Source organism: Platalea leucorodia (genome assembly GCF_965183815.1).
Source record: "Platalea leucorodia genome assembly, chromosome: 7".
Taxonomy (NCBI): Eukaryota; Metazoa; Chordata; class Aves; order Pelecaniformes; family Threskiornithidae; genus Platalea; species Platalea leucorodia.
Genome location: NC_138829.1, coordinates 71,172,746 through 71,235,396, shown reverse-complemented (window position 1 = coordinate 71,235,396; position 62,651 = coordinate 71,172,746). Strand labels below are relative to the sequence as shown.

General features: G+C 41.1%; 2 protein-coding genes across 2 annotated transcripts; one reads left to right on the top strand and one right to left on the bottom strand.

Annotated features, from left to right (window-relative positions):
• Nucleotides 1-16,621: 16,621 nt before the first annotated feature.
• LOC309593150 (acyl-CoA (8-3)-desaturase-like) lies at nucleotides 16,622-29,475 on the top strand (the record flags this gene model as incomplete). Its single annotated transcript, XM_082317306.1, has 12 exons — nucleotides 16,622-16,858; nucleotides 19,656-19,766; nucleotides 21,387-21,584; nucleotides 21,985-22,086; nucleotides 22,257-22,385; nucleotides 23,859-23,919; nucleotides 25,867-25,943; nucleotides 26,779-26,876; nucleotides 27,538-27,634; nucleotides 28,336-28,415; nucleotides 29,124-29,249; nucleotides 29,424-29,475. The coding sequence occupies 12 exons, from the start codon at nucleotides 16,622-16,624 to the stop codon at nucleotides 29,473-29,475; spliced, it is 1,368 nt and encodes a 455-aa protein (XP_082173432.1).
• An 11,248-nt stretch (nucleotides 29,476-40,723) lies between these two features.
• On the bottom strand, nucleotides 40,724-61,040 carry CAT (catalase). Its single transcript, XM_082317247.1, has 13 exons — nucleotides 60,772-61,040; nucleotides 55,434-55,605; nucleotides 54,250-54,360; nucleotides 52,667-52,797; nucleotides 51,629-51,733; nucleotides 50,446-50,571; nucleotides 48,888-49,079; nucleotides 47,806-47,958; nucleotides 46,508-46,646; nucleotides 43,919-44,049; nucleotides 42,674-42,781; nucleotides 41,960-42,046; nucleotides 40,724-41,497 (listed from the first exon to the last, which is right to left on the bottom strand). The coding sequence occupies exons 1-13, from the start codon at nucleotides 60,835-60,837 to the stop codon at nucleotides 41,432-41,434; spliced, it is 1,587 nt and encodes a 528-aa protein (XP_082173373.1). The 5' UTR covers nucleotides 60,838-61,040; the 3' UTR covers nucleotides 40,724-41,431.
• Nucleotides 61,041-62,651: the final 1,611 nt, after the last annotated feature.

The following is a 62,651-nucleotide window of genomic DNA, read 5'->3' as shown; positions in this document are numbered from 1 at the left end:
CCTAAGGTATGATGCTGGCAGGGCATCAAAACCTGGTCCACTGTGGAAAACTATTGGCAACGTCACAGTGACTACAGTAGGTGTTTGCTTTCAGGCTGATGTGGGAAAATTATAATTTCTTAACCTGTTTCAAGCTGGCTCATGAATGTGTGGAAACCCAGGGATGTTCCTGTCAAGAACGGGTCTCACTTCGTTATGCAGGACAAATGAACCTTTTCTAGATCTAAAATCTGATTGTCAAACCCCAAAATTCAAGTACAGAGTTAAGCTAAGAGTATAGGGCTTTTCTAAGCCTACAAATACCACCATTAATTTAAAAATTAAAAGAATGTTTTAAGAACTTAAAAGGAAATGCATTCTTTCCCCTTCTCTCACCTCTGCCCCAAGAAAACCTCCTAGCACTCACTGATTTCTAAGTTCCTCTTATGCACACAGGTCAAAGTTGCAAGCTTTTCTGAGTAGGTATAAGGCACCTTTCCCCCCTTCTTCTCGCCACTCTAGTCATGAAGACAGGGTTTGTTTTTTTTTAATTTTGTGATTGCTGGGGACAGAATTGTTAAGAAAAATACCCCGAACTGCAGGGCTCACGACAGAAAAGCAAGTGCTGATACCGCCACTGAAAATGCGTCCCAAAAGAAAACAACAAAGGTCAGTGTCTGGGATAAATACCAAGGAATTCAAAATAGCAGAAGTTTTTCAGGTCTCTCCTGATTAGGTTATGTCTACAGGCAGTTCATGGAGAGAAGGGATGTGGTGTCACGGCCTAGGATTAGTCTTGCATCTCCTTTGCTTGCTCCATGTAATATCCTATGACATGCTAGTAGTGGTTGGGACTGACTCCAACAGCCTAGGCTAATGAAGCTCATTCCTTTGCCTCAATCTACAAGTCACAAAGCCCTTGTATGCCTCCTACAAAAGGAAATGAAATTGCATTATGTCCCTGATATAACCCCTTTAGTTTAAAATTAATTTAATTATGTTATTATAATAACATAATTATTATACTATTATAAATAATTATAATTATAATTAATAATGATTAATTATAATTAATTATGTTATTATAACATAATTATTCCCCTCATGCTGGGGAAGGTTATGGCGCAGATCATCCTGAGTGCTATCGCGTGGCACGTACAGGACAACCAAGTGGTCAGACCCAGTCAGCGTGGGTTTATGAAAGGCAGGTCCTGCTTGACCAACCTGATCCCCTTTTACGACAAGGTGATCCGCTTAGTGGATGAGGGGAAGGCTGTGGATGTTGTCTACCTGGACTTTAGTAAGGCCTTTGACACCGTTTCCCACAGTTTCTCCTGGAGAAACTGGCTGCTTATGGCTTAGATGGGTGCACTCTTCACTGGGTAAAAAACTGGCTGGATGGCCAGGCCCAAAGAGTGGTGGTGAATGGAGTTAAATGCAGTTGGTGGCCAGTCACAAGTGGTGTTCCCCAGGGCTCAGTATTGGGGCTGGTTCTGTTTAATATCTTTATCAATGATCTGGATGAGGGGATCGAGTGCACCCTCAGTCAGTTTGCAGATGACACCAAGTTGGGCAGGAGTGTTGATCTGCTGGAGGATAGGAAGGCCCTACAGAGGGACCTGGACAGGCTGGATCGATGGGCCAAGGCCAACTGTATGAGGTTCAACAAGGCTCAGGGCCGGGTCCTGCACTTGGGTCACAACAACCCCATGCGACGTTACAGGCTTGGGGAGGAGTGGCTGGAGAGCTGCCCAGTGGAAAAGGACCTGGGGGTGGTGGTCACCAGCTGGCTGAACATGAGCCAGCAGTGTGCCCAGGTGGCCAAGAAGGCCAATAGCATCCTGGCTTGTATCAGGAAGAGTGTGGCCAGCAGGACAAGGAAGGTGATAGTGCCCCTGTACTCAGCACTGGTGAGGCCGCACCTTGAATCCCGTGTTCAGTGCTGGGCCCCTCACTACAAGAAGGACACTGAGGTGCTGGAGCGTGGCCAGAGAAGGGCAACGAAGCTGGTGAAGGGTCTGGAGCACAAGTCTTACGAGGAGCGGCTGAGGGAGCTGGGGTTGTTCAGCCTGGAGAAAAGGAGGTTGAGGGGACACCTTATCGCTTTCTACACCTACCTGAAAGAAGGTTGTAGTGAGGTGGGTGTTGGTCTCTTCTGCCAAGTAACAAGCTATAGGACAAGAGGAAATGGCCTCAAGTTGCGCCAGGGGAGATTTAGATTAGATATTAGGAAAAACTTCTTCACCGAAAGTGTTGTCAGGCACTGGAACAGGCTGCCCAGGGAAGTGGTTGAGTCCCCATCCCCGGAGGTATTTAAAAGACGGGTAGATGTGGCGCTTAGGGACATGGTTTAGCGGTGGGCTTGGCAGTGCTGGGTTAACGGTTGGACTTGATGATCTTAAAGGTCTTTTCCAACCTAAACCATTCTATGTTTCTATGTTGCCCTTAGCCTTTTGTCGTGGGACACCAGGAGATCCTGCTATATAGAAGGTCATATTTCAAGATTCAGATCTCCCAGGTATAATCCCAGCTGCTGTCAAGCTTTACGTTCCATGTCCAAAAGACAGCACTTGCAGTACTGGGCCAGCCAATATATTGTGAAGTGGTTTGTGTGTCTGGCATCGCCGCCTCCTTAGGTTTATAATCTCTGAGCAATCAGTATATAATCAACGAGTAGCTGCCCAGGGCTAAGATTAAACAATTAGTACAACTAGTTGGATTTTCAGAAGTATCCCACAGGCACAGTCCAAGGCCTCTATTTGTCTAATGAAGGATTAGGAGCAATTAAGAGAAGTAAAATGCAATACTTGCATGGTATCCACTAATAGCCATCATGCTGGGCTGGCACAAAACACTTAAGAAATGTGTTTTTTTAAATGCAATCAATTTCCTCCCAAGGTTAATCCTCCAGGTGGATCATGGTACACCTAAAGAAAATACCATACTAGAACCTGGTGTCTATAGACAGAGAAGAAAAAAAGCATTCCATCGAGGTAAGCTATGTAGCAGTAATCCACAAATCCAAATAAAGATCTAGGGTCTGTGCCTCAATGAGCTAGTTTCAGTTAGGAGAGGAGAGCTCTTGATCCATCAGTTCAAGGATGTAGAACTGGAAAGAAATGGACGGTGGTCCTGTGCCTGAAATTCAGCGAAGGACTCACTATAAACTCTGATTCATGTTATGTAGGACACAACATCAGTTAGTCCATGTGTCTTTGCTGAGAACAGAAAAGGGACTCACCACAAGGGTATCTGTGAGGACAAACTGGATTCTTTTATGCATATGATGTTTCTCCCCAGCTATTTACAAGGAAGTTCTCAGCATCCCTTCTCTCCACGTGGCAGCTCTCCAGGGAATCTCAGGAACTGGGAGATGGGAGACTTCAGATGCACATGAAAATTCACCTCCTTAAATCCACATTGTTTACCTGTTCTTTATTCTTATCAGGCATTATAATTTTCCCGGTTCCTTTTTGAGTCTGGGCAATACTTTTGCTTACCTCAGTACCTGCTTTGTCTGCCTCAGCTGTAACATTTATCTTTTAAGGATGCTTTTTTTGGCTTTTTACCAAAACATTTTTACCTTCTGTTTTGCTTAGATACTTGTAAATGACGCATACCCTGAATAAACTCCTATGAAGAGTTTCTCTTTGTTACCCTTTGCTAACCCATAATTTGTAAAAGCTGAAGTAAAAATCAGCTGGGAATAGTTAAACTCCTATGCTTTTGCCAATTTCTCTTCAATAATACAGGTCAGCTTTAAATAAAGAGCATAAAATAATCTAACAAAAACAAGCAAGCACGAAATAATCTGGTAAACGTAAATAATCATAAGTGAGGACGGGTTCTTAGACTTTGAGCAACTGAGTATTTACATCAAATAATTAGATTCTTGAGCTGACTGATCTGATGACATCAGAAAAGAAAAAGAAAATGCTGCGCAGCCGATCCATGGAAGCTATGCAGGGATTGTGCATTAAAAACTGCCCACAAACCTTAGGTCCTCCTTAGGTAGTAGTCCCAAGACTATTTATTTCCCTCTGTCTGGTTGGTACCCTTGGTCTACCTCATCCTTGGACTCTTCAGGCCCCACAAAAAGCTTTGAAGATAACTAGGCCTGGAGAGGGGGAAGGAAACGGCGACAGTGTAGAAAGGGAGGGAGGAGATGGCTGGCACTGGCTGAAGACAGTACCATAGGAGTAACCACAAAATCTCCTATCTTAGTCTGAAATAAGCAACCCAAAAGAAAGAGGCTGAACATGGTTTTGCCACCTTCAATTAAGTTTATAGATAGAATTATTAATTTTAACCTTATAGATTCTTTAAACATTGTTTTTGGAGAAGACCATTAAAAGTTCCATTTGAAAAATGAGAAATTTTGATTATAGGTAAGTAGGACACAGAAAACTTTGAACTTAACTGAACAATGTGCAACTGCTTGTTTTGTCCCTGAGCATGAGCAACAACGCATGACCATTTCCTGCCCTTACATGAAGATGTTTTGAATATAATAATCCTCTTAAAGGTGGTACCGCAGTGCAATATTCACTTACCTACGCTCCACTACTTAACACCACTTCTATGGGTTGATTGAATTACATTATCTGTTCTTTGTATGTTGGACCACTGCTCTTCAATTATAAAGGAATTACAATTATATAATTATTTTTATGGCACCTTATCAACATCTAAGAAACTTTCAGCAGATATTGATTATATTATACATATTATCGATTATATTATACATATTATTGATTATATTATACATATTGATTATATTATACATATTCAAAGGCACAGATGAAGGTGACTTGTCTGTGATTTACATGGCATTGATTGTTTGAATTGTAGCCTTGTTGTAAAACACTGAAGTTGAGGTTAATAAATCCATGTAATTGCCAGCGGTAGCTGCACTTCTGGGCCTGGGGACGTGACGTAAGTTGGCGTGTATCTTATACCTCTGCTGTCTGTGCAAATTTACATTTCCAAATGCAATGGCACGTCAAAGTCTCTGTTAACCTGATAAATGCTGCTTGGCAAGCAAGAATGATTTCTGTGGTTTGGCTAACGTAAGAGCTAGCATTAACTTCCCGTTTCTGCTTCTTTCCCCCTAGCGGGGAAGCAGAAGGAAGAAGATCCTAAAAGAAAGGATGAGTTGTGATGAAATGTGGATCCAGTCACTTCAGGTGAAACAAGGTAATTAGGTAGCCTAATAGGTGCTAGGCACAGGTTGTGCAAGGAACCAGTCCAGCTACAAAATATAGATCCTCCCTTTTAATCTTGATAAAGGTTCCGAACTGACAGAGTGTATTGTATTGCCCTGCTTTGCTCCCCCTCGTTTCCCTCAAATAAAAGTGACTGATTTGTTCACACAGGGTGAGTGGGTGTCTAGGATTTTGTAAGGCAATTCTCATTGTGCAATGCGCCAGTTCTCCGCTGAGACTGGTTGAATAACTTGACCGTGATTTTAATATACTGCCTCCCTTGGGGAGAGTAAAGAAGAATCACGTAGACTCATTACTAAAGGTGAGGGACGGTGAATGCACATTGGTAATTGTAAAAGATAATTGTAAGAGAGTAATTCTGCAAAAGGCTATTTTAATTGTTTGATTTTCTATTTCAATTGCTTCGTCAGACTTTTTTCTGAAATTTGTTTCAATCATTCAAAAAAGAGAGAAAAGGTGATGGTAAGAGCTGAAGGTACAATTCCTTAAAGAACTCTGTTATTCCACTGATGAAAGAGAAGAGGAGGACGTAACATGGTCACTGTCCATAACAAATGGAAGGAATACAAAGAAAATCTGAGTAGATGTCAAGTGCTTTGGTTTTCTTTAAATTTTAAACTTGTGCTGCCTCCAGCAATGACTGTTTAGAAAAAGAACGTTATCAACCTTAACACTGAAGGACTCATTAAATAGGATTCATCTTGCTTAGCTTTATGAAGTTAAGCATCTAGTCTAAGCTAGTGTCTAGGTTCTCTTGTCCATGAAGTAAGATAGCCATCTCTAGATGTAATTTATGCTGTCCATTTTTCTCAAACAATTATAAAGCAAGAATAAATAAATCATTTAGATTATGCATTTTTAGACAGCTAAAGCTAAGTGAATGAATTCATTCACTGTATCTGAACTATTCTGATGCTCACATCTTCCTTTTTTTGAGACAGGGAGATGCCATGGAGCGCTTTCTATATCTGTACCACCATACACCATAATCCTTAAACCTGTAGATGATAAAAAGAGGTTAGTTTCTTAAACGGAATTATCTACTTGCAATATAGTGAAATAAAGACGAGTTAAAAATACTTATGTTTACCTACTGCTATGTTTAAGTCTTCCTTTTTTTGTTGTGATTTTGTAGTCACATTTTTTCATCCTTCATTTTCAGATCTTTCTGTTTCTGTATTAGTCAGTCACAAGCAGAGCAAAGGAAGGTGCTCAAATTAAAAGTAATTTTATACAGTCTGCACATTCAGTATCCTGTATATATTGCCTGAGGACTCTCTAGTGTAACTAAATATTAATATGCCTTTTTTAAAAAATGTTTTTGCAGTGCTGCCATATTGGCTATATTAGCCCAGGAAAATGTCACGTGGCTATACCGTTTCCAGTGCCTGAATTACCTGAAAGAGTTAAGTCTAGAGCAATATGAGCTCAGCCTCACTCAAGATAACTCATTCTTGTTCATGTAGAGTGTCGAGAGCCTGTATGCATGGGCACTGAGTTTTTCTCTGTCAACAGAGAGGAGCTGGACTCAATGATCCTTATGGGTCCCTTCCAACCTGAGCTATTCTACGATTCTAACATGATCTGGCTGGGATCACATGAGAATTCAAAGGCTGAGAAAGAATACAATAAATTTCCAAATCCTGGAATAAAATCCTAAGGGCTGTTTTCATTAATGATGTTTTGAGAGGGGCAGCGTAGTGTCTGATAATCACCTACAAGCAACAAGGGGGGGAAGGCCATGGGAGAGCAATGATGTCTACATGCCAATGCCGTGGTGCACCTCTGAAAAAGAAAAAACTTATATCAGTCGAGGAATTACCAGCAGTGCAAGAAAAAATTTAGTGGTCTTGTACAAGACTGGGGAAGTTTCTTCTAGATGATTGTGTGAACTGTTGGTTGCCCATTCCACAGAAAGATTAATTCAAAATTAAAGACAGAGGGCTACTTGATAGATCAGAGAAATGCTGTGTTGAGTGTATCATCGGAAGCTAAAAGAACGCAGCCAATTTTCAGGTGATGTTTCCAAAATTTTTGTCCAAGTGAAAAGTCAAGAACCAATGCAACTGTAATTTATATACATGTATTTAAATTTTGTAGAACAATATTATTTTCGGCTGTTCTTTGTAGGAGCCTAGTAGGTGAGAAGAAATACTACATTTGCTCTCACTGATGTAGTGCTTAAAGACACGAAGTACTTCTCATGAGATCTAGTGAAAGAAGCACGTTAAGCTCATTTTGTTACAGAAGCGACTTCTCAGGAAGATAATTTATAGTGTTGTGCAATGTGTTTTCACTTACTATTTGATGTGACTTGTCTGTACCCGTTGACATACCTCAGAAGAAGGCTGGGTGGATCTTTATCTTATGAGGCAAGTTGTAATAACCAGTTTTCTCCAAATAATAGTATAGACAAAGCTTTCTACAAATGATACCTGTGAGTCTATGCAGAGTGTGGACACAGTCTATAAGCTCCATGTGCAGGAAATTATTGCTGGCTTACTGGCATTGTGCTGCTTTGTCTCTTGAAATTCACGGTTCCTGCCCTGTATAGGAAAAAGAGTGGGTGCAGTGGCATGTACGTAAAGAATGCCCCTCTCTTTCTCTTCTTTTCCAGGAGAACATGTGCAATTACTGGGACACCGTCGGAAGTTTCTCTCAAGATTTGCCTTAAGAACATGAGCAATTCCAGGTTTTCCTACACTACTTCATCCTTGCAACTGGTGTGATGGCAACATAATTACTACTCTAAGGAAGTCTCTCTGTTGACTTTCCATCACCAGTGAGAACCACCTTTCGCCTTCTATGCCATATACTTTGAGATTGGTTTCATTCCTTTCCTTTCTTAATTCCAATGTCTTTTGTTGCTTTTGTTAAAACACATTTAGAGTTGCTAGGCTGTTTCTTTGGCCTTTTCCAAATACTATCTTCATCAGAACATCGTTCTCTGAAGATTAGGAAAGGAAGTAATTATGGTTATAACATATTTCTGAAAACCAAGGACTAAGAAATTAAGAAGTATGCAATATTAATCCCTCTCTCCCTCACAGACTGGCAATGTGAAGTGGAAATCAGCTGAGAATATTCCAAGTACGCCTAACATGTAAGCAGTTAATGAACTGGACGGTGAGAGGGGAGTTTAGCAAAGCTGTGATACAGGATTATCTGGAAAAGCCAAGACTTTCTATGGGATTTCAGCCTCTCTCTGACCCTTTTGTGTACAGAGGACAGTGTTACATGTAAACTTTCAAATACTCGGCCATACCTCATATCTGTGCTGGTTTGCATAGATTATATCAAGTAGCAGGAAACAGGGATTCTCCGGCTGTGGAGATTACCAGGAGTAAAGCAGTTCTTGTTTATCTGCCTGTTTGAGGGTAGGGAGGTGAAAGTGTAGCGACAGGATCCTGGCCAAGAGACTAAAAGGATCCAAATTTCGAGACAGCGTAGTAATCTCTATAGGGTAAGCTATGGTCACATAAAATTGAATCATCCACTCAAAATGTGTATTGCGTTGCGCTGGCCAGGGAGAGTCTAACTGGGCTCTTAACAGAGGCAGTTAACCGAAGTTAGACACTTAAAGTTAGGTAGGATGAATCTAGACTCAAATATTTGGCCTTGTAGGGAAAATGTAGACAAATTCTGTTCACTGCAATTCTAAAAATTAAAGCGTAAGAATGTCTGTGTGTGTAGGGGGAGGGGGAGAAAGAGAGGGACGGGTAGATTAGGACATCATTCAAATAGTGTAAAGAGCTGGGCATAACTTAACTCTGTTTTCAATTCTTTACATGACTGAGTTTGAAACACTTCAACTGTTTCCTGATTTTCAGGTGTTTGAGTTTGTAGAACAGCTGCTTTCTACATGGAACAGGATAACGTGAGGGAAAGTTATGTAGACTGATAAAGCTTTCAATTGCTGAGTTTCCTACTTCTACTACTAATAAAGAGTAATTCTTCCTGTGGGAGAAAGTGATCACGCATTTAATTTTATGTGTAGGGTTGAGTAGAGGTGGTATGTGATTATTATGTCTTCCCTTTCTGTCCTCCGTTGTAGTAGCAAGGTAATGGCTGTCAGGCATTGTAAAGTTTGAGGGGTGAGAAACAAGGCTGATGAGAGAAATCGCTTCCCCATTAATGTTACAAAATCTCTTCTATTATGCAGTGACTTTAAGCATGTGAATACAGACGTTTCCATAACTTTTGTACCCAGCATCTTTCTCGCCTTATCTTCCATTTATCCTATTAACAGTACCAGCCGTTACTCCATGTTACCATATCTCAGGAAGCAGCGCTAGGTGAATGCCTGTTTCCTTTGCTGTGTTGCCTGAGTTGGAGACAAACTTGAAAAATTAAGTCAGACTGTTTGAGTACTGAATGAGCTATCCTTCCCCACTTGCAACATGTAGTAACAGTTCCCACAAACCACCATGCCACAAAGAATATACATTTTTCGTACATTTTTTTCAAGTTCTTCTCTTCCCTGTTCTTGTGATGTGGTATTCATAGCTTGGCTCAAATGAGTTTTGAGTTGCCAGGGCTCTGGGAAGTTTCTCCTTCACCTTGACATTCTTACCTGCCTTGTTCAGACATGCAGAGCCACATATTTAGTGCTTCTTCAGCACTGAATTTGTGACAGGGAACTTCTGGTCTGATTTGGATAGAAGTACGGTGATCTGGTGCTTTGGAAAGCAAGTTGGAATGAGGTAAATGGGAATAATGCAAGGTTTTCTTAAGGGTTTAAGTTGTTAGAAGTGAGGAAAAGTTGGTAGGAGAATGCTTCCATATGGTTCAATAATTTCTTCAAGGGGTTAAGTCATCCACCCCATGATCGTGGGTGCAGTTATCACCAAAACAGGGCATAATCAGCTGTACTAGCTAAAAAGGGTGTAACATGCTGTGACAGAAAAGAGATTATATCGCTCCTTCTATTCAGCAAGTCTGTGCTGCAAATCTTGAGTCACACGCTGATGCTTTTTGGGGGGCAGTAGATAAGACCTGTTATTATGAAAGACGACGTTACATCATATGAAGATGCAAAGATACAATTCTGTCGAAGCCACCCTTCCATTCATGCTGTAAAACCTTACAGCCGTGTTTTAGGATAGGTATCGCATGCAAACACGGCAGCCATAGCCCAACTGTTTATGTGACCGTTTGAGTGGCGTGCAGCAGCAAGTTACTATGCATGAGCATAAGAAACCTTTCAGTCGGAATACAGTGGTTTTTTTCCTCTGAACTTCCAGCTTTTTCACACATTCTCTGTCTCTTTACTGATCTCCACTGGGTTACATTATTTAATCTTCCAGAAATTTCTGCAAAGTAGCACAAAGAGAATCCACCTTTGCTGTGTCGCTATCAAGAGGACCTCTCAACACAGTGCTAGTTAACTAGCGGAGCGCACCCAAATAACGGGAACCATCTAGAAAGAATATGGTTAGCATCAGCTCTGTGCCACAGCAGCTGCTCCGCTAAAACACTATTTATCACAGCCTTGCTCACCTGAGTCTTTTCTAGACCAGTGTTCAGGACCATGAGCAAAGTGCAATGAAGAATTTTGAAAGATTTGCTAAAGGTCCTTGCCAGTGTTGTTATTGCTCCAACAATGTGACTCTGCTGTCTGGCTCTAGAGGAAATGTTCGAATTAAGCTACATGCCACTGGCGATCTCTTCCCTAAAACATGATCTTCAGTTCATAGCAGAAAAGGGAGAGTTCAGGGTCATCAAGTAGTCCCAGGAGCAACAACAGTTGCAATGTTTTGAACTGGAGGGGAATATGGGTCAGCGTACTTAGGATTTATTTTTATGCATATGGTGTGCCGCCTCTAAGGATTTTTGCAGTGTTCTTGTAATCAACTTTCCTGAAAGCTATGAAGACTTTAAGAGATGTTCTGTTATACTTTTACACAAGTCCATTGCAATTTACATTTGTAAACTTGACCAATGACCAATGAAAATGATGGGGCATCCACAATTTCTCTGGGCAACCTGTTCCACTGTCTCACCACCCTTATCATAAGAAAATTCTTCCTTATGTTCAATCTACATCTACCCTCTTTCAGTTTAAAACCACTGCTCCTTGTCCTGTCACTACAGGCCTTGGTAAAATGTCTCTCTATGCCTTTCTCATAAGCCCCCCTTACATATTGAAAAGACAACATCCTGGTATACTTGTTGACAGATGCCAACCTTGGGTTCATAACACTCTGAAATGAAGTCAGCAGAAGAGCAGAAAGACTAAAGCATATTTTAGGCATAGGCAACCAGCATGAAGCTTTACAGGTATGTGCACCAGGAGATCCAAAATTCTTTCAGACCCATTGGAAGTAGAGTGCCTTACCCATAGCACCAGTTTGGCTGAACAGTCCCACATCAGAAGCCCTCAGTAAAACATTAGGACCAGTAAAACATTTCAAGTCCCTACCATGGCAGTCTTTCCTGCTTGTTGCTGTAAACTCCAAGAAGTAGCACTGATCCCACTTCTCATTCCCCTAACATGTTACACCACATGAGCAAGAAGAATCAGGGAAGAAAAAGAAGGAACAGGAGTTATAGGTTGCAAATAATTACTTATGGATACAACTTGCATTCTCCTCCTATATATCGCATTTTTATAAATCATGCTTTATTTTGTTTATTTATATTTTGTTCTGGCTTACTCAGCTTAATCAGAACTTCTTTTTTGTTTCTTTTTGTGTGTGTGTGTGCTGTTTTCAGAGGCCCCTCTTTATGGAGATTTTGGGGTGTGTTTTGTGGCTGGCTGCTCTGATTATATCCTTTGGTTACTTGTGTTGTTGAAATTCATAGCATCATCTATTACTGACATTGCTACTGCTGCCCACACAACTGTAATGAAAGAGGAACCCATGAAAAAGACTTTACTGAGTTACAGTACCAAAGGAAGCAGCCTATGCACTCCACTGAACTGATTTTCTACCAGTCCAAAATAGCAAACAGAGGAAGGCACACTGAGTCTGTTACGCTGCTTATCAGGCAAATCAATACCTTGTCTTCTTTCTTGCTATTCACCACAATTCAAAACATTTTTCAGGGGCAAATTGTTGCAAATATATTGGCAGTTGCCCCTTCTGCCAGGATAAAAGAACAAACCTATGCCACAAAATCGTGTGTGAGCGGATAGGGACACGCTAGGTCTAAAGCATGGCAGGAATGCCAGCACTACACAGCCCTAATCTCCTTGGCTACTTACTAGGACATTTTCCAAATGGGGAAACTGGTTATGGAGTCCTTGGTATTCAGGCTGTACTCCGTCTGGAAAGATTAAACTCTAACTTTTCAGCATTTTGCATTGTTTTCCAAATGCACATGGCACCCGTAATTGTATGTGGCCCCATCCTGTCAAGTTTCCTAAATCATGGAAGAAGGAGATAGGTAGTGATCCTTAAAACACAAATAGGCTCCTGCAATTGATTGATGATCTTACATCAGTAAGGCCCATCAAATGGGCTACAATTGGCTGGCAACTGGTCACCAGCGGCGTTCCTCAGGGCTCAATTCTAGGGCTGGTTCTGTTCAATATATTTATCAACGATCTGGATGCAGGAGTTGAAAGCACCATTAGCAACTTTGCTGATGATACCACACTGGGACATGCTGTTGACAAGAGGCCCTGGAGAGGGATTTAGATAGATTGGAGCATTGGGCAATCATCACTAGCATGAAATTTAACTTGAATGCGTCAAAGGCAACAAAGCTGGTGAAAGAGCTGGAGGGCATGTCCTCTGAGGAGAGGTTAAGGACTCTGGGCTTGTCTAGCTTCGAGAAAAGGAGGCTGAGGGGTGACTGCGTTGCTTTTGACAGCTGAGGAGGGGAAGTGGAGAGGGAGGTGCTGAGCTCTTCTCCCTGGGATCCAGTGACAGGACGCGTGGGAATGGTTCAAAGCTGTGCCAGGGGAGGTTTAGACTGGACATTAGGAAGCATTTCTTTACTGAGAGGGTGGTCAAACACTGGAACAGGCTTCCTAGAGAGGTGGTCGATGCCCCAGGCCTGTCAGTGTTTAAGAGGCATTTGGACAGTGCCCTTAATAACTTGCTTTAACTTTTGGTCAGCCCTGAAGTGGTCAGGCAGTTGGACTGTGATAGTTGTAGGTCCCTTCCAACTCAACTCAACTCAACTCAACTCAACTCAACTCAACTCAACTCCACTCCACTCCATTCCACTCCACTCCTGTTCTATGTTGTTCTGGTCTGGTCTATTCTATTCTATCCTGCCACCAGGGGAGAGAAAGTTCCTGCATGTACACATATGAAGGTGCTTGACCTCCCCGTGTCTTTGGTGTCATTCATCTAGCTAATGTTTCTCTGGTGTTCAAGAATCTGCCATGTCCATGGCATGCAGAAAGGGAATGAATAGATTTCCATTCAGAGTCAGCAAATATATTAACCGCTTACCAGGTGCAACAGCTCAGTTTGGTTAAAAATCAATGTTCAGATTTTAACCTACACAGAAGATCCATTTAGCCCTGCCCTAAATGTTTTTGTTTTGTTTTTTTTTTCATTTAGGCTTGATGGCATATGTACTAACACAAGAGTTCCAGAAAGGACCATAATTCAGGTTTGATCCAGTTCACCCAGATGCAGGGACAAGAAGAATGGATTGATTACAGAGGATAAAAACACGGGATATGTGAGAGAACAAGTGGATATCAGGTAGATATCAAGTCATAATTTGATGTTTATCTTTTTAGCAGCTGAGATCTTTTATTGTGAAAAGACAGATTGCAAAACATCCAAGCAGAGAGCTGCAATACTGGAATGCCTAAGTTTAGCTTAATGGGGGTTCCAGTAAAAAACCGAGTAGCTGACAACTTGATGTAGTAGCTGTGGTTCAGATTAATGACCTGTTTGTTACCAAATGCATTGTTCCGTTGTAAACACTGGCTGATACAATAGCAATTATCAGCATTTCTACAAGGGTAATGTCTACAGGCTGATACAATAGTACTGCCATGAGGGCTGTACAACCCATGTAACAGACAGTTCCTTCTCTGAGTGGGTTATGTGGCTCGTTCTTGAGTAATTAAAGCTTCGGTTATCCAAGGGTTTGACATACATCCACAAAAGGACTTAATAGCCTGGCTACCATTTTAGGTGTTTGAGGGCAGTTCTTAAAATCTAAAGCTCCAGCCCAGCTGTTGCCTACCTCCTGAAATCGCCAGGTTCTCAGTGCTGCGCAATACCTCTCACTAAAGCTCCCAAACACCAGTTTCTGAATCATGCACAGAAGTTGTTTTGGGTTTTTTTTTTAACCTCACCTGCGGCAGCCTAAGGGCACAGATATCTTTCACCCAGTCCAGAAGCTTACTAGGGGCAGCTGAGCGGCTGGGTGCTTAATGTACTAAAAAGCTTGGGGGAAAAAGCTTTTCCCTGCCTGTCTTACTGATCCAGTGGTAGCTACAGCTTTACATCAAAGATGACAGGAAAAGAAGGTAATTTTTTATTTTACTCAGCAACCTGTGATTCACCGGAAAGGTAAAATATCAAGGGGATTTGAACTTATTTCTCTTGTGTATTGCTATACTGCCCTAGCATCTGAGAATCCTCAGAAAGGTGGAGAAAAAGATGAAGAGAAAATCTCTCCGTGATGTTGTTGAAGCTATTTAACCCTGTACAGGATTTTGGGGTCAGAAAAAGCAGCTAAGGAGGTATGAACATAGGAAAAGGGGGCTGAATTCTTCCTCCTTTTCTGCTGAATTTCAATGGTGAGTGTTCAGTGTAGGAGGGAAGCTAAAAGGAACAAGTTCTGCTGTACTCCCGAAGGTGTGTACTGGAGATGGCTTATCTCAAATGTTATAAAAACATATTCTGTAAAAAAGTACCAGACGTGAGCCTAAGGGGTGGCGAAGCCCAGGAATGAGAAGGAAGAGATGTTTTCTGACTGCCTACTATGACAGGGGAGAAGCAAAGAAGCAGATCGATAATAATGACTATTAAACTTCTTTCTAAAGCATCTTATTGCATTGGCTGCCATTGGGAGCTGGGCTGAGAAATCACCTTCAGTCTTTTCACACCTTCTTATAAAGGCGAAGAGCCATAAACACTATTTAAACCACTTAACTATGGTAACTATATGAGATTTCTCATGGTTCTTTGGATCAGCATTTCTAACTTGAAATATAGACTGCAGAATTATTATCAAGTGACAACTTTCCTAGCCCAAGCAGCCTGAAAAGCAAATGAGCACTGAGGGAAAAAAAAAAGCATGTAGATGTGTAAGAAATGTTACAAATGTATAGGAATTAATTCAAATGAAAACTGCAAACCATCAAAAGATAGTAACTCAGACAAATTAATGTCAGCTTTGATCACATGCTTTGAAAACTCTGTCCTAATTGTGTGCTCCTCCATCTGGGTTGATGCTGATGTGGGCTTTAACATGTGTTTTTCTATGGAATAAAGAAATCATTGACTCAGTCATGGTTTTATAATATTTTCAAGACTTTGTGGTCTGTTTTGAAAAGAGAAAGTTATGCAAATGCTACGACTGTTTAGAAAGAGAGGAAAAGCTGAACCAAGTGTTGTTTTGCAATTAATACTAATTTCCTGGAGTCCCCAGGTCAACAGTTTACGTAATAATTTTACAAACAAGAAGGGGGCAGGGGAAGAAAAAGCAATGTCACAACCTACCATCAGAACCTGGTATAATGTTTCTTGTGTGCCATCCCAGGCTTGTCCAAGGTCACAGAGCATCAAGTGCAGAGCTCTGAGAAGAGGATGGTTACTGTAAAGGGCACTGTGGAAGCCTCCTCCTCCCTGCTCCGCTCTTGCTGTGAGTGCAGGAGAACTGCAAATACAGAAATATGGGTTTTCATCAGGTTCTAAATAAAATACTGAGTTCTCAATAGATCAGTATGGTTTTCTTTTTCTTTTTTTTTTTTTTAAATTCAGCATAAGAATGTGCATAACTCATGTTTCTTGCAAAGGGGTTTGTGGATTGTAACATCTAAACTAAGCTGCAGAGTGATATTATTTTTCTGGTTAACAACAGGTTAATCAGAGGTGTATTTTAAGTGAAGTTTTCCCTGACTGTCAGAGCCCAGGAAGCCTGCCTTGGGAACAGAATGAGCTAGCTAAGAAAAAACCAGCGTGGTCAGACATTCCCTACCTGTCGTTACTGCTATGCTTTGCATACGTGGATTGCGCTGCGGCTGCCAGAGCTGGGACCGTGAAAAAGCAGGTTTTGGGCAGGGAAGGGGAAAACCCAGAGCAGCTGGAGCTTGTGTAGGAGCTCTGCCTGCAGCCCAGCACCCTCGCTCACCTTGCCCCAAGCCTCTCTGCTGATCCCCCAGGGATGGGAAAAGGAGGAGGGCGGGGACCCGGAGCAGGGCAGGGCAGGGTGTGTCCCACCCTTATATGCCATGGTGGGAGCAGGGAGCTGGGGCTGGTGAAGTGGGAAGGAGGATGGCACCGCTGCGGGGTGCCAGGGAGGTGCATGAAGAGCAGGATGGGGACCCTGCGGTGGGCCGGGCGCTTCGGCGCTTCACCTGGGAGGAGATCGGGCAGCGCAGCGGCCGGGGGCCGCCGCCGCAGGAGCGTTGGCTGGTGATCGAGAGGAAGGTGTACGACGTCAGCCAATTCTACCGGAGGCACCCGGGAGGGGCCCGTCTCATCAGCAGCCATGCTGGGCAAGATGCCACGGTGAGCGCCGGGGGTCGTGGGGACGGTGATGGTGGGGAGGCCCTTGCTACCCGCTCGCTTTGAGATGTGGGGTGGAGGAGGCTGGTACCCGGCAAGCATCATGCAGCGAGAGCTTGGGAGGTGGCTTCGGTGGGAATTGGTGGGGCTTGAGGGTATGTAGCAGGGCCGGGGGCATGTAGTGTCTCTGCTACGTGCAAGCTTTCCAGTCCTGTGCTATGGAAACAGGCAAATAAAGAGGCTTAGCCCATGAGGCAGCCAGGCTGTAACTATTTACCTAGCTAAAGTCCTTAGGATTACTCTTATCTGCTGATCTTGCTTTTGCAGCTCTTTCGAGCTGCAGTGATTGCTTACAGCCAGGGCAAGGTGGGGAAGCTGGCACAAGTAGTGCATCGGCCCTGTGGCAATGACAGTCGCTGCTTCCAGAAACATATCTTTAGGAAAGGTATCCCTCCTAAATGCCACCTGGCATACCCTGGAGGGAAAGCGAAGACAGCAGGCTTTCCCAAGCAGTCTTCCAGAAAGGTTTCTGTAGTTATTGCCTGTGGTCCTTCTGACCCTGGAGATGAACAAAATTGAAAGAATCAGCCAGTGTCCAACTGCTGGCGAGTTAGGGTGTGGGCAAAAAGACTTCTGCTCATCGTGTTTCCTTGCCTGGCTGCTAATTTAATGCTGTGGAAACCTGTGGTAAAACACACACCAAAACGTTCAGCAAATTCCTCAGACTTCTTGCCTTCTGGTGCATGCAGGAAGGGTAGAAAACAGTGGTAAATTAACTTCTATACAAAGATGTGACAAACTTGATTGCTTCCTTGCTGTGGATTTTGAAAGGAAAAAAAAAAAAAACAAAAACAAAAACAAGACAAATAGTTCCCTGACCTTCCATATATAAGGGGTATTTGAGGCTGATGGAAGTAAAAGTAATTTTCAGTCCACTAAGTTTAAATTTCAAATTCTGTATTAGCTACACTTTGCATTCTGTATTTTCCATCGTTCATTTGCTCTAGTTAGTACTGTCAGGTTTCTTTCATTTTAGGATGCTGAAGTGAAGAAGTGAAAGAAGTATTAATTAAGAAAATCCATAAGATTTTAGTGAGGTCTGTGCATCTTGGAATAGGTCAATTGCTTAATCTTTTGGATGTGTAGCATGAAAAATTAAAAAAATTACCTTAGTTTGACTGGAAGGTTGTACCAAGAGCGTACAGCCTTGAAAGATAACTTAGGAGAGGATGATAAACATGGAAGGCTCTCGGTAAGAAAAGAAACCTGAGGAATGGAAAAGTGAGTATAATTAATGCCACAATATTAGTAAGGGTGGCACCGCACGAAACTGTGAAGAAGAGTCCTTTTATTGCTGCTTTTTGTTGTGTTTTCTCACAAAGGATAGAACAGCAGAGTTAAGGAATGAGGTGACTTAGACAGCAGGAGCAACAGTCTTGAGGGTGGAGTTTTTGGGTGAATTTGGCAAGATTTGGTTGAATTTTGGAGACTGTAAAAACATCTGGTATTGCAACATCATGAAACAACCAGGTACTTGCAGTAGATTATTTTGCAGAGAAACTGCTTGCTGAATTTTTTGATTTATCAGTGATAGCGATTATGTGCATGGTATTTAAACCCACCATATGTTACATGTATGCCTCAGTGTTAGTCGTGCGGTTGGCCAACCATTTCAGAGTAGAGGACAGAAATTCTGTAGCAGAGAATTTGCTCAAAGAGATTAGCTAAACAACGTCATTTTGTCACACAGCCGTTCTTAATAAACATGTGCCCAGAGCAACTCTGGGGCTGGAATGCAGTAAAGCACTGATTCTGGGCTGTTTGGAATGGCTAAATTGAATCGGATGAAAGACGGTGCAAAAGCAGGTGTGCAGGCAGATCAGTAAGTTGAAGGCATGGATGTACAAAAGCAATTTTCCATGGTTGGAGAATCTTCAGGGGAAGTTCCTTTCCTACAGACCGAATTCACAGCTCAGCTCCGGCTCAGTGGTGCTTCAGGGCTCCAACTGCCCCCTTCATGCTCCGCCAATGCAGTTGTCTCCTCCTCTGCTTTTCTGCGTCCTGTCCTTTCTGTCGCCAGCTCTGCCGAGAGGCTACCACACCATTGCTTTTTCACGCTCGTATCTTTGAGAGATCAGTTACATCAGGTCTGTGCTTACGAATTTTGTCCTTGCATTCATTTCCTTCTAAATACTTCCAAGTACTAGAGAAAAATAGAAAGTTCTCTGGTATTGCTTGGCCCTTGATGAAATGCATCCTCTCTCAGCTAATTTGGGAGCAGAGTTCTCTACCCAGTGAATAAGAGGAACCACGTTTTTCTTTTAATCTGTTGGATTTAAAGGGCAATTTTCTCTTCTGACAAATTGCACAACAAAGAAGATTCTGGTCTGCTGATAAGAAGGGCCTTTTGGGCACCTGGATGTCCAGGAAGATGGAAAAGTCACTAATATTGGGGTTGAGAAGAGGGGGAAGAAGGAAGGCAAGGGAACTAGACTCCGCTTTAGGTGTATGATGGCGATTCATTCACTTTAGTGTTATGGAACTTGCATACCTGTAGTAATTGCAGTAGTGGAAGTTGGATCTCTTCCGTTTGCCAGCTGAAATAAGATCTCATTTAAGATTGTGGGACAAACACGAGAAGAAAAAGGTTAACAAAAGCTTGAGGAGACGGAAAGGTAAACCAGCCATCTTTGCCATTGTGGTTCCTCCACAGTGAATGTCTTGCTGTGCGCAGCAGGTCGAGGTTAGTACCGTAGCATTTGTTTTTCTTACCTCTGCCTTTACTCTTGTGCGTTTGCAGGATGCCTTTGTAGCGTTCCATGTTGACAAGGTGCTGGTGAGCAAGTACTTGAAGTCACTGCAGATTGGGGAGCTGGCACCAGATCAACCCAGTATTGAGCCCACTAAAAACGTAAGTCTATCCTTGTAAATCAGATCAAAGATAGATTAAAGGGAAATATTCTGAGATTAGACCTTGTTCTTCTCTATCAGCATAGCTCCTGGAACAATGGGATCCAGGTTCTTCACGATTTTTTGTGCTAGTACTTAGAAATAATACGTGAATATTAACTAAATCCACATTATGTGGTTGAAAATGAGTTTCCTGAAGGTGAATTTTTCTTATCACAGCAACGCTACAGAAATAGCAGAGCCTTGTTTTGCTCTCGTGCATAGCACAGCTATCACCTTTTCTTCTTTCCCCTGCTTTGAGAAAGAGCTAACCAAAAATTAAATAATTCCAGCTGATAGTAAATTGTCAGACTGTACTCCCTTCTGTTGTAGGTATCTGTAGGGAGAGACCGCAGCTGGAGCGTGTTAGCCTCAAATTAAGCTTCACAGGGTGTGTTGGCATGGCCCTTCTGGGCAGCGGCCTTTTGTCAGTCTCAAGGTGAAATGACATAATCATTCACAGAAGCACTGCGATGGCACTGCGAGAGTAACTGATCTAGTATGTCAAAGAAAACCTCGTGAGAGAGGCACAGACAACAGAACAGGAACAGCCTCACCATACAAATATTCCCTGGGCTGTGTGGTCCTTATTGCTTCCCACTATCCACGACCGTGTTTTCCCCATTCCTCCCAGCCTGCCCTGACTTTTCCTTCGCATAGTCCCACACTGCGTGCTGAAGGGGGGCAAGACGATACGTGGCCCCGTGTAACTCGGGCATTAGAAACACAATTCAGAGCAGTCTGGCTGTCCCAGAATGACATGGCCGCGCTTCCTAGGTAGGTGGGAACCTCCTGAACCCCCTTACCCATCCGTGGCCATGCCTTGCCTAGTTCTCAATTCCATAGCTGGTCTGCACCAGAGCCTGCATGTGCCTTGCTCCATGCAAACCCCATTTCCCCAAAATGATTGGGAAAGTAGGCTGGCAAGCTCCTTTGTGGGATGGGTTGCGTGGAGACAGGAATCGAGCTTGGGAGGCATCTGTGGAGCTGGCAAAGCCAAAGGTGGGTTGGTCTAGCACCTCTGCTGTGCTCATTTCTTGTTCCATCCTCCTTCCTCGGTGCCCACCAGCCTGAGGCCAGCTGGGCTGTAGGTGCCATTTTCATACAGGCGTTTAATCCTCCCCTGTTAATCTTGGGAAGGGTAAAGTGAAAACATACATGGGTCTATTGGAACTGGCAGAAAAGGAATCATTTCATCCCAAAGGCCTACCACAAGATGGCGTGCTATGTTCACGCACACACAGTACAGCTTCCACTAGGCACAACTTCCACCTGAGCCCTACGCTACCTGCCAAGAAGATGATGGAAGAAGCACCAAAGATAAAAGTTTTAGGGGTTGGGGGTACAGACATTATGCTCTGTGATGGCTGCTGCTTGCTCCTCTGCTCTATGTACCTTATCAGGCAAAGACATGGAGAAGCTGTAGGAGAGCAATAAGGTTAATTAGTGTGCAAGCCCAGCTCTTGCCCATTTGGCCAGATCCTTTGCTCCTTCTTTCCTCCATTAAAGTGGTCCTTGGCTTTTGAGGCTGCAGTGCTACACTCTAGAAACAGAGAACATGTACCATTGGTGCTTCCCACAGAAAATGCTGGTGAAAGACTTCCGTGAACTGCGTGCTACTGTTGAGAGAACGGGACTTCTGGAGCCAAATCAAGTCTTCTTCTTCCTGCACCTCGCTCACATCCTCCTGTTGGAGACGGCTGCTTGGCTCATTCTCTTCTACTTTGGGACGTCCTTAATGCCCTTTATTGTCTCTCTGGTGGTGCAGACCATTTCCCAGGTAGGCAACTTAGTCCACAGCATGCGCACATGGACTTGCATCAACTTCTGTACACAAATACTATTGCGGTTTTGTAAGGAAACAGAGGACTACTTGGCATAGTTCTCCTTTGTCATAAGACGACCACTGCTATATGGCATGTGTTTACAGAAGATATAAAGAAGAAATGCTGCATGTGGGGAGCTCCCACTAAACCTAGTCTGGGATTCTTTCAGCAAGATATATTCTGGGGGAAGCCTTAAGAGTATCAGGATTTCATAGTTCCTTTCCGATTTTGTCTTTGGAGCAGAGTCTGAGAAATAAATTCTGATATTTCAAAGCAAAGGAAGGCTGTGGCTCTGTCCTGGTCTCAATTCCTGTTTTTTTCTCCCCTCCCAATGTTTTCTTCTTCCTCTTCCAGGTCCAGGCTTCATGGTTACAACATGATTTAGGACATCTTTCAGTATTCAGGAAGACCAAGTGGAACCAACTGCTGCATAAGTTTGTGATGTGCCATTTGGTTGTAAGTACCTGACCCTGGAAAACTTCTTAGATTTGATGGCTTTCCTGTAAAAGTTTGTGTTCGGAAGACTCTATGGAGGATAGTGTGTTCAGCATTGGGCAAAAGACGGGAATTGGGGAGAATCTGGCTCTGGAAATGTACTTTTCACACTTTGTTCTTCACTAAAACAGGGGGCATCAGCCAAATGGTGGACTCTTCTGCACTCCCGGCACCATGCCAAACCCAACTGCTGGCAGAAAGATCCCGATATTGATATGCACCCTTTCTTGTTTACTTTGGGGAAGAAATTATCTGTGGAGGTCAGTGTGCGCACGCGCTCACGTACCAGGAACTGGGAACGCTCTAGTCAACAAAAAGCATACTGTACTGTAAAGATCTAAAACTAAGATGTGATGACAGTTTCTGAAAAAAAGACTGCTTTCATCTGTGTCTACTTTCTTCAGCCTTTGTAAGCAGGTCACAGTTCACATTAAGTTCCTTTAAAAATTTCTTAAACAGCTGACAAGTAGTTGTAAATAAATTAGACATGATGTACATACATCATATATAGGGTGGAAAATCCATCAGCAAAAAGGCTATTAATGGTTATAGCAACTTAATGACCTAGCAGAACATCTCAGTAATTAATGATTATTAGATAACTTGTAAACATTAATATAAAGCATGTCTGCAGTTGGCCTGGGATTATTACTTTAGTATTAATGTCTGAGACTCAGAGATACGGGTGGCTTTGGCATGTCTATGCCTTCTAGGAGAAGGCAGAAACCTTGCTGCGAAAGGCAGCCAGCGCAGCAGGGCTGCATAACCAAGGGCTGTTCCTGTAGCTCTGTAGGACTGGCGGCTGGCCGGTCCCTCCGGTGGGCAGAAGCCATTTGACCACGTAGGATGCTCTCAGCTTGTGCTGCGAGGCCGCTTCCAGGAAGGCCAAGCTAAGGCGATGCTGAACCCCTTTTGCTGTACAGCTTCATCAGTTCTTGAGACTCTGTCAGAATAGCTACAGCAGTGAGATATTTTTCTCCTTGGAAGACCTTTGCCATCGTGAAACTGTCATTGAAGTGTACAGAATCAAAGAAGAAAGGGGGTGGGAGGGGAAGAGAGAAAAGAGATATGACTATTTTTGACCTATAATAGAGCTTAGCCTTGAAATATCTAATATTTCATCAAATGAATTACAAATGTGGTAAGAACACAAAACCAAGGAAATCCACCAGTTAAAATTCCCCTCTATCTACCCTCAAAATTATTTTTATCATAACTTACAGATCATACCATCTTTTAATGGCTGAAATGTTCTGGTATAGTTTACACTGCATCGTTCTGTTCCAACACAGACGATGGTGGTATTTGTGATAGCAGTTTCCATCCTACCATATACCAACCCAGGCTTTTCTTATGGGCTGTTACCTCTGTTTTGGCTTGTCATAAGTATATCTAGAACTACTTTTCAGCAATCACTTCTTTATTTTCCCCAACTGGAAAAAAATCTCATGCTTGCTTAACAGTTTATCTCTGAAGGACTTTACAAAGCTGTAAGGCATTAAAGCCTCACATTAATGGAATGAAGATTTATAGAAAAGGTGTATTATGTATGTAATGATAATGTAATACATAATACTAATAGGACAGCTACACAAGAGGGAGATAGCAGGAATGAGGGTTGTGGGAAGCACGCAAGAAGAGTGCATCTGGGGAAAAAAGAATGGAAAACAGCAAGTTACCTGTGCAGGTTGCTTAGTTTCCGCTCAGTATTTTTTTGTTGTTTCTTTTCACAGCTTGGCATCAAAAAGAAAAAATACATGCCATATAATCACCAACACAAATACTTCTTCATCAGTGAGTATCTCTGTTCTCCTGCAATACCATGAGGGGTACTAATGGGGCTTGTAGAGCTTACTTTTGACCTGTAGGACTTGAGCAAAACTAAGGTGCCTGCATCAAAGAACATAATCATCAGTTTGCATCTAATTTTTGGAGGAGTTGAAGACCTGACTGGATAAAACCCCAGGTAACCTTGTCTGACCTCATAGCTGATGCTGCTCTGAGATCCTGAGGTCCTTTCCAGCCTGAATTATCATATGATCCCATGTGAGATCAGGATTCTGTGACCTTCTTGACTTGAAACACGTTAATTTGGTCTGAGAATTTCTAACCAAATGGCTTAAGGTTGTTCCAGGCAAGAAAAAGTAGTGGGGTACACTTATCCCAGGTCATCTTAAAACTGTGTTGTTTTGCAGAAATAAGTATGCATCTATTTGGACAGAGAAAAGGAGAAAGACTCCTAACTCGCTAATTAAGGACATTACCTGGGCATGTGAGATGAGGGCTCCGGGGGTTGTTTACATGAGCTGTATAATGTATGGCTGATAAAGTGCATAAACAGAGCAGAGGAGAAATTCAGATTTTTCTCCACTGTCAGTGCCCCTATCCCTAGGCTCACTCCTGCCCTCTTCTTCCCATCTTAGTGAAGCTTTATTCCTTTCTCAAAGCAGCACAAGTTCAACACGGGACAAAGGCATATCACCTCTTGCATCTCTCCAGGATAGTGTGAAGTCTGCTGCTTAGGATGCTTGCCTGAAAAGTGGACAGTATGAATTTGAACCCTAAAATCCAACATAAATGGGCACTTTTGAGGTGTGATTCATTTAACCCATTTTTTTCCCTTGACCTCTGAAGATGGCAGGAACAGCAGTGGCTGTTCTCTCGAGTGGCTAGGCAGAACTAGCGGGGTTAGTTCAGGTGTGCCTATCTCAGAGACACAACTCTGAGATGCCTAGTTAAGACCGGTGATCCTATCCCAGATCTTCCACATCCTCCACAGTGGCTCTGAATTACAATGTCATACCACATCTTCCAGTAGTATTAAAATTTAAATAATAGTCTGTGGGGTTTTTTGGGTCGCTTTGTTTTTTTTAAGTACAAGTGAGGTGTCCATTTGGAAGGTTGAGTGGGAGTTCTTCCACCCAAAATCCCTGGCAGGCACGGGATTTCGTATGTATTGCTGCTGTTCCCCTGCTTTGAACAGCTGAATGGGGAGCCAGATAAGCTTTGGGGCTGTAGAAGCCACTTCTCCAAATACTACTGTGTGGTTGTTCCTCAGTTAAAAGCCTAAAATGAAATCTCGGGTTTGTAAGCACTATCAGATTAATGAACAGACCTAGAAATGTTTAGAAGCACTAATCATAGAATAGTTTGGGTTGGAAGGAACCTTGAAAGGCCGTCTAGTCCAACCCCCTGCAGTGAGCAGGGACACCTTCACCTAGATGAGGTTGCTCGGAGCCCCGCATAGCATAACCTAACCAGGATCAGTCAGTTGCTTTCTTGCAAAGTGGTTACTGTGGTACTCAAAAGGATTATTAAGTTTCTGGGGTCTTGTCCTCCTTATTTTTCAGGATTCCCCACACGCCTTTTTGTTTTCACTCTTTTCTAAAAGAAGCCATGGCCATAGCTCTCCCTGAGGAGACAGAAGGCAATAGTACCTGTGTTATAGCTGACATAAGCAGTAGCAGGCTGTCCTGCTGAAGAGCAGGACCTGCCCTCAATCAAGCTTCAGAGAGCTTCTTGTCTTACCTTTGTTTTACCTCTCGAGGCCAGCAGGCTCCCAGATGGGTCACTGTTTGTCTGCGTTGATGCATACTGATATCATCCAGAAAATTCTGCAGCCCTGAAACTTCTCAGAATATTCTCCGTATTGAGTAGCTGTTCAGGGATCCTTTGCTTCCAGTTTGATTATTTGTCAGTCAGTCCATGACATTACCAGTGATGATGAATTCTGCCTTACAGCTCTTCCTCCGCTCCTGTTTCCCACCTACTTCCAGTGCCACACATTTTATACTGCGTACACCAAAAGGTATTGGGTGGTAAGTATTGCTACTTGTGCAACCAAGAAGGGGTCAGCTGTGGGCCTTCAACCTTTCTTCTGAACATGGAGCCGGCTTCTGTCCAGAGCTCGGTCCCTGCTGCGTGGCACTGTATGCCATTTAGTTAAGCCTAATAAGACAGTCAGTTTGGCGTGGTGCTTTCAGTGCCTCTGCATGCTTTCTGCTAAACCCGTTATGTTCCGTAGCTTGATGATAAAGGCCTGAAAACAAGCAACAGGCTGTTTGGCTTGTACCGCTTTGCCTCCTTTGCAGAACCACGGAGTGTACGGTCGCCTTTGGTTTGGGAAGCAAATTGGAAGGTCCGTAGTGGTCAGGAATGGGAGGATGTGGATTTATAGGAACTGTTGTCGTTGATCTGTTAGCAGTATGCATACACTTGGCATTATGTCCTATGCCAGGCAGCCACAATTAATGCCTCATTCTTCCTTTTCTTGCGTGTTATGCATACAGGAGGACAGGGCAACTTCCAGCCAAAATGAGATTGTTGGTCTAGCACTTAGGTCACCATGGAGTCCTGAGCAATGATTTGATACAAGTCTTCAACTCATGTTTCTGAAGGCATAGTCATTTGTTAATATATTAATCTGCTTATTAGGCGTGAATGCTCAGATTCATCTCTATTATAGCGAACCATGAAAAGAGAGTCTTGTTAGCTTACGTTAATTTGGATTGCTCCAGATGATTCAATTTAGCAAAACCTACAGAAGCTGAATGTAGATTGTTCTCTTGTACATACAGCATGAAGCTTAGAAAAAGATTTAAGCAAATGTAATTTATAATGATTTTCTTTCCTTGTTGTCTCTGTTTTTGGTAGGACTTGGCCTGGATGCTGACCTTCTATATCAGATTCTTTTTTACTTATGGATCATTATTAGAAATAAAGAGTCTTCTGGCATATTATTTTATATTAAGGTGATATCTCTTTAGAAGGCTCCTCAGCCTTCCTCTACCTATTCTTTCCATCTGTGCCTGCCCGCCTTTGCTTATCTTCCCATGTTCTCCTTGACCATCTCATTTTTTGCTTAGTTTTTTAATTCTGTAAAGTTAAACTAAGACTCTTCTGCTTAATTGCTAGTTCAAGTTTTATGTTGCCTCATTGGCTCTGGCAGCAAAGAGACTTCACTGAGCGCTGACCAAATTGAGAAATACTTACCTTGCCTAAGATTCAGTGCTTTGGGTGTTGGGTCTGCTATCGGTCAGAGAAAGAGAACGTTTAAGAGAAACAGCTTAGCCTGGGCTGGCAAATGCCCCGGCATTGTCCAGCAGCATTGGCTTCAGTGGACAATACGCTCTCCACTTGGATCATTTTACTGATTCTAACCAGTGCCGTCCTTGGCTACAGATGAAACAAGATTAATAACAGGCCGCATCAGTTTCATAACAAGACATATTAAATAATCATGAGTTTCATAAGGAAGTAACTTGGAATGTTTTGGAAGTTCTTCCAGGTGCTGGATTAGGCAGGCTGGTGTTCAGCCGTGTGTCTGTAAGTCTGGCTGTGCTGTTATTTCAATGGCTCAGCACCGAGGTGCTTACCTGTTCCTGAATTCTGGCCTCTTGTCTGATTGCACAGGATGCTGGCGAGCAGCTGGTTTGTCTGGGTTTCACAGATGAATCATATCCCTATGGATATTTACTATGACAAGAATTTGGACTGGGTGTCTACTCAGGTAAAATATTTTCCATTCTTAAGCATTGTGGCCATACAGGTACAAATTCCAACCATAAGACAAGCAAGTCCTCTATTGCATTAAGGGTGAAAACCTGGTGGTAACTGGGAAGTGAAGGTTAATAGGATAATGGGATTCAGTTACAGTAACAGTAAAGAAGGACAGCAATGACACGTTCATGGGCAATCTAAAATCAAAGCTAGGTCCCAGCTCTATTTCCTAAACATACCCACCTCCCCGCTTGCTGTATCATTGTCTTGGACCTTTTCCGCTTATGCGGAGATGGAAGTGTGTGCCCTGCTCTTGCTGAGCAATTTGGCACTAGCAGAATGCCAGTGTGGTGTCCCCTCTTTGCAGAGAGACTTATTGGAGTCCAGCAGTAAAGTCTGACCATCACAGAAGTACCCTGCCGTCTCTGCTTTTTCTGCAGACGTAGGTTTGAGAAGACCCAGGAGGAACTTTTGACTGTTCACATGCATTCACAGGAGCACAGAGCCAACTCCTAGTTTTACCATGGTCCATGTTAGCCAGTCTACGTACCTCTGCTGGTCCACAAAGCTGCAGGAGGATTATGATCCCTGGCTTGAGGTAGCTCAGCTTAGGCTAAAGGAAAACAATAGACATACTGTGCTCTTTAGACAAACGAGAAAGGCTTCAGTCACCAATCTGTACTGACTTTGCTTTCCTTTCCCCTCCTCTAGCTCCAGGCAACATGCAACGTTGAGCAGTCTCTGTTCAATGACTGGTTTACTGGGCATCTGAACTTCCAGATTGAACATCAGTGAGTACACACCTTGAGAGAGAATTTTCCTCCTTTTTTAAATTTTTTTTTTTCTTTTCCCTATTCTTCTTTGCTCTGAATTCTACTACAATAAGTGTGGGGCACCAATGAGTTTGTCTTTAAAAAGACTAAAAACCCTAAAGAGAATCATAATGTCATTCAAAACCTTCCCTGGACCCACAGGAAAGTGAGAATGACCAGCGAAAATTGAAACCATACAGACAGCAACAGGGTCTATCCAAAGTAGTAGTTCACAAGCATTAGTGAAAATGTACACGCTAAGGCACCCCGTTTATAGTCTGACACAGTATTTTAAGCCTACCTACTTAGACGATTACTCTAGAGACTGAGATGTGCAACTGGAGGATGGGCTCATCTCCTTTTCTGTGTTATTCAGGTGGTTACTTTGGGAGAAAGGGGAGGAGGGGAAGGAGATTCTTCCAGTTTATAGCATCACGTAATTTGGAGAAATGTCGCATCAGAGATGCTAGAGACAACTGTGGGAAATAACGGAGGGGGAAAGCAGGGAAGTCTTACAAGTTACTTGTGCTAAAAGCACACCAAGGGTAAAGAAGAGCCATGAGCAGCTAAAGACCCTACTCAGTGTGAGCCATGTGAGTCCTGGGAAGTCATAATGAACGTTAACATGTGAAAGGCAGTGTTTCTTATGGGGCCCCAGAAGAGAATTTGTCTGTCTCCTGTTTGCAGCCTATTCCCCACAATGCCAAGACACAACTACTGGAAGGTGGCTCCTCTGGTGAAGTCCTTGTGTGCCAAACACGGCATTGAGTACCAATGTAAACCGTTGCTCACGGCTTTTGCAGACATTGTACAGTAAGTAACAACATTGCAGAAGGATGTAGGAGAGCCTGGAAGGCTAAGAACAAGAGTTGGATTGTTCTTCTCTTACAAATCAACACACAGAAACACTCTTTTCCCTTGTCCCCACCACCACTCCCCTAAGCAACCCTGCATAATGCGGCCTCTTGTGCTTTCTCTCTCCCTCAGCTCTCTGAAGAATTCAGGAGAGCTCTGGCTTGATGCCTACCTCCACAAATAAGAAGACAAAGCTTGATGGTACCATTCACAGCCTGCCACGTCTGTGCATGCCCAGCAAGCTGAGGAGCAGGGACCACAAGGGCAGAAGAAAATGGATAAGAACTGAAGGACATGATCCCAATAGATATGAAGTTACCTGAATTTTACTTCTGGTCTTTCCTGGTGTTTTGGTTCAGATATGTTAAGAGTGGATAAGGCAAGCAGGAGATGACTGATTAGAACAGGAGAAACTCTGCTCACTGTGTCAGAGTAAATATGGTCGAGAGCATTTCTGAGCCTGAGTGTCAGATTATGGACTGGTGCAGCTGCACACACTTCATGTCAGAGTCCTCTGACCCATTGTTTTTTAGGTACTCCTCATGTGGAGGGTTTAATGCTTAATGCAACATTTGCTTATTTGAAGTCATTTGAAATTGTACAGGATTTTGAATGAACATGGTGTTCCAGCAATGTGCTTAAAGCATAATAAATTATAAGCTACATATCACACCTTGAGTATAGCAATTGCAACATGCAGTTGAAGAACAACATAAATGTGTTTCCTATGACCGTTCTCTAGAGTATCCTCATTGTCACCATGCCAGGCATCCCCAGTTGTCAGGGAGAAACACAGGGCTTGAAACCAGCTCAAGCCTGCTGCCCTCTTCAAGGTTTCTTTATTGGTTGTTTGGGTTTTGTGCTCTGCTTGTGCCAAAGGTAGTCTTCAACTGCCCTGTGCAGCATGGGAATGTACATGGGTGCCCATACTGCCCTTTAGCTGGCTCTGGGTCGTACCTGATCACACCAAAAGGCACTTGCAAAGCCATGTTGCATGTCAGAGGGCCCTTGTAGACCACTGCAGGTCAATTAGCTCTAGGGTTAGTGCTGAGATAAAGATTAGAATAACAGCTAAGTTTAGGGTAGGGTTTCAGAGTTAGAGTGAGACATTGGGTTAGCCAAAGCCAACGGACACGCGTTGACTAGAGCTCCCACAGAGAAGTGGCCAGGAAGGTATAAAACATCCGCTTACCCAAAAAGCTTTTGAGGTGGATCCAACAGCAAGCGGACTGCTGAGGCTTCCATGCTTCCCGATGTGATACAGGGGACACCCGCACCGTGATGGAGGAGGAAGGATGAGCACTCTCACTGTCACCTAGGGAGATAATTTTTTTTTTTGCTCATAGGTGCATGAATTAAGAGTTACGGGTTTTAAGTTATGAAATCTTATGACCCGAGTGGTGAATAAGTGAATTCACGTGACAGACCACTCTAGGCAACAGGGGATTGAGCGCATGAAATAAAGTTTAAATCACAGAGTACATTGTCCTGTAACTTTGAGAGATCCAAATGGACCATGCCAGGCACTAACTCTAACCCAAAACCTAATAGGCCCTAACCCTAAAAGTAACTCAAACCCTAATAGGCCCTAACCATAAACCTAACCCTAACCCTAACTCTTACCTTAACGGCCCTAATACTAACAGGCCCTAACCCAAACACCAACAGGCCCTAAGCCTTACCTTATCCCTAACTCTAGTGTCCCTAACCATAACGCTAACAGGCCATAACACTACGCATAACTCTAACCCTAATGACCCTAACCTTAACTCCAACCCTAACACTTACAGGCACTAACCTGAACCCTAATGATGGCCCTAAACCAAACAACGCACTGGCCGTATACTGTAAGGGAACAACAGTACAGGATCCAGACGCAAGGTTTTAAGTGAGCCACAGACTTTTGCATGTCAAAGCTTATTAAGGCAAGGCTTATTAAGCTCAAGCTTATTAAGGAAGTTTTGAGAATTCAAGAGTAAACTGAATTACCTGAGTGGACTCAGATTTTGGCTCTGCCAGTCAGAAGCTGAGTCAGAGAAAGAGGCTGATCCAGGTACTTTGAATCACCCTTAAGAGGAGGCAATACCTCTCCGTTAATTAGTAAGACAGCGTGGTCTTTGTCTGAAGTGAGTACCATCGTGAGTACCTGAAAGAAAAGGCTAACTTTTGGAAAGGAGACTTTGGGAACAAAAAATTAATTTGAGTAGTTAATTAATTTCAGCAGTTAAGACCACTTTCTTAAAATAATGAAAGTGATGAGTTTAAGAAATAGAGATCTTGCCTGGTAAAAAGATATAAGCAAGCCCCTGATTAGATAATGAATGGACTTTGTATTGTTTGTGCAATGAGTGTCTGAATTATACATGCCATACTCCGCACTGACTTCTGCTTAAAACCCTTTAACCCGGTACCACCAGCCAGAACATGTAAAAGATTTGTTATTAAACCATTTTCTGCCCTGGAAAATGTGCAATTATGTTTAGAGGTTAACAGCACAAAGTACGATGCCCGAACCAAGGGATTAAAAGAAGTGATTCCTGAAAACTCTGTGGGAGAAGTAAGGAGTGAAGCAGAACTCAGAACGCTATCAGTTATTCACAAACACATTTCCACTATTTGAAAAAGCCTTTTAAAATTATTTTCAGTAGTTTTTAAAAATAATTTCTTTGGGTAGATAAAAGACCTGATTTTGAAGACCAGCATTTGATTTTTGGACCTTCAACATCTTTGGGCTTCCAGTGCAATTTGCAGTCAGGACCCCTGTAAGTCAAAATGCAATAAGAAAAATAAATGATCTGTAAATGTTTTCATTAGTTGAGGACCCAACAGTGTGCAAATGACGAAAGGTGTGCAAGAACGCTGAGCAAGATTGAGATGAAGGGCTGTGGATAAATGTTGAATAAAGCCTAAGCAATATGGATCAACGCCAGAGCAAACAGGAGGAGTTGCCAAATTTTCCCCAGGTATCTTCGACCAATCTTATCAGTATGGCAGGTAGCATAGGTTTAGATGAAAGGCTGCCTGCATTGCCTCATCAAAGTATTTAACAGCTTGGAGAGATTTTACAAAGAAGATAACACTGTGAGGGCCAAAGAAGAAAACATATACAAATTAGTTATGCAACCCAACAGAAGAGCATTAAAAGACTCCTATGTAAAGAAGTTATGGTACATGAAAACAAAGTGGAAGTAAAATTAGCATCACCACTACAGTATCTTCTCTAAACGTGAAGAATGATGGAAATAATACAAAATATTAACTGATTTATTCTAAAATACAGCATTTATTCCTGCAACTCTGAAATGCAAATTCTATTCTTTTCCAATGGTCATATCTTGAAATCGGAAGTCCAGGACAGACAGTTTCCACTGGAAATAATATTGAAAATTTGGAATTAAAATGAAGTATTTGTTCTGAGAAATTCTCTCTGAAAAAGGGTATATTTTAAGAAATATCAGTGTGCATGACAAATTTCATTTTATATATGGCACATCGTATTAATAGCTAGATATTACGTAAATGAAATAAGCACATTCAATGTCTTCTGTGTTATAAAGCTGAATGGTAAATAATAAAAAACCCTTAATCTTTAAATAAAAAGCTCTATCTGTTAAAAGGTTGACAGATCTCAGCCAAACTTTTTAGAGTATAATCATGCTGTTTATTTCATGGAAATGTTGAAACCGTTCCTCACCCTGCAGTCTTCACAAACTTGTACATGAATGCCTATCGGACACATAACTGCCCTAAGAAAAGCTTGTAACTTATTTGTTTTAAATCTAAAGAAAGAGCAGCATTTAGGAAAAGTAATGAGTGTCAAAAGCACCTTGGACTCTGCACATACACAGTAAGTCAAGCGGGGAAAATGAGCGGAGATTTCTTCATTCTCGCTTTTCCAACTTCCCTCCACAAAGTCAAGAGCATCGTCAAGACCCTGTAGACAACGTGAGAGCTATGAGTAGGCAGAGCTACGTGGTTTCACCTCCTTAGTATGTGCTAATTTTGATTTTTTCCCCTCATCTCAAGCTACACAAAAAGGAACTCCAGGCTTATCGCCTTATTTAACTGGGTTTAACAGAAAGATTAGAGGAAAAAAATGAAAGCGAGGCAAAATATGTTAGACTTCTGTTAAAGATTACACCTTTGGGCAGAGCAGGTGTTGCGTAATTTAAAGCGGCACTGGTCTGGCCAGCCTTCTGCTTCGGCAGAGCGGGCTGGGAACAGGTCGTGCAGACCTCTGCTCGGGCAGGGGGTCAGCGGTGCCGCGTTTGGGCAATCGTTGGTTCAAGCGGTCAACAAAAGATGATGTTTGATCCAACAGGCAATTTACTCGGCCTGTTTTCCTTTGATCTATTGTATCAAGGGAATATGAATGTGAAGAAACAACATGTTTAATTGAGTTGTTTTCTAAAAGTGAGGAGGAACCAAAAAGAAGGGTGGAGGTGATCTACGAGGGTGGAGTAACTGCAGTGGACTGAGTAAAGCAAGCTGAGAGACTGATGTTTGAGTTTAGGTCTCCCAGTGGTCTCTGTCCCCTAGACACCCTCACCCTTTCACAGTCTTACATACCAACACAGTCCGAGCACAGAAAGGGAGATATCAGCTTCCACAAGAGCTCAGTTACTCGCTTCTTCGCACATTTTCAACGGCAACCCCAGCAGCATCTGTGAGCGAAAGCCAGAGTTAACGCTGAAAACTCTGCAGCTACCCCCCCGCGCGCGGAGGCAGGGAGGGCTGCCTTAAGGGCATTTTACATTTTCATTCTGTTTGGGAAGTGTTGCAACTGCAACTTCGTGTCTACAGACTATCTCCCATCATCCTTATTCCTCAATAATTCTTTCAACATATGTGCACAAGGTCAAGGAAAGATTCTGGAGACTGTAAGTGTAGAAAATAGGAAAGAGCTGATTTATTTGATTGTAGAAGAGTTTATCCATTTGTGTGTCGATGCTGTTGCTGTCAATCCCGAATCAACAATCACTGTAAGACAAGGATTTATTGCACTGGGAGGGGAAAATCAATAAAAAAAAAAAATAACAAAGTTCCCAATACTGGTCAAAGTTTTAGAATGGTGAAATCTGACAGGAACGAGCAAAGAATAAACACTGACACAGCAAATCTACATAACACATTTTTGTGATTTAGCACACGCTATGAAATAGGAAATGATGTTTTTCTTCTGACTTGTTCCATCGTAGCTTTACAGTATTTGAATCGAATCATTGGATCCAACTTTGATTACAGCAACCAAGCAAAATACCTTTTATAATCTTGTAATGATTTGAATGAGATGGATTAAAGTCAAGGTGACCATTTCAGAGGCTTTCGAGAAACTACGAAGACATTGTCTGCAAGTTCTTCTGAGAAAAAACGCAAAGTAACCGGCGTCTACTCTTTTCTTTCAAGGTGAAGAGCAATGTATCATCACTTAATGAAGCAGGTCAGGCTGCAACTTCTAGGCTGAAAAATATCACCATTAATCATGTAACAGTTCTAGACCTCCTTGATCCAGCTACTTAGCTCTGGTTAGCAAGACACAAAAATATTATTTTTAATTAATAAAGTACAACTATCATTTTTCCAAGCTTTAGTGCATGACCTGAAAATAAATTTCAGCACAGCTCCTGAGGGCCTGTTTACTCTCAGACTGAGATTTCCAGCTGCACTGGGGTTGAAGTTTGACTTTGGGTAGAACCCTATCATAGCAAAGTTCAAGCTTTTATCACACAACTAAATCATACAGGCTCTACACAGCAATCCAGGCTGTGAAAGTGTCACTATTGCCAGTGAACTGAGTATCAAGCTACCTCACTTCTTATTTTTACACCACTGCCTACTTGTTTAGCCTTGATTAGCTTTCCCAGACTACGTAAATATGCAACCCTTTACAAGCTTTGCAAACACAGGGCTTTTTCAGGAATCTTCTTCAGTCTAAATGATCCACAACTGAAAAATCATGCTGAACTAGAAGAGGACCTCAGAACTTCTCATGTGTGAGAAGTTTTCACAAGAAAAGTACATTGATACTTTCTTATCAGGACAGAAGAGAAAGGGACAGATGCTTTGTGGTACCTTAAACAGCTATTTGTGAGATGATGGTACAGCACAAATTAGAGGTCTTTAGCTCTTAGTCTGGATTCAAGACCTAAATGGGAATCTAGCAATTACTGACAGACAAACCGCAAACCTGGCAAAATTGCCTGTATTTCATTTGCAGTCAAACTAGAGCCTTAGTTCTTTTCTCAGCTCTGTCCAAAATGGCCTTATGCAACTGCTTAAGTTATATCCTCAACATCAGCTGAGTCAAGGCTATGCTCAAGTCCGGCTTTGCACGTCATGACCTGTGTCACGATCCCACAATTGTGAGCCCAAACATCGGTTCAGATTAAGTTCTGCACTATTGCCTGGGAGGAAGGGTCAAGCTTCACCATGCACTGCATATCTTCATGTAATCTGCTATCAGTGAGAGGTAAGAACACCTAACATGTCACTGGATCAATCCACTTCTGCAGTACTGGTTTGAGGCCCCAAACCCCACAGCAAACAAAATGCAAAGTGCAGAAAGAATCATAGAATGGTTTGGGCTGGAAGTGACCTTCAGAGGTCATCTAGGCCAACCCCCCTGCAATGGGCAGGGACCTCTTCAACCAGATCAGGTTGCTCAGAGCCGTGTCCAACCTGACCTTGAGTTTTTCCAGGGATGGGGCATCTACCACCTCTCTGGGCAACCTGTGCCGGTGTTTCACCACCCTCAGTGTAAAACATTTCTTCCTTATATCTAGCCTGATTCTACCCTCCTTTAGTTTAAAACCATTACCCCTTGTCCTATCGCAACAGGCCCTACTAAAAAGTCTGTCCCCATTTTTATTATAAGCCCCCTTTAAGTATTGAAAGGCCGCAATAAGGTCTCCCCAGAGCCTTCTCTTCTCCAGGCTGAACAAGCCCAACTCTCTCAGCCTGTCCTCATAGGAGAGATGTTCCATCCCTCGGGTTTTTGTTCTGTCCCTCCTCTGATCCCGCTCCAATGGGTTGATGTCTTCCCTGTGCTGAGGTACAGAAAGGTTTGACTTGAGGCTAGGGTATTATTGCCTTTAAAAACCTGCAGAGCGAAGCACGGGAAGGCTAAGTGCCGAGCTCTGACTCAGGCTCTGTGCCAGAACACCAGACCACGTGTGTGTGCGTATCCAAATGAGACCCCTCGTTTACAGCTGTGAGAGGTAGTCACAGGGCGCTCATCCGTCGTCTTCTGCTCGGACAGGAGGAGGAAAGGGAAGGACACAAGCCAGGAACCAGCCCACAGGCAGAATGAAGACTGAATAATTAGACAAAGGGGAAAAAAAAAAAAAAAGGGAAATAGTTCAAGAGTAAAATCTTTTGCATTAAATCATTTCAAATGTTTATTAAGGGATAAAAACTGAGAACATTACTTTCTTCTTTCCAAAATGATGGTGGTTACTGTTTATAAACTTCAGTTAAAAGCTTATTAAATTAGAGGGGGAAAAAAAAAAATCTGTGGCAGCTTTTATCCTCTCAGCATCCAGGCAAAGCAGGCTACAAAGCTCTGTGGTGACACAGTGAACACGATTTTCACGACTAAGTGTTCAGACGTTATTTGAAACTCTCAGCTGCGATGTTAAAAGGTGCTCTTCACACAGCTAAAGATACATTTTTTAAGAAGGCCCGACCTCCTAGTGAATTCCCAAGCTATGTGCATCTTTGAGGAAAGTTTCCTCATGGCAAACCTTTAGATTAAGCCCTTTAAGGTCTCAAAACCAATATTAATCATGAAGCCCCATACTTACTTCGAACCATAGCAACTTGTAAAAGAGGTAGGTACTTTAAAGTCCATCTCCAGTGTATATCTACTACACTGTTTGCAGTGCTGATCAATACAGTCGCTTTCTTAGCATCATGAGCTCATGCCCATAACTTTAACCTAGCAAGAAAGCAGACATTCCTTCACATTTCTTCTCATCCACTTAATGTTTAACTCGCAGATAAAAATGAAATGGTGGTAACTATCTGATCCAAACCCACCTCACCCTTTTTCCCCTGGAGAAGATTTAGCAACTCCATACACTCACTCATCTCCTGGCACAGCCCACTTGGACACATGGCCACCGAGATTCTGGAATTGGCTGCTGCTTTTGGCTACTCAAGTCCAAACATTCTGGAAAAGGGAAAACCACCTAGGAATTAAGGAGAAAGGCCCATGAGAAGGAGAGGTACTCACAGAGAAGCTGTAATTTCCAAAACATAAGCTTCAAATTCATTCCCAATTCTACTGTTACAGATGTGCATCTGAAATAAAACAGTAATAGGAAAACATTGAGCAATTCTCCTTTACACATAACTGAAAACTGTATTGCAACAACCTGACAAAGGAATAGTTGATTTTACTTGAGCAGAACACAAAGTCAAAACACAAGTGAGATTGTGTCATGTCATGTAAACAGTCTTTTTATTCTCACAGTAAGTAGCTGTAAATGGATTTATCTTGTTTATTTGAAGAAATAGCATTCTTGTTCTTCCAGTGTTGCCTAACCCTCTCTACGCCTTTTGAAAAAAGCCAAATTTCACTGTGTAATACTTGTCATGGTCAGTTTAGCAGCACAGGACATAGGTCAATCTTTTAAGCACAACTACACTGAAATTGTGAGTTTTCAAAACAAAGGTAGCTGCAGAAAGTACATACTACCTACCTAGCCCGTTCCATGTCTTCTCAACACTACTGCACAAGATGTTTCCTCTCTTCTCCTCATTCCCTAGCGCTTGATTTTCTTTCCTGACTTGACACCAACAAAATTTCAGCCTACCCTCTACTCTAAACTAGTATAACTTACAACAGAATTTATTAGTGATAATCATTTATGGGCATAGTCAGGTAAAGACCACCTGGACAAAGTTAATAAAATAGCTGCCCGTGTTAAAACATCTATCTAAAACCTCCACAAGGTCATGTCGCAGAGCCCTTTCCACCACATGGTCAGCAGGTCTATTTAGCCACCGTTTGGTAAAGGTTACCCTACGACGTACAACGAGGCATGAGGCACGCAGCTCCTTACCGTGAAACAAAAAGTGGTGATCTAGGAAAAAAGTAACTGCAAGAAGAAAAGCAGAAGTGAACATTTGGGCAATATAGATGGTAGAATAACTCTCTGTACTGGCAGCTTTTTGAAAGGCTGTACAATAGCTTTGAGACACTTCAAGTGCTATGTTTCAACTCTATACGCTCTGTTAAACTATTAAAAGCTGACCTTCACTAAAATCTGAGTGAACTGTGATGAAAAAATAGATAACCTTGTGACAATTCTGTAAATTGCCACCAAAGTTTTTAGATCAATAAAAGGTTCTTCAGCAAATAGAGGCTTAAGTAAGGTATCAACAAAACCCACAGTAAAGCAGGACAGCAACTTTTTCCCCTTCATATGGTACACACAGTCGTAGGCACTGCTGTACTGCGGACATGAGCAGCATTACCTCTTCCGAAGGGTTAGGAAATTAAAGAGAAAGTTTCCAACAAATAATTTCACATATCAGCGCTGAACAGAACTCGGTGCTTAGCCCCTACACATGAATTCCAAGCATCGGCCTCAAGCCCAAGGCTTTTGTTGGCAGTTAGGGCCTGTGCAGGCCAAGTAACTAAGTTCTGAAATAGATACCAATTACCCAGAACTTCAGCAGCTTCTGCACCATCTCCAAAAACACAGATGAAGGTATGAACTTCCTAGATTAAAATAAACGATTTGAAGACATTTACACACAAAACAGACAACACGTTGCCAAGAGATTTTGAAATTCAGTTTTATTTCAGAAATAAAAGAGGAAAACAATATAATTCATTTAGCAGACACAACCAAAATTAAAGATTAAGCCTTGCTTATTTTCCAAAACTCACTAGGATTCTATGTTCCAGCAAGAAATACTCCCACCCATTCATGTAGCTCTTCCAGCTCCCACCTGCCTGTTCAGGTAAAAATCCAGTTGAACCCCAGAATAGAGTAGGCTATCAGTTCATATTCTTTTCCTGCATCCATATCACAGTTAATTTTTCACAATAGGTTCGTAGATAAATGAGGTGGAGAAGTAGCTTTCTACAACTTAATGGAACAGCACTTAGTATCTACTTATCTCTAGCTATCTGCCATCGCTTCTTGGAATGCCAATTCATGCTTAAATGCCAAATCAGAAGTACTCCTATTCAAAATACAATTCAAGACAGACCTTCTAACATACTAAATATACAGATTTCAAATCATAGCAGGTTTTTTTTGTTTTAAAACAACATTTGCTTGAGTTAAGAGCTAGTAGCTGGGCTCTGCAACCCTTTGTATCATCAGTCATGCATTTTCCAATCCCAATGCTAATGAGGCAGTATCAGCAGGCAAACAAGGAAAGCAAATATTTCAAACGAGGGGGTAATGCTGCACAACTAGGATCTAGACTAGTTACACATATACGCTGATCCTTCTCTTTGGCAAGGGAAGAGGAAGAAGTAACAGGCAGAGAAGTTAAAGGTTGCCAGGACTTTAGATGCATGGTGAATTGCCTGATCCGAGCGAGCACGCTCCTGAAACTCTTTCAGTCTGTTACGACTAACTTCAATGTGCAACGGGTATGACAGATTTTTATTCAAAACTCTGACAGTCAGCTTGGACACTAATTATCCCATAACTGGGTAACACTTTCCCAATAATTATCTAAGAAAAAAATACTAGGTGGGATTTTGGCCCTTACAAAACAATAGTCTTGGTTTTGTTGTGTGCTTGTACAGTAAAGCATTCAGGTGCTGACAATATGCTTTCTTAGGCAACCACTACTCATATTCAACCAAGATAAGACCAGAAATTCCATAATTATCATTTAACTATTGCTCTAAGTTCTCAAATATAAACACTTCCATTGCGTGCCAGTAAGACCTGATTAAAGATTTATACTCCGAGACTGAAGACAAAAAAAAAAAAAATATTGCTAAGCTAAAGAAACTGCTTTGGATCCAAGGAATAACAACAGGGATCACTTTTCAATCCAAAGGGTTCCAAAATCTTTTGCACTGGTTAACTAAATTGCAAATACTAGGCAACGTTACAACATGCCTAAGATCAGGTTTTATACATACATCTAGCTATAGATATCCACATTCATACAAACATGCCACTTCAATTAAAGTCTAACTCTGAAAACTAGCTCTGGCTTCATCAACACATAGCAATATCAGATTATGGTGGTAAAATAACAGAATTTCAGGAACCATTGGGAATAGTTTTGAAAGTGCTTAAGCTTGAATTTTACCAAGATAAAAACATTCATGCATTTGGAGGTTAATTTCTCAGACACTTGGAAAATTAATATTTTTCTATCTAAAGTCGTACAGATTAGAAAGAACAATCCCATTCCCCCCCCCCCCCCCCCGCAAAGAACTGTAAGATGTAATCAATTTAGTTGTAAAGTGTATGTAATAAGAAAATATCCTTTCCTATCTCCCTTCGGTCAGCTATATCCAACCTAGCATTAGTAAGCAAAAATTACATTAAAATATAGATTGGGAATAAAATTTACATATATTGAGATTAAACTTTCTAGTTAACTTCATTTCGATCATAAGGAATGAGACTTCACCAACATTTTACTCAAACTACTGCATATCATTCTACTTGTGGAAGGCCAAGAATGAATTTCAAAGGAAGTGTCTACAAATACGTACAGATAACTATTTTATTAGAAATATTGAGCAACGTCATCTTTAACATGAACAAGTTTATCCATAAGGATAATCACAGTGTCATTATAGAAGTGTTATTGTGTGATTTAACCAGGGAAGTTTTACAATAAAAAAAACAAAACAGCATTTTGATTAAACTTATGTTTGCTTCTAGATATTAAGTCAATTTGTAATCATGAATTTCCTTAAAAACACTGTATGTTAACAAGCAGTAAAGCACTAGTCTTGAAAGGCACTAGGATTGTTAGCTTGTGTTACCTAGTTTCCAATACAGATACAGGCACTTGAAAGCTTAATAAATCAAGCCTGTAAAACACTTCTGTATTTGTGCGGAAGTCTGCTACATTCATTAATGTCTTCAACAGGCTGTCCTGCAGTTTAAGGACGCAAAATTCAGAGTAAATCTCTGCAGCATGCTTTACAAGTTGGATCTTTCTTTGGCAGACACACGAGACGTCGACTGTGTATATGTCCTAATCACATCCTAAAAAATAATAAAAAAAAAGAAATATTCAGAGCAAATACATTAGAAGTAGTTAGGGGAACTTCCAAGAAAATTAGCACTGAAGCAACAATTTTGTTACTCTAGGTAGCAAGCACTGAGCCCAGGGAAGGCTTGTGGAAACGTTTCATTACCATTACAAGGAGCGGGTAATCATTTGGTCTGAAGAATCAACCTGAACACATTGCATATCATGCACAGTTATCTTCCAGAAGTCTTATAAAAACCCAACTGAAACAAAGTAATTGTACATAACTGGTTAATCAACATTTCATTAAATGTAATTAGAGTGATGTTTCCTCATTTTGTAATTCTACATGCACTGACTTCTGCCATTTAAACCAAATGGGAATCAAGACCAATTTCCCACTTTGTTGGACTTACAAAAGAAGCTAAGATAATTCACAGCCCGTCGAAATTCAACTACAGAAGTCATTAGCATACCTTTTTTCCACTGTCAGCATTGTATTTGTCCAGTAAAGCCTGAATACGGGCACCATAGTCAGGATGAACATCAGTGAAGTTTTTCACCTAAACAGGGAGACGGAACAGAAAAGGCAACAAGAATTTTTTTCCTCCACTTCAAATGTATTCTTTAACACATTTTCTGCTGTGGTCTACAAGCAGTACACATCATAAGGAAGAAAAGGAGGATGAAAACTCTAAAAGTTTAATTCTGACCATCCAGAAAGGAGCTATGATCATCTTCAAACACTATTTCTGTTATCTCACGTAGAGCGCTCTCCTGATTTAAACAATGTTCCACTGGGAAGGATAAAGATCTAATCCCTCCCTGGCCCTCACTGCCTTTTCCTTGTTTAGAGCAAAACGTTACACTGGCAGCCACCTGAGTTTTGAAACACCAAGCTAAACACATAATGACATCCTTGATATTCAAAATCAATCCCATTCTTCCCATTAGGAAAAAGTTACTTTAACATGTTATACATTAAGTATGTCCATATTTACATAATATAACATAAATAAAGTGTTCTGTATTGATAATTCCTGCATAGGAAAAGAATCTAGAAGTTGCCTTCTCAGAGAAGAATTTCTGATCTTCTTTTCCATAAGCATACTGCCATTTTGACAAAGTTACTAGACTGCAAGAAAACCTGGAATAAAGAGCAAAGGCTAAAAACCAAATAGGCCACTTACAGCTCTCTTCTGAATGAAGAGTTGAGCATCCTTAAGGTGATCAGCAATATTTTTACACAGCCTTTGGCGTTCATCCTCCTTCAGCACTTTGGTATAGAATTCTCGCACCTTATGATTAGAAACAAAGTTTTATTTTGAAATTCCCCAAAGCAAGTCATTTTACCTGTAGCAGCCAACAATACTTGCTAGACTTTTAGGATTCATTATTACTGAAAAACAATAGCTCTCACTCACTAGTCAGGCAACACTTAAAATACTTAAACTCAAAAGGCAACCAGTTTGTGAGGGTTTTTTGGCAAACCTGCTAACAACTCTTTCTATGTCTAGCTTGAAATTACTGTTGCTTATTGAATTAATGAAAACAAATATTGCCGTTGGGGTCCAATTCTGGACTTGATGATCATGACATTACATGCATACTCGAGTTTGCAGACACTAATCGCAAGAAGACAAAGTCATAACCTCTAGATACCTGTGCTCAGAATAGGGATGGCAAAGGTCTGTGAGAATTCACTAACTGTCCTGTCAGCAAAAATTCACTTACTCATGAAATTAAGCTGTATGGAGATCTTCCAGGCTCTCATGAGAGCCAAAATTCAGGTTAGCCCAGATGCTTCAGAGAGGAGCCATGTTTGAATGATTCTTATTAATATTCTCTAGACTTATCATAGAATCATAAAGGTTGGAAAAGACCCTCAAGATCATTGAGTCCAACCGTTAACCCAGCACTGCCAAGTCCACCACTAAACCATGTCCTCAAGCACCATGTCTACCCTTCTTTTAAATACCTCCAGGGATGGAGACTCAACCACTGCCCTGGGCAGCCTGTTCCAATGCTTGACTACCCTTTCAGTGAAGAAGTGTTTTCCAATATCCAACCTAAACCTGCCCTGGTGCAGCTTGAGGCCATTTCCTCTCATCCTATCACTTGCTACTCGGGAGAAGAGACCGACCCCCACCTCGCTACAGCCTCCTTTCAGGCAGTTCTAGAGAGTGATAAGGTCTCCCCTCAGCCTCCTCTTCTCCAGACTAAACAACCCCAGCTCCCTCAGCCGCTCCTCATAAGACTTGTGCTCCAGACCCTTCACCAACTTCGTTGCCCTTCTTTGGACACGCTCCAGCACCTCGATGTCCTTCTTGTAGTGAGGGGCCCAGAACTGAACACAGTACTTGAGGTGCAGGCCTTATCCTATAAACTCATCTTATATAATAACAAGCAATATAAAACATTTTCATACATCATACCTGAGTCACATTATCTTCATTTGCACTATTGAAGCGCTGCACATCTCCCGAAACGGACATGCGGCTCTCCTTTACCATGGGCTGATCCTCCGGACCAGTAAAACTATTTGGATAATAGTTTGGGGCACCACCTGAAAACAAACAAAAAAACTCCCCCAGAAAATCAAAACAGTCAGATGCCAGCTGTCTCGGATTAAGTCAGAAGACAGAAAAAGTTCTTTGCCTAGAAGAACCTAAATCAATTACCCAGTTGTGATGCACTTCAATAAAGTTGTCAGTATTTTTCTGTCAACATACAGCTCAACATCAGGAGCTGTGTCTTCAAGCCAGTACTTAACAGTACCTATTACAAACGGAATTTCAATAGCTTTTGGGGGGAAAATTTTTTTTGTTTCAGAAATAAGGAGGTCTGGCCACTCTCACAGCATTGCTCAGACAATTTTACGAGACAAAGTCATGGAAGTTATTCAAAGTTCTAGTGCAAGGCAACACAAAAATACACTTTCACCTGCATATTTGAAGTACTAATCTTAACTATGCAGGGGCTTATTTTAAACAAATGATGAACTTACAGAACTGCATAAAACTAAACTTATTATCTGTTCTTGGACAGGAGCAGCTGTTCTCAAGTTCTTGTTTTCCAAATATTTCCCTCTCCTCCCTCAGCAAGTATTACAATTCATAGCCCAGAGGAATAGAGCGTTTCTGGCACGAGGCACAGCTTAAGTATATCCTTGTTTATGCTCAGGTGCAAACACTGACAGAACATAACCTGCTGAACAGAGGCGAAGTTAAAGCTCTAGTCTTGGCACTTATACTCTTCCTTTCGCAATCTCTTGGAAATCAGAAAGCAAAGCAGTTTAACAAAGCGGACTGAGTACAGGAAAGCAAGTCTTTGAGTTTAAGAAAGGCAAATACAGGTTTCTCAGAGAGATTTAGGCCATCTCTATTTTTAGAAAAGATTTTTGCCTAGAAAAAAGTAGAAACAAAGAAGCAGTAATTAACTTCCATGAAACCCTCTCTCAGGCATATTTCTTCATTTTAAATAATTAATATTTTAGAACTTTTTCAATAATGTCCCCTTTAACAAGCATGTTTCTAGAAGTCTTTAAAGTAACAAACTAGGGACAGAACTGAATTCATTTGACTGGTGTTCTCCTGCAAACCCCCTTTCTCTTAAAGGCCTGCTTGTAAATTTTTAAACACATCTTAAGCTTCATTTGGTTTTAACACTTTTAGACTCCTCACTCCCTGTCCAAACATCCAAAGTCTCCTTTCCTGGATTAGTAGAAGAAATATACACCCATCCTAAACAAGTATGTAAAAGATTACAAACACTCTACTTTTCAGCAACCAAGAAGAAAACCCCCCTTTTTTCCTCCCCATTGTTTACAAAATTAAAAATGAGACCAAGTACTTCACACACAGCTGAAGTTGTGTAAGGAACATCTATGTGCTTCTTTTAAAAGTCTTAAAAAAAGTTGCAGAGAATGCATTTTGCAATCTACAGAAGCATGCTTTACAGCAAAGTTTTGATTCTCAATACTTGTACAAGACTGACAAGAGACATACAGCAGATATACAAATAAGAATGATGAAGGCAATACAACATTCAAATTTAAGGATGCTTTCAGTAAGATCCCTCAAACAGGAGATAACAGGATAAAAGTCAGTATCTGGTCAATTAGCATCACATCAAGAACATAGGAAACAGGAATAAGAGCTCATTTTTTGCATTAAGACAAATTAATCAGGTAGACCCTCCTCAAGGATCTGTGTGAGGACTAGTACTGTTCAACACATTCATAAAGTTACCTGAAAAGGGAGCAAATAATAAATTGACAGCTTAACCTCTACAAACTTTAACTTGGTCAAAATCAAAGTTGGCTATTTATACTGACACATGATCTCACGATACCAAAACAGGGGATGAAAATTGTTTTTCTGAAAAGGATTTTATTTGCCATGTAATTCACAAGGGGAACAGAAATGCACGCAGCTTTATACATGCACAATAACGGGTCCTAAGATATGTCATTACCTATCACCAAATAGATCTTGAATTCATTTGGATAGTTTGAAGTAAATTACTTTTTGATTGCTGGTGAGCGCTGAGTTAGAGAGCATATTAGGAACGGCACATGGACAAATTTAGGGTACTCTGCAGAAAAGAACATACGATGGATTTATAACAACTGCAGCTGAGGCCAACTAATCATAGAATAGTTTGGGTTGGAAGGGACCTTTAAAGGTCATCTAATCTCAAAAAGGATCTAGTAATATAAGGAATGGTACCAAGGTTGACAAAAATTTGAGAGGTAAGCAACAGTTTTCATATAAAAGGAAAAAACCAGACTGGGAAGTCTCAAGCTCAGGAAGTTATACAGTGATAAGTTTGAGTTGGGGCAAAAAGTCACAAGAGACACTGAACGGTTTGAGGAGAAAAAGTAGCATTTCTCACAGTATACTAAGTTAGTAATATCCAATAAAATGATCTGTTTAGCAAGTATCTTAAATCCCCTGTGAACAGAAAAGAATTCTGCAGCACATGCATAAGTATCATTATACTTAAGATATTTCTGTTACTACCTTGGTTGTCAGAAACGCACATCGGTCCATCCCTCTGGTAATTGGCCACACGAGTTCTGAAGGGGCAGTTCACAGGAATTTGTAGATAGTTAGGTCCCAGACGGTGTCTATGAGTGTCAGGATACGAGAAAAGACGACCCTAAAACATTTATCACAAATATTAATTACTACTTGCTGAAAGAGATGACTTAGGTGGTATATCCCAATTCAAAGCATTATACATTAAATAGTAAAAGGGAGAAGACTGCTTCCTTTGCATATATATTCTTGACATACTTCAAATTATGTCCAAAGTGACACTCGGCCACAAACTAACTTTGCTGGAATACCAATGAAGAATGGCAGGTTGCGTTGCATTTATGCAGCTTGGGTATTTCCTACCAATTTCAGAATGCTAAACCTATTCTGAAGCAGGAAAATGGTTGCACATGTAGAGATGAAGTGACTGTAACAGTGCTAAATATTACTATGGAATAATATAATATTTTCCTACTTATTTTCAACCTTAAATTGAAAAATTTATTACATCTGAAATATGCTAGTCCCTTATTTATTTACTGAACTGGATCTGAAGCAGTTCTAGTAACATCTGGATGACAAGAAAACAGATTGATTCTGACCATGAAGTCTGTGGGAGTGAAGAGAGACAAAACAAAAGAACTGCACCATTGTTCAAGAGCTTATCCACTTAAAACTGTCAAAATACCTTCTTGTTTCCATGGATATAATTTGAAACAACAATCTGGTTTTAATCTGAAAAAGCATAACATGCAAACATCCATGACTCTGCAGACATAGTCTACTGCAGCCAGTCTTACTGGATATTTTGACCTGTAAGAAATCTGATACTACTTTTAAAGAATAGTCTCACAGTTTATATCGGGGATCAATTATATCTGTATTTTAGAGCATTTGAAGTCCACCTCTCACTCACAAGAGTTTATAATTCTAAGATATACTGTAAAAGCATGAATAAATATGCATTGCTGCTATGGTTTTACCCCATACTTCTTGCCAGGCTGACAAATTTCCCCATCAGCTTTGACAGTTGTTGCAGATGCCCTCTTAAGTTCTAGATTTTTCTATTCCTTTAGTTCTTTCCTATTCTCCTATATTTAAATTTATTATGAATGAGCACATCAAATGGTGATCATTAAAAACAACCACAAAAAAAAAAAATCAGTTGCTTTTCATCTGTCGGGTTATTTACTGCTGCTACACATACAGTGATAGGAATGCTTTCATAAACAGCAAACATAATGCTCTTCAGGTAAAATCTGATGTGCATTGCAGTTTACCTGCAGCATTTTATCAGGGCTAGGTTCAATACCAGGCGGCATGTTGCTAGGATCATACGCCATCTGTTCGACCTCTGCAAAGTAATTGACAGGATTTCTGTTCAAGACGAACTTTCCCACAGGGATGAGAGGGTAGTCACCATGCGGCCAGATCTATAAGGCATGACACATATACATTACAATCAACATTATTATAGTATTATGCAACTTAAATAATAGATCAGGCAAATGCTGCCTAGTAAAGTCTTGATTGAGACAATACATTACTCAAGAAATTTATTTTTTGCTAACAAGCATTTTGAGAAATGTCTTATTTTTAAGAAGTCTTTTGGAATTAAATACCGAGTATTAATGCAACTTATTTCATGATCCCAGCATAATCTCAGCACTTGAATACTCAAATGAAATACCCACAGGCGCTTGAAAAACTGCCTAGGAATGCAATATCGTAGGTGGAACTGGCAGCATGATTGTTTTCACCTACTTCAAGATGTAACCAGCTTAACTAGCCTTTCCTTTGTCATCTTGGCCTGTCAAAAGTCTTTAGCCATTTTGAGGGAGCAATATTAGAGGAGAAAAAAGGTAATACAAGTTTACATTAGTATCTTTCAACAAGCCATTCCTTGGAACGGCAATTGGAAGGCTGACAAAAATCAGAACAACAATCAGAAGCTACATTATCAACAACACTTACAACAAGCAAGCTCAGGGTGTGACCATATGATCTGAGATCACACTTCGGAAATGCAGTGCAGTTGTAATCTACAGGCCTGGAATCAAGCCCTATCCATATTTCACTGAGGTAGAGTAACATCAGATATAACATCAATATAATTTCATCTCCAGAATTTCTGACTCATCATGACCATATAATAAAGAGTAGACTTAAGAAAAATAGAAGGGAAGAATAAAAAGGACAGACTAACCTTATTGATAGGGACTAGTAAGAAAACAGTGCTACTCCATGGAAACTGTTACTTTTTTTTTATAGATAAGCTCAGTTCTGGCATTTGCTACATTTTGATCTCATGACCATTCTTAAACTAGCTGAAATTGAATATTCACAACAGTATCAGAGATACCTTAGTTAAATCAAAAGGATTAAATGGAAACTTCTCTGCTTCTTCAAACGTCATAACTTGAATGTAGAAAGACCATGATGGATAGTTGCCCTTGGCAATGGCATTGTAAAGATCACGTATTCCATAATCGGGATCAGTAGAAGCCAATCTTCCTGCTTCTTCAACAGAAAGATTTTTGATGCCCTGGTCAGTCTAAAACCAAAAAAAAAAAAAAACCCAGTAGCACCAGTTACAACATGCAGAAAGCATTACGGAAATCATTAATAAGAATGTGCTTTAACAAGCCTTAGAATCCCAGAATGCGGTTGTGCATCTTCCAATCTCCAATAATTTTTCAGAGTAATAGCACATTCAACAGCTGCCTTCCCGATAAAAATTAATTCTCTGATAAGAGTGAAATGAATACATAATGCTGTACCGCAGAACATAAGACATCAAACATGAAGATATGATCCCTGCAGCACATCAGGTAAAGAGGTTTCCCCTCTCCCCTTCCAAGACAGAGTGCTCCTTTACTGTCCCATCATCCCACCCTTTCCTACAGATCACATGCAAAAACAAAGCAATGAAACAGTTGCAGCCCTCAGGGCTAAGAGTTCTGGATTCTACATGAATCTCAATTTCCCATTCCCCACCCCTATTTCTGTGACATCTTTAGCTCTAACTAAAATCTCACTTTAATAAGCTTTTGACAACTTGAAGGCTAAAAGCTGCTACACAATCCCTCTTAGTTTAACATAATGGTTTCCCAAGTTTTACTTCAAAAGTAGATGTCCAGCCTTCACTAAAGTCTAATGAGGTAAGAAGCGGTACTGCCTTTAAAACGTCAAAGTGAAGCTGTTTTCAAGTGCAATATGCTAGAGACTGCTTTCTCAGAAAAGCTTGGAAGTTCTGTGAGCTTCAGCTGCAGAGCTCTTGGAAACAGAGTTTTTGTATTTTGGTATACAGTGGAGGCCATCTTAAAAATACTAGATCAATGCAGCTCATATCCAGAAGATAAGTGGGAAGGAAAACTAGATCCAGACCTTTTACCTGAAGAAGCACCTGTTGAATCCAAACTACTGTGTAGTCATGAGCATGAAACAGGAACATACCACACACTGAATAAAACGCATTTCCAAAGGGCTAGAGGATTCTTGCACCTGCACTGAATGATAGCAAGGGAGTCCGATAGGAATTTCTTGCACAGCTTCACACCCAAAACACCTAGTGGTATGAGGCTGAAATGCAATAAGCTGAGCTAGGTGCTCAGAGCTCACCACCCAAGTAAACTGAGCTCTCCAATAACAAGAGACAGCTCCCCAAAGAAGAGTTCTTTATAGTCTAGTAAATACCTACTGTGTCATAGCAAGAACAATGATGTCCGTCATATTTGTTAAAGGCATGCAACTGATACAAAAAAAACCACGCACACCTTTTTGATTGAGTCTATGCGCTAACAAGTGTTTTCTGGATTAAACTTGAAAAGTCACAGAACATTTTTAAACCATCTGTATAAATTGGTCTTTATCCAATATGATGTATACTTCCAATAAGTGACTGGAAAAGATATCAATACCTTCATATGGAATTTGCAATAAACTGCTCTTCCACTAGCATTAACCAGTTTAAAAGTATGTGATCCATATCCATTCATGTGGCGATAACCGTCAGGAATACCACGATCACTGAACAAGAACGACACCTAAAGAGAAGGATCAAACAATATTAATGGACTCACCAGATCAAGGTTAAAGTGACCATTCGAGACAAAGTTCATTTATTGCATTAATCTGCACCACTGGAAGCTATCTTAATTTATGAATTCCTTGAGGAATTTCTAGTTTAAGTTCCAAGAGTGTTAATGAAATAAGACTGCTTTGCTTTTGCACAAAGAACAATTGTGAATTAAACCTACGTGAAGTTTTATGCCCACATGAAACATCTGGTGAAGTGCAAGACCTTAACCTAGTGATAATGTTATGATTTCCCCTATAAGCACAGAGCAGGTAAGCATGGATAATTTAAGTTACAAACATAAGAGTTTTTTCCAGGTTAAAGACACATCTGAAAACTGAAGTCCTTAACAACTAGTTCTTCAAAGTCTTCAAGCAGTAAACATACCACCATGCAAACATATTAAAAATGCTGCTTTTCTTTAGGTTTATGATCACAAACAGTACTTGTGGTACTTCTTTTTCCAACTAGTAATTACTGGAAGGCTTCTGTATGAACGCATTTTCTTAAAATAAATACAACTGCATTTGTAATTTTATATCAGCTTTTTTGCACAACATTCTTAACTACAAATACATTTCAGAATAATTAGAATGCACTGTGAATTGTAGTCATTTCTGGAGTTAATCTAATGTGCTACACAATATAGAGCTTTAAATAAACTTACATGTGATAGCATTACTTTCCTGGTTTTACTGTTCGCTAACATTAACAGTTTGATGTTCATCAGCACGTCCACTGCTTTAGTATTAGAAAACCTAGCAACTTCCCCTTCATCCCTATATAAAGAATGATTATGAAAACAGAAGAATCCCATCCATTTCATGGAGTCATTAAAAGCAAAAAGGCAAAACTAGACAAATGCACTAATTGCCTTAAAAGTTACCGGAGGCCTTCCACCTTTATTGTGCCTAGAAGATTATGTAGACTTCTAGATAAAACATGGAAAAGAGACAGTTAAAAACATATGCTGTCATAACATGATTTTCTTAATCATACAAAATAAAGTCAAAGGAGACCCTTACTTGATGCAAAGACTCAGGGCGAAGACTCCAGAAGTCCCACACCATGTCTGGATCCTTCAGATGAGTCTGTGGGTTCCTCTTTTGGCTATGGATGAAGGATGGAAACTAATTTGTCCAGAAGTGGAGGAGGGAGGGGGAAGAAAAAGAAAAAAAATAATTCTGTAACACCTCCAAATTATATGGGGTATATTATGCAACTCCTGGTACAAAACAAGACAAACAGTTTTTTCAATACACTTAACTGAAAGAAACAGCACGCTGAAAGATGAGACGAAGTTGTAGGATCACTGAAAAAAATATTCTATTGTCATACCCCTCCCCTGCAACCAAATTCATTCACAGACCAGTAAAATCAGGGTAAAGCGAAACATTTACTATTAGGATAAACGGGCTGTTCAAAGCTAAAGAGTGCTTTCATTTTGTGACTGATAAACTTAGAGGTAAATCTTTTCAAATTTGTATATCTGAACTTTAGTGATTATTTGACTCCTAAATGAATACAGAAATACTATGAAATATCTATGCAGAATTTCTCCACTCAAGAAAAGCCCCTCTACTTAAAGTGCTATTAAACTTGCACTGAAAGAAAAAACCCCCAAAAAATCAGATTTAATAAAAAGAATTTGCAAGCTTTTAAAGTCTTTTATTTTTTAAGTAGCCTCAGAATGAAAAAAATGTCTAGAGAGTTAAACAGCTAATTTGAACACCAGTGAAACCGATCAGATCTGAAGTTAAAAACACGATAACATACATACTTGCTGGCTATTCTGCTGTGCCATATGCATAGCAGACACAACTAAACGTGTGTGCTATTTGTGGTATGAAACCACATAAGTAATCAAGCATTGGTTCTTACTTTTTTTTTTTTTTTTTTTAAAATAACACCTTTTCAAGTCAAAAACATTTGGACTATCTAACAAACAACAACGTTTACATGGGTCAAAACAACAGCTTTTGCTTCTCCCTGAGGCAAGAACAAGATGGGAATGAACTTCTGGACTCTTTCACAAAGTACCCTGATCTTCTGTGCTTACTCACCAACATTGCATCCCGAATAAAGAAGATGGGAGTATTATTTCCCACAAGATCCCAATTACCCTCTTCTGTATAGAATTTCATTGCAAAGCCTCGAGGGTCACGAACTGTATCAGCTGACCCAGATTCTCCAGCTTGAAGAAACACATGAACATACAGAAGTGTTATGATAGGAAAAAATTACAAATTGTAAGCATAAAAACATAGAACTTGAGAATATGCCATAAAATCCTAAAGGGGGGGTGTGTGTGTATGTGTGCATTAATTTAAGTCTTTTCTATACCAAGGAATTTTTGGCATATTTTCAACAGCACTTCAGGCACTGGAAGTGTCCAAAGTGTGAACAGACACCCACCCAAGCATTTGGGCCACAGTTAAAAGAAGGAAAACACAAGTGTATCCACTTGAACCAATTAAGAGTGGAATTTGCATTGTCACTAACAGAGACAACATCAGATAAGGCTGAATTGGGTAAAAACACATTAGTTTCTGTGCATCCAATTCCAGGTGAAAGTTCTAATTTGGAAGGTAGCAATCTAAATAGCATGCCCAATAAAAAGGGAACTTGTTATAGAAGAGTTGCAACTCTCAATCTCCCTCCTGCTTTATCCAAAACAGTCCTTTCAACAGGTAACTTTATACCAGAGCAGAAGTGCCTACCAGAATACCCAAGCAAAAGCATTCCAGAAGTACTGAGGAACAGCTAATGCTAAACACCGTGATGAAATAACAAGGACACTCATTCTCTCATTAAAAAAATGGTGTACTACAGAACAGCTAGGAAGAAACATGTTCAAACAGAGCAGGGAAAGGAATGGTAACGATGCAACACCCCGCTTCAGCACATGGTTTGCAGATCCAACGCAGCTGCCTGTCTTTCCCCTGTAAAACATTCCATGGCCCCTTAAGTTCTGGTGACACAGGGAAAAACCAGTAGGCCAAAGCCAGCAGCTCCTTGAGCCTTGTTGGACTACATTTTTCTCTTCAATACTACTTCCAGAACTGAACCCTCATTAGGATTTCTTTTAAAATACAGATAGAGTAGTAATACATATGTTTTGAAAGGTCATTTTTCTATCAGACAAGATATTGATCATAATGCACGTTTTAACTAACAGCATTTAAGATCTTGCTAGTTTATGCATTCAGCTCTTATTTCTTAAAGAGTTTATTTATGGAAGATTGCTGTAAAGTAAGTACTAGGCAAAGAGGAATAAACATTCATCCCCAAAACATTCCTATAGCATAATAGATTATAGGTACTTAACTTTCACGTGTTAAGCTGCAATAGGTACGTGTTCATTATGATTCACCCAGAAACAAAGCAAGCTTTCCATCAGGACAAAAGATAACAGACTATCCTTTCCTCTCACATTCCAGAGGGAAAAGTGTCTGCAGCAAGCTCTGACAGAAAGATGCAGAGGCTACTTAAAGTCTTACAATTTAAATGAAATTCACAGAAGAGGAACTGCTTGGCAGAAAGCAAAGGACCTTAAGCACATTAAGTGCTCCACCATGCAAACACTGCTATCAGTATAACTACAGTAACACACGTAAGAAGCTATACAATAACTTTAGAGCCTTACCAACAGTGGAGAATCGTATAGCGATCGGAGTTCTTTTTCCAACGTGTTCAAACACTTTTGCCTTACAATACTTGGTAATATCATGAGTGACTTCAAAATAGCCAAAGGCTCCTGAAAACAGGTAATTTCAAAATATCAGATCTAGATACCTTCCTTCCACTCACAGCATATCTGTTATTCCATTATGGTTCAATATACAACTTCAAGTCAAAAGGAAACATGGAAATACACCAGTTTAAACAGAGTTCATATCTAGGCACTGAAACACTCCATTTATTTTCACAAAATGAAATTTACTTAACACAAACTACTATGTGCATGGTGCTCATTCACCCCTCCCTAACTGATCATTAACCATTCCCAGCAGCAATACAGACCTCATTTCTACTGTACGAAATAAGAGTAGCTTTTTGGATGCTCTTCTGCCAAGATTTGCATATTTATCTCTGAGCAAGACAAGTATTTCTTTAATCTTGGTATGTGTTGCAGAACTTTTTGGTCCACCTGTAACCTGGATGAAGCAACAAGGTTCTTCCCACTCCCACAGAGGAATTTTTCCCATGTACATTCACATTATAATAACATTCAGCCCCATATTTTCTTCTAGGGCAATACATAACAAAAACCAGATGTGTCAGTTCTACCTTACTAAGATCAAGAACAAATTTTAAAATGAGTTTGGGTTTTTTTGGTTGTTTTTTTTGTTTTGGTTTGGTTTTTTTTTTAGATTTAAATATTAGATCATCAGCTTGCTTTGGCAGACAGATACATCAGATGACAAAGACCAGAATCTCCATCAAATAACATGCAAACAGACATTAAAATAGAGATGGATAAGTCTTCCCTTCCAGAGGAATGGGGTACTACAGAGGAACAGATATAGGAAGCAGAGCTTACAGCAAATACAGTAAGAATCTAAGGGCTATAACTACTTTTTTTTTTTTTTTTAAAAAAAAAACAAACAGTTTTTCAGTGTTTCAAGTTTTGGCACAGTTCTTTTAAACTAAGCCTCACCTTCTGTTCTCACTGTTGTTGAGATAATTATTTATTATAGTCTGTAATACTATTATTATAGATATATAATGCAATATAATGCAATTTATCTGTAACAATCTACGTGTTAACTCAAAGGCTTTTAAAAGTCTAATTCTACACAGAGAAAAAGTATGTGTTTTTAAACATACCTGCCCCTTTCGCATGCACAACTCTTTCAGGAATCCTCTCTCTGTCAAAATGAGCCATCTCATCAGTGAAAACAACATCTTGAACAAGAAGAGGCCCACGTGGCCCTACTGTCAGAATATTAAGCTTATCCCCTACTGGGTTCCCAGCACCGGTGGTCAAGACATCTGGTTTCTGAAAGCAAGAGACAGTCCATGTCACAACACCAGAAATTAAACACCCCCTGTATTTAAGCCACACAATGTGCATGCCTGTTAAACGATTATGTATCACAGGACATATTAACAAGTATACAGCAAAATTATGTAAGATTCTGGAACTAGTTACAGAAAATACAGATGTCTGTCTACATCATCACAGTACTATGTCTGGGACTATTTAAGAAGGAGAGTTCAAGTCGTGTATAATCCAAGAATGTCTTCCATGGTTCAGAAATATTAGTTAAGACTATTTATTTTGCCTCAAGAAAAATATGAGGTGTCAACCTTAAAACATGAGTTAAGGTTCAGTTTATCCCTCACCTCAACAAGAGAGGATGGGAAGAGAGTGAGCTAGAAAAGGAGTAGCTGCTGGAAAGTAATAAGGGAGAAAGGAGAAGAAGAAGGTAATGTCAATACAAGGACAGAGGCATAAGGAAGAGCTATAGTCTCACAGCATAGAGACTAAAAGGGGGTACCCATGATTACTGTTGGTCTGGAAGAGCTATGGAAAATAACATAAGCAAGAGCACCTGAGGAATCATCATTCTAGACTCTTGAACTGCAGAAGGACTAAGATTAACAAAAGCCCTAAGAAGCCCTACTGTCAATAAATGTCCTGTCAAAAGGACAGCAAAGCAGAACATATTTTTTTTAACTAACATCATTATTGTCTTTAAAGAAATTGCCCAAGATAGCCCATACTCATCCTCTTCCCTTCCACAGTAAGTCTAAGTTAACCATTCTTGGAGGCTACTTAGTGCTGCAGCATCTCGTACAATAGGAGTGACCCTGTACCTGAAAAAACAGCCACTCCAAGACAAATTTAAGAAACTTGTTGGACCTCTGTAGCACTATAACTGAGTGTACTCCCACTTTCTTAAAAAAAATTCCCAGCAGAAAAGACTTTATCTGCATCATATATGGGGTCATATGCTCATCTAAGGTGACAGTCCTACTTTACTGGGTACTGTAGAAAACGCAGCAAGAAAGGTACATCAGCTCCAGAGACCTGATGGTTTCAGGTGTCAGTTTTGCTTGGAGCACATTTATTGTTAGGAGCCAGGGCAATATTTGTAAAGGACTTAGAAGAACAGAATAGAAGTTAGTACAAAAAAAAAAAAAAAAACCACCAAGCAAACAAAAGAAAAAAGTTTGCAACAGGGTGAGCTCAAATACCCAAGTCACAGATTATGACCAGTTAACACTAAATCCACCATTACTGTAAACAGGCAAAAATCCCTTCTGTATCTCATGGAAGAGTATACTTAACTGGACTAGCTTCCAGGTTTGGTTTTTTCCAAGAGACAACTCACAAAGGCAGGGGGAAAAAACAATTATTCGCATCTACATGCAGAGTTACAGATGAGGTGGAGTATACAAGGAGAGTTATATACACTTTTGTTTAACTCGGGTACATGAATAACCACACAAAAGACGTTTGACAGGATAACTGCATTTCCAATGTGCTCTTACCAATATGCAACACACATTACTCTAGCTGGCTTGAATTCCCAAAATATCTAGGTTCTTTATGTTTCATTCACCACTTCATTAGCATAAAGCTATAAGCTACAAAGCTATAAGCATAAATTCAACTCCTTCAGGATGCCTGAAATCCTAACCCACACTGTAATTTGTACAAACATTTTAAAAAGATAATATACATAGGGTTACAAACAGGAACCTGATGTTCAGAAACTTACAGGGAAGTTACCAGGTAAGAATACTTTAAATAAAGCTAAAGGAACATTGCCTTAAGTCAAAACATTACCTATAGTTCCTCAAGGGAAATATGCAAGAGCAGAAACTGTTCTCAGTATTCTTTCCACTGCTTAAACATCACATGCTTCCTACCTTGTATTTCGCTTAGTTTTAGATAAGCCGAAGAAAACAATTTCACTGGTCACTTTGAGAAATCGCCTAGTCACACCACACGGCAAGTTCCCCCATCCAGAGTCAGAGTTCAACTTCTTAAAATGATGTCCTAACAAGCAGGCCCCACATGATTTAGCACCCTTAAATATGTATGCTTTATTATGGTTTTGCTATCATCTTAAACTAGAAGTTACTTTAACATATGAAATTAAATTCTAATTCAAAAAGTTCATTTATAGTAGCAATTTAAGTAAGTGGGAGGACACCACCATATTCAAGGAACTTTAGAAAAAAGCTCTTTCATCCATTCCATGATTCAGTCTACTAAGTGTAAAATATTCTACTTCAAGATATTCTCCCAGCATGAATTAATGTAATTATGTTATCAGTACAGAAAACATGTCAGGATAATGAGCTGAGGTATGAAAGCTACAAGCAACCCATCTTGAAACCCATTCTAAGCCTCTGCGTTGAAGAGCCCTTTCTTAGAACACAGTACAGTCTGCAGACGATGACCCTATAAAATGCTCACACATCACAACAGTTTTAAATGAACTTTTTGGGCAAGAAATTTTTTCAGAGTTTGCCTAGGGAGAACCACTTTTTTTTTTTTTAAATCCAGCTTCCAGCACTGCCAATATTTTCCTTTTATTTTCATTAGTTTTGCTGATTAGAAGCTTCAAGTTTCCCACAGGTAAAACCCAATGTATTAGTTTTTCTAATCATAAATTCACTGATTGTTTTCATACTGATGACTGTCATACTCCAAGACGGGCAAGCTTGTCATAATGTGATGAAAACAAACAGATCCTACCAATGGCATCCTAAGCTGCTGCATCTTCCTCTGCAATCTCCTCGTGTTCTCATTCATTATAGTCATTTCCATCCTTCCCACGTGTCCTATGTACACGTAAGGGACTTCCACTTCATCCTCACTCTGAGGCAGCCTGTGACACAAAAACCCTGTGTACAGCTTCGGCACTGTTTATGAATTCTGACTACTATAATTCCAAGAAAAGCAAACTTGGGGACTGGATTCTGGTAACTCTTTTTTAAACATCAAACATAGCTCTTAAGACCCCTCCAGTCCATAGAGCGACTTTAAAAAGTCACTAATACTTATGTCATCTCAAAGCAGCGACCAAGTTGCACTCAGTCCACTGAGAAACACCAAAGTTATATTGAATTAGAGCCCTGTTTATCCTGTAGTTCTTCACAAATTCTAAGCAACCCAGTAGGTTTAACCATGCAGTGGTAGGACTATAATGCATACCTACACCTTTGACCCTCTCTTCTGCAAAAGTTCTTACAAGAGCTGGTAAAAGAAGAAAAAAAAAAAGCCTTAGTCTTAAGGAGATTTTTTTGAGTCCTTTTGATTCACCTATGCCTTTATAATACCTTCCGTGTGACTACCTCAAGGGTAGAAAAAAAATCCGTCCATGTTACTTGTAAACTATGCATGCAACAAAGAATAAAAGGTTTGCAGAAGTAATACAGCCCTTCGCAAACCAACAGGCTATACTGTTGTCTGCAAACCACTTCTTCTATAATGCTAACATTTAAGACTACTAGAAGTAGTAGCTAAAACCACAACTTTTTGAAAAAAAAAACTGTCAAAAAAAATTTAATAGCTTTGTGGCTGTACAGTCTCTTTTGTGTAGGCAGACTTTCTGAAAGGTTCTTTCTAACATTCACATTAGAAGTACAAACATTTTCTTTAAATGGTAGGATATATTCACTTTAGCTTCAGGATAATGTTATGTGGGGCACACAAAACGAGTTCCATCAGTGTGAAGGGAGAGGAAGAAAAATTGCAGTAGTTTTAAGAAGAATTCTCATACTACTCGAGTTCTTGCACTTGAGTTTGTTTGATGCCTATATTTTCATATGGTTGGGAGCTGCATACAGTCAAAACCTTAAAAGATAAGAGCTGTCAAATCTGCATGTGTATTTCATTACAGCACTAACCTGCCAGGACAGAAAAAAGGGAAACAGCCAGGAGAATTTTAGTCACAGGTGTTGTAAACACCATACATCAAAGTACATACTTCCAGGCTTTACTGATACTTTGCACCTTATACAAGTCACTTTAAAATTCTAATAAGTCGTCCCTACTCTCTATCTAAAGGTCTCATGACTCCTTATGCAACACAGACTTTGGATTGCCTCCCAGTCTTCAAATTAACCTTGGCCTGTATTCAAACACTGCTTTGTTACAGAAAAGCCTACCTCCATACAAGAAGTATTACAGTACAAAAAGAAAATGACACATGCTAGAAAATGATGAAGTCACAGCTCGTCACTGGAAGGTAGTTTTCATATAGCACCTTTTAGAACCAGGGCAAAAAAAATAAAATCACGGTGACTTAACAACTGCAAATAGTGGCATCCACTTGTGTGCTGTAAGACTGCTGCTTAGTATAACCAGCAGAAAAAGTATTTCATGCCCAATACACATTTCTGTCAGAAAATACATAGTAGAGACTATCACAGCAATTTGATGAAGAAGAAGGGAAATCAACTCTTGCAGCATTTATACGTTTACCCAGATATTTTGGAGTATATTCTACATCTTCAGAAGATTGAGTGCCATGCTGTTGATTACATGTTCTTATCATTTCAGCCAACCACCTGCCCCAATCCACTTCAGCCTGGTAAACAAGCCTCCTCACACTGCTGGATGTGCCTTACCTTCTGTGTTATTCCCTAATTACATTGCCACCCGGTTCCATCAACGCGACAGCAGAATTGAAAATGCGAGCATCTGATTTGAAACGACAAAACCAGCACCTCTGCCCAAGGACCTGCTTGCCTGGGCGCAGACAAGCCCCATTTCTGCCTAAAAAGAGAGGCTGTGGGCAAGGCAGAGCTGCGAAGCCGCCGCGCCGGCAGCGCTGACCGCCCTCGCCGCTCCGGGCCAGCTGGCAGCCGCCGGCCCCGCCGTCCTCCGGTTTTCCCGGGCACGGCACCAAGCCCAGAGCCCGGCGTTAGGGGGCGAGGCCGCCCGGGCCTCCGCCGCCCCCCCGAGCCCCCCTCCCTCCGGTCAGGCGCCAGGCCGGAGGATCCCCCCCGGGCCCTGCGCCGTCCAGCGCCCGGGCCCACCCGCTCCCCCCGGCCCCCCGTCAGGGCGGCAACCCGGCCGTCCCTCCCCCATAGCGGGCCGGACCGTTACCGCCCAGCGAGCCGGGCCGGACGGAGAGGGGCGCAGGCCCTCAGGCCTCGCCGAGGCCGCGCAACGCCCGCCCCGCAGAGCCCCGGCGGGTACCTGCGAGCCCCGCTGGCTCCGCCACTGCTTCAGCTGGTCCGAGGCGTCGTCCCGACCGTCAGCCATTTTGCAAGCTCAAGCGACCCCCAAGGCTGGAAGGGCGGTGCGGAGAGATGCAAGTACGGAGAGATGGAAGGGCGGCGCGGCCCAGGCGGGGCTGTGCTCGCTGCCAGCGCCGGAGAGGTCACGCCGCGGGGAGCCGCCGCTGCACCGCGCCCCGCAACACCGCGGGTAGCGGGAGCTACCGCACCTAGGGCTTCTACCCCAACGCTGCGCCCACCCTCCTTTACCGCCTCAGCCAATAGCCCTTGCGCCCAGCGGGCAGCGTGAGCTCTGAATGGCTGAGAGGAACGTCAATCAGGCGCTGTGAGGCGGGGGGGCGGTGGCAGCCCGCCGCCTCAGCCTGCAGGGGACGGCGGCAAGCGAGCGCCGGGCTGCAGTGTCCCCTTGTTACTCGAGTTTGAGTGTGCCTAATTAGCTGTGTGGAAGTAAGTAACTTAATTTTTAGTGCGTGTCTTCAGTTTTGAGATGTCGGAACTTTCTAAAGCTGGTGATTGTGGAGAAGTTATTCAGTGGCGTAGGAAATTACAGGATGAGGGCACTGAAAACTGCAATTACTTAGGGAGTTTCAGAGGCAGGGTTTGTTTCAGTGGGAAAAAATGTTTTAAATTGCAGAATCAAATCGACTAAGTGTATAATTAAATGTTCATTCTTGTATCTGTACCTCAAATGAGGCACAGGTGATACATTAACAGTGGTCATAATCATATGCACCCATTTGTAAACAGTATTTCTTTGGAGGCCTGAATTTGTAACCTTAAAAAAAACCACTTCTGAATTAATAAGAAAACTCCCTGGATTATACTTACAAATGATGAGGTAAATACAGTTCTCCCGTTAGGCAGCTGTGGTTCTGCTCCTTAAAGCGCCGTGGTTAAAAAGTGAATAAAAGTGGTTAGCAGCTGGTTATTTTTCCTACTTCTGAGGCAAAACCTTTCAGCAACATGAATAATCTATCTTAAACTGTTAGGTTACGTGACTTTGGGCACTTGAAAGGTAGATGAAGATCTTTATCTACCAGTTATTCTGTGGACTTGTGCTTCACGGCACATACTTTGGTATGGGGTTCCTGAACCAGGACAGGTGGATAAGACTACCTATACACACTAGAAAACTAAAATATATATACACCTTTCCCTTTATTAGCTCTTCCCTAATGACAATGATTGGGGGGGAATCATAGCAGATAGGAGACCTGTCTAAACAAACAGAAATTACCCAAATGCGGTTGCAGGAGCGCTGGTTTATAAAAGCAACTGAGTCAGCAAGTTTTGCGTCTGTGGTGTTTTGGTGTCCGTCCCCCCCCCCCCCCCATAATTCTTGATAAGAATCCCAGTGTGGTTCTTTGCAGAACATATATTACAACGAAGCAGAGCAGCTCTGTTTACCCACAGCCTGTCAGAAAGCAATGAAACAGGGAAAATATTTAGCTGCAAGATTATAGCTACTTTTTTTTCTGTTAACAGATACAAAGAATAGTCTAGCTCATTACTTCAATCAGATGATTACTTTATCTAGTACGTGTTACTATGTATTAGAGGGTGAAGGCTCCCAAATTCAGGTCTGTACTACATAGGGAATATCACTAATGGTGCTCCTTTTCCTCAGCGATAAGAACAGCAAACTCCTTTTTTTCTGCTTCAGCCTTATTTGGGACATTTCTTTCATGTCTCCAGGTCTCATAATCTTTTCTTTCTCAACATGATAACCAACCTCATAAGGAAGAGCAAGAAAGACCAATCACCTATGTTTCTAATATTTTTATACTAAATATACATCATCAGACTACACCTACTACTGCATCTTCTGTGCAACCACTG

Coding starts and splice junctions, on each gene's coding strand:
- CAT (XM_082317247.1), bottom strand. CDS start 60,837: ATGGCTGACGGTCGGGACGACGCCTCGGACCAGCTGAAGCAGTGGCGG. Junction 47,959..48,887: donor ATCCTTTTGATTTAACTAAG/GTATCTCTGATA, acceptor CATGCCTTATAG/ATCTGGCCGCATGGTGACTA. Junction 46,647..47,805: donor GCCCTGATAAAATGCTGCAG/GTAAACTGCAAT, acceptor TAAATGTTTTAG/GGTCGTCTTTTCTCGTATCC.